Source organism: Triticum aestivum, chromosome 3D (assembly GCF_018294505.1).
Source record: "Triticum aestivum cultivar Chinese Spring chromosome 3D, IWGSC CS RefSeq v2.1, whole genome shotgun sequence".
NCBI classification, from domain to species: domain Eukaryota; kingdom Viridiplantae; phylum Streptophyta; class Magnoliopsida; order Poales; family Poaceae; genus Triticum; species Triticum aestivum.
The window spans coordinates 542,172,933-542,245,021 of NC_057802.1; the positions used below are offsets into that span (position 1 = coordinate 542,172,933).

General features: G+C 46.0%; 2 protein-coding genes and 1 long non-coding RNA gene across 4 annotated transcripts; 2 read left to right on the top strand and 1 right to left on the bottom strand.

The window, feature by feature from the left end:
- Positions 1-13,974: 13,974 nt before the first annotated feature.
- On the top strand, positions 13,975-16,756 carry LOC123075276 (uncharacterized). 2 transcript variants are annotated; one of them, XM_044497925.1, is made up of 2 exons: positions 13,975-14,210; positions 14,430-16,756. In XM_044497925.1, exon 2 carries the CDS (start codon positions 15,429-15,431, stop codon positions 16,656-16,658), a length of 1,230 nt encoding a protein of 409 aa, XP_044353860.1. In that variant the 5' UTR covers positions 13,975-14,210; positions 14,430-15,428; the 3' UTR covers positions 16,659-16,756. The 2 variants fall into 2 exon arrangements, with proteins under 2 accessions (XP_044353860.1, XP_044353861.1); XM_044497926.1 differs by having other exon boundaries at positions 14,436-16,756.
- A 4,090-nt stretch (positions 16,757-20,846) lies between these two features.
- LOC123080333 (uncharacterized) lies at positions 20,847-23,856 on the top strand. Its single transcript, XR_006438309.1, has 3 exons — positions 20,847-21,015; positions 21,288-21,490; positions 22,604-23,856. It is a non-coding gene; the product is annotated as an uncharacterized lncRNA (long non-coding RNA).
- Positions 21,907-54,705, bottom strand: LOC123080332 (MADS-box transcription factor 51). Its single transcript, XM_044503243.1, has 5 exons — positions 54,329-54,705; positions 24,481-24,562; positions 24,069-24,118; positions 23,889-23,985; positions 21,907-22,377 (listed from the first exon to the last, which is right to left on the bottom strand). The coding sequence occupies exons 1-5, from the start codon at positions 54,511-54,513 to the stop codon at positions 22,288-22,290; spliced, it is 504 nt and encodes a 167-aa protein (XP_044359178.1). The 5' UTR covers positions 54,514-54,705; the 3' UTR covers positions 21,907-22,287.
- Positions 54,706-72,089: the final 17,384 nt, after the last annotated feature.

The window sequence follows — 72,089 nt, forward strand, 5'->3', positions numbered from 1 at the left end:
CTAAGGATAAAAAGATGGGGTCTATCTATACATAAATAGATCTTGTCTACATCATGTCATCGTTCTTATTGCATTACTCCATTTCTCCATGAACTTAATACACTAGATGCATGCTGGATAGCGATCGATGTGTGGAGTAATAGTAGTAGATGCTGGCAGGAGTCGGTCAACTAATCTTGGATGCGATGCCTATATATTGATCATTGCCTGGATATCGTCATGATTATTTGAAATTCTATCAATTCCCCGACAGTAATTTGTTTACCCACCGTTTTCTATTTTGCTCGAGAGAAGCCACTAGTGAAACCTACGGCCCCCAGGTCTCTTTCTCATATATTTGCCTTTGTGATCTACTTTTCCTTTGCTTTTATTTTCAGATCTATTAAACCAAAAATACAAAAATACCTTGCTGCGTTTTATTCTTATTTATTTTATTTGGCGTTCGATCTATCAATCTACTACAATTTCCTCACGTCCGTTTGCCTATCTTGAGCCGCCGCTACCCGAAAGGGATTGACAACCCCTTTTACACGTCGGGTTGCGAGTATTTGTTATTTGTGTGCAGTGGTTGTTTACGTTGTGTTGCTTGACTCTCCTACTAGATCGATAACCTTGGTTTCATCAGTGAGGGAAATACCTTCCGTCGTTGTGCTGCATCATCCCTTCCTCTTTGGGGAAATACCGACGTAGCTTCAAGCCGCATCACCGGCCCTGGCAACGGCCGGCGGCATCGGCCCCATGCTCATGGCCACGCCGGAGGTCGATGAGGATGGCGCGTTGACAGGAGAAAACCCTTGGACGGGGGTCAAGAAACCCCCTGCCCAATGGGGTCCCAAGAAGTGGCGGCTCCGTGGACGGCGCCGGCGCCGAGCCCACGAGCACAAGGTCCGGAAACGGCAGTGGAGCAGGAACGGCTGGCACCGCATTGGCCGGCCCTCGTGGTGGCCAGCAGAAGATGGGGGACATCGCTCACAGCACCGAGGGCAGGTCCCTGCCCGAGTTCTGGAGCCCGGCTACCCAGCGCTCTTGGATGCTGGCGATGCGCTGGTCGACGGGGGTCAGAGGACTGCGCGGCGGTGGGCGAGGCGGAGCCATCGGAGGAGAGGAGAGGGAGGGGCGGTGAGGCAGAGAGGCGTACGCGATGGAAACAGTGTGGGGCGGTGACAGGAGAGTGGGAGGGGAGTTATGAGACGTCCCCTCCATCTCCCGAACTGCCGGAGGCGTGCAACCTCCTCGCACGCGTGGCCGCGCCGAGTCCGGCTCGTGAGAAACTGCCGATTCGGCAATTTCCGCCGGGCCAGGCTCAGGCCTTCTTTAAAGTTTGTGCGGACCACGAATCGTATGCAGCCCAGCCAACCAAACAGGCCACGCACATCCCGCGCGGGTCTGGTTGGGCTGCATGCGGGCATCCAAACATGCCCATCATGCTTCCCATATACTCGTAACAGTGGGAGTGTACGTGCGGCCACGGGTGGCCAGTGAAATGCTCCGCTCCACGTGAAATCTGTGGGCACAGATGCTCTTCAGTTTCACTTTGTGGGGAGTGACGGTGAAGTCCGAGGACACGTTTCTTTGCTTAAGTTTTGGACCCCAAACGTCTAGGGATGGATCTATCGAGCGAACGTTCGCTTGGGGAACCCTCCAGCACGACCCAAAAGTGTCATTGCTTTTGAAAAAGAAAACAGTCCAAAACCCAAAACCGGTAAGAAAAAATTGAAAACAGTGCAATCAAACAAAAAATAATATATTTGCTATCGTATATAACATGAATTTGCCAATTGTCTATGAGAAACATATACTAAAAAAATCTTTAATTGCCACGATAGTATGAAAGACAAAATTCACAAAAAGGACATACGAGTATAACAAGGATATTAAATACAGAAATTGCCATCAGATATGTATACAATTTGCCATGTTGTTTTAATACCAAGTTGTTATAGAAGAAGTTTGTGGTAGTGACACGGGAAAAAATTTCCAAAAATTGCCATGTCACTAGATCAAAATTTCTTTCATTTTATCATGTCGCAAAACACAAAATTACTTACCTTTTTATTAGATAAAAAATGCCATGGTACACGAGTTATGTACATCAAATTCGCCGTGATCCATGGCAAAAAGAACTATAGAAAAGTTGACGCTGTTCTGACCCATGGATGCCTCACCTTACCAGAAACCGGCCTGACTAGGCCGGTCGGGGGGAGGGGGGCTAGGCTGGTAATGGCATGGGCCAATCAACCCGGCCCATGGCCATGCAACTAGATGGGCCCAGAAACCTTGGATTACACAAGGCAACTGGCGCCCCAAGGACTCTCACTAACAGACTTAGAACCTATAATCGTAGATCTCGGTACCCATATAAGTAGGGGCCAGACTAGTTGCATAGACACAGCACGCAAGCACCAAGTGGACCAACGATTAGAGCATGTGCTGGCACTATGGAAGAAGATATTAACTCGCTCCTCTTTGAACTATCCTTCACGCCACTTTAGACATGGCTAATACCTCAAGTGGAGACCTTGTGCATACTCGGTTACCAAGGGAGCGGTCATGGAGAAAGCTACGGAACAAAGCCAAGCCATGAAGGAAGAGGAACACCGGGAAGAAGAAGAGGAGGAGCAAAGTGCTGAAGGTAGCGAATGTGGAGGATGAGGTATCTATTCTACTGACAATTTCTTTGCTGTAAAAACAGTTGCTCTCCACTTAAGGATTTAGGGGTGCCTTTGCACTATACCAGAAAACATCATAGGAAGTACATCCAACCATCATTGAAAAAATCATTAAGAGGATTGGTGGCTGGCGAGGAAAGTTACTTAGTTCTGAAGCCAAGCTAGTTTTATTTTGTACCTGCAATGCTATAGTTTTGATGTATCTTATATCCATTATTAAGTTTCCTAAGTGGGTCATTAAGCCATTTCTTCTCGGATGACACACTTCTTATGGGTGTGTGTGTGTGTGGTGATATTCATAAATTGGGGGCTTGTGTCCCAAAACAAGGAATTTGGGTGGGGGGCATGGTATCCCTAATCTTAGGAAATTTGACTTATGTCCGCTTGCTTCTTAGGTTAGGAGTTTTTTTCATTCTCTAGACAAGGACTACTCTTGTTGGTTAATCTCCAAGGAAAATGTGGGTTCCTCCTTTGCGAAGGGGTTCACCTGCGCCTGTGATGAGGAGATCACTACCACAGTTATGCCCACAACCCCTGCTGTTATACATACTGGACCAATTATTAGAGCTCGTGCACGCCAATTAAAATACCAAGTACTTTTGTTTCTTGCGAATAATTCTAATGTTCATGAGAATATGATGATGCCTAAATTGGATACATTTGTTTTGCTTACGAATGAAGGGCCTAGCTTGGACAAGAGGGATGAACACTGGAGCAAGATCAAGAGTGGAGATGAAGGCGCGCATGAAGCGAACAAGAAAGGAGTTTCCAGTGGAGCTCTCAGCCCTTTGAATCCCCCATGATGACATACAAGGACATGGACGAAATATACAAGATGACCCTTCGCAAAATTCGTTCATGGCTTATTATAGGTGTTGCGCCACCTTATATTTGGGTCAGGCCCATGTAATTTTGAAATACCTCTTATTAGGCTGTTTTTAGAGTCTATATTGTAAGGGAAATGACTCAGGAGGTATTTTTAGTCCCACCTTGCCAAGCATGGACAAAATTTCCTCTCTTTTCCCCTATAAATACATCCCTTAAGACATCGTTTAGACTTGGGTTTTGTTTAGATTAAAGTTCACCGTAGTTGCAACTCGCTTTCCTTCATTTGTGTTCAACGACCAGACCAAGACATTATAGAACCCCACTTTGATAAAGCATTCCTCTTACATTTACAATATCCAGATTGCAATCTCAATTTCTTGCTTGTTGTTCCTTTGCGTCCAAGAAATAGACCCTCGTGGTCAGGTGGATCATGCTCTGGTGTGGTCAATAACCTCTTGGAGTTGGTTTAGCAATGCTAAGGCGCGTGATACGTCTCCGTCGTATCTACAATTTTTGATTGTTCCATGCCAATATTATGCAACTTTCATACACTTTTTGGCAACTTTTTATACTATTTTTGGGACTAACATATTGATCCAGTGCCCAGTGCTAGTTCTTGTTTGTTGCATGTTTTATGTTTCGCAGAAACCCCATATCAACCGGAATCCAAACGAGATAAAAACGGACGGAGAATAATTTTGGAATATTTGGAGAATTCCGGAAGAAAAATCCACGCAAGACGGTGCCCGAGGGAGGCACGAGGTAGGGGGCGCGCCCCTGACCCTTGTGGGGCCCCCGTAAGGCGGTTGATGCCCTTCTTCGGCCGCAAGAAAGCTAATTTTTAGGAAAAAATCATGGCGAAGATTTCAGTCCAATCGGAGTTACGGATCTCCATATATATACGAAACGGTGAAAGGGCAGCAGAGGAGAACGCAGAAACAGAGAGAGACAGAGAGACAGATCCAATCTCGGAGGGGCTCTCGCCCCTCCCACGCCATGGAGACCATGGACCAGAGGGGAAACCCTTCTCCCACCTAGGGAGAAGGTCAAGGAAGAAGAAGAAGGAGGGGGCTCTCTCCCCCTCGCTTCCGGTGGCGCCGGAACGCCGCCGGGGGCCATCATCATCACCGCGATCTTCACCAACACCTATGCCATCTTCACCAACATCTCCATCACCTTCCCCTCTCTATCTACAGCGGTCCACTCTCCCGCAACCCGCTGTACCCTCTACTTGAACATGGTGCTTTCTGCTTCATATTATTATCCAATGATGTGTTGCCATCCTATGATGTCTGAGTAGATTTTCGTTGTCCTATCGGTGGTTGATGAATTGCTATGATTGATTTAATTTGTTTGTGGTTATGTCGCTGTCCTTTGGTGCCCATCATATGAGCGCGCGTGGATCACACCATAGGGTTAGTTGTATGTTGATAGGACTATGTATTGGAGGGCAAGAGTGACAGAAGCTTCAACCTAGCATAGAAATTGATGCATATGGGATTGAAGGGGGACCAATATATCTTAATGCTATGGTTGGGTTTTACCTTAATGAAAGTTAGTAGTTGCGGATGCTTGCTAATAGTTCCAATCATAAGTGCATAGAATTCCAAGTCAGGGATGACATGCTAGTAGTGGCCTCTCCCACATAAAACTTGCTACCGGTCTAGTAAAGTAGCCAATTGCTTAGGGACAACTTCGCAACTCCTACCACCACTTTTCCACACTCGCTATATTTACTTTATTGTGTTTTTATCTAAACAGCCCCTAGCTTTTATTTACGTGCTCTTTATTATCTTGCAAACGTATCCAAAAACACCTACAAAGTACTTCTAGTTGCATACTTGTTCTAGGTAAAGCGAACGTTAAGCGTGCGTAGAGTTGTATCGGTGGTCGATAGAACATGAGGGAATATTTGTTCTACCTTTAGCTCCTCGTTGGGTTCGACACTCTTACTTATCGAAAGAGGCTACAATTGATCCCCTATACTTGTGGGTTATCAAGACCTTTTTCTGGCGCCGTTGCCAGGGAGCAATAGCGTGGGGTGAATATTCTCGTGTGTGCTTGTTTGCTGTATCACTAAGTAATTTTTATTTGTTGTTCTTAGTTGTTTTCTATCTTTAGTTATGGGTAGGAAACGCAAAATACCAAAAAAAATAGTTGTACCTACTGAACCAATAGTTGAAGAACCACTCAAAATCTATCACACTCCTGAAGCTTATTACTTGGATCATCTTCGATCCCTATGTGCTCGTGCTGAAACCCCAACTAGCTTAGTTGAGGGCAAATCTTTAGATGAGCATGCTTGTTATGTGCGACACCACATATCTGAAAAAGGGAAACTTTTACTGGATCAAATTCATCGTTTGCAATGCTATGCTTGGAATTTTTGTGAAATATATGATTTTACTTGTTGTTCTGAAAACCCTAAGAAACACCTTCCCTATCAATGTGAGTTTAGTGATAATGGAATTGTATCTTCGTATGCTAAGGGTGTTTATAGTTACTATGATGTTCAACAAATTGAAGAATTTGTTGCTTTTAAGGGTGCTTACGAAATTGCTTCTTTGACTGAAAAGTATGATGCTACTCTTTACAAATCTGAAAATTTTGCCATACTTCAATATTGCTATGATAATTATGCTTCTAATGCCTATGTTGAACCATATATTGAGGACTACTCCGCTGTCCAAGAAGAGACTAATATTTTGCAGGAGTCTATGGAAGAAGAAATTGATGAAACTGTGAGCTCATTGGATGAAAAAGATGTTGAGGAGAGCGAAGAACAAAAGGAGGAAGAGCGGATTAGCTACCCGTGCCCACCTTCTAATGAGAGTAACTCTTCAACTCATACATTTTTTAATTTCCCTTCGTGCATATCGAAGGATGATTGCTATGATGACTGTTATGATCCCGATGATTCTCTTGAAATATCCCTTTTTGATGATGCTTGCTATGCTTGTGGCCAAGATGCCAATATGAATTATGCTTATGGAGATGAACTTGCTATAGTTCCTTATGTTATGAATGAAATTATTGCTATTGCACCCACGCATGATAGTCGTATTATCTTTTTGAATTCTCCAAACTACACTATATCGGAGAAGTTTGCCCTTATTAAGGATTATATTGATGGGTTGCCTTATACCGTTGCACATGATGATTTTTATGAATATAGTATGCATGTGCTTGCTGCTCCAACTTGCAATTATTCTGAGAGAGGAACTATATCTCCACCTCTCTATGTTTCCAACACGATAAAATTGCAAGAAACTGTTTATACTATGCATTGGCCTTTACTATGTGTGCATGAATTGTTCTTTTATGACATGCCGATGCATAGGAAGAGAGTTAGACTTCGTCATTGCTTTATATATGTTGCCTTGTGCTCACTACTAAATGCCAAATCATTGCTAATTAAAATTGGCTTTGATATACCTTGGGATCCGGGTGGATTCATTACTTGAGCACTATATGCCTAGCTTAATGGCTTTAAAGAAAGCGCTGCCAGGGAGACAACCCGGAAGTTTTAGAGAGTCATTTATTTCTGTTGTGTGCTTTTATAGAGTTTGAAAATAAAAATAATGTGCCAAGGTTTGCCTTTAGGATGTTTACAATGCTTGTTGGTTTGTGCGGTGCAGGACAGAAACTTTGGCTGTAGTGCGTGATTTTACATTTTTTACTGGAACGTCGAACGGTTATGATTCTTTTTGCGCTGTCTTTCTATACAAATTTTTTATTTTTCCTAATTTTTGCAGAATTTTTCAAGTATCAGAAGTATGGTGAATGTTCAGATTATTACAGACTGTTCTGTTTTAGACAGATTCTGTTTTTGATGCATAGTTTGCTTGTTTTGATGAAACTATCGATTTATATCAGTGGATTAAGCCATGAAAAAGTTATACTACAGTAGACACAATGCAAAAACAAAATATTTATTGGTTTGCAACAGTACTTAGAGTAGTGATTTGCTTTATTATACTAACGGATCTTACCGAGTTTTCTGTTGAAGTTTTGTGTGGATGAAGTGTTCGATGATCGAGAAGGTCTCGATGTGAGAAGAAGGAAGAGAGGCAAGAGCTCAAGCTTGGGGATGCCCAAGGCACCCCAAGTAAATATTCAAGGAGATTCAAGCGTCTAAGCTTGGGGTTGCCCCTGAAGGCATCCCCTCTTTCTTCAACAAGTATCGGTATGTTTTCGGATTCGTTTCGTTCATGCGATATGTGCAATCTTGGAGCGTCTTTTGCATCTAGTTTTCATTTTTCTTTTTTGCACCATGCTGGTATGAGATAATCCTTGGTTGATTTATAGAATGCTCATTGCACTTCACTTATATCTTTTGAGTATGGCTTTATAGAATGCTTCATGTGCTTCGCTTATATCATTTGAAGTTTGGATTGCCTGTTTCTCTTTACATAGAAAACCGCCATTTCTAGAATGCTCTTTTGCTTCACTTATATTTGTTAGAGCGTGAGCACATCTTTTGTAGAAACAATTAAACTCTCTTGCTTCACTTATATCTATTTAGAGAGATGACAGGAACTGGTCATTCACATGGTTAGTCATAAAATCCTACATAAAACTTGTAGATCACTGAATATGATATGTTTGATTCCTTGCAATAGTTTTGCGATATAAAGGTGGTAATATTAGAGTCGTGCTAGTTGAGTAATTGTGAAATTGAGAAATACTTGTGTTGAGGTTTGCAAGTCCCGTAGCATGCACGTATGGTGAACTGTTATGTAACGAAGTTGGAGCATGAGGTGTTCTTTTATTGCTTTCCTTATGAGTGGCGGTCGGGGACGAGCGATGGTCTTTTCCTACCAATCTATCCCCCTAGGGGCATGCGTAGTAGTACTTTGCTTCGAGGGCTAATAAACTTTTGCAATAAGTATATGAGTTCTTTATGACTAATGTTGAGTCCATGGATTATACGCACTCTCACCCTTCCATCATTGCTAGCCTCTTCGGTACCGTGCATTGCCCTTTCTCACCTCGAGAGTTGGTGTAAACTTCTCCGGTGCATCCAAACCCCGTGATACGATACGCTCTATCACACATAAACCTCACTATATCTTCCTCAAAACAGCCACCATACCTACCTATCATGGCATTTCCATAGCCATTCCGAGATATATTGCCATGCAACTTTCATCATCATCATATACATGACTTGAGCATTTACTGTCATATTGCTTTGCATGATCATAAGATAGCTAGCATGATGTTTTCATGGCTTGTCCGTTTTTTGATGTCATTGCTGCGCTAGATCATTGCACATCCCGGTACACCGCCGGAGGCATTCATATAGAGTCATATCTTTGTTCTAGTGTCGAGTTGTAATATTGAGTTGTAAGTAAATAAAAGTGTTATGATCATCATTATTAGAGCATTGCCCCAGTGAGGAAAGGATGATGGAGACTATGATTCCCCCACAAGTCGGGATGAGACTCCGGATGAAAAAAAAGAAAAAAAAAGAGAAAGGCCAAAAAAAGAGAAGGCCCAAAAAAAAGAAAAAAAGAAAAAAAAAAGAAAAAATGAGAGAAAAAGAGAGAAGGGGCAATGTTACTATCCTTTTACCATACTTGTGCTTCAGAGTAGCACCATGTTCTTCATATAGAGAGTCTCTTGAGTTATCACTTTCATATACTAGTGGGAATTTTCATTATAGAACTTGGCTTGTATATTCCGATGATGGGCTTCCTCAAATGCCCGAGGTCTTCATGAGCAAGCAAGTTGGATGCACACCCACTTAGTTTTCAGTTTGAGCTTTCATATACTTATAGCTCTAGTGCATCCGTTGCATGGCAATCCCTCCTCCTCACATTAACATCAATTGATGGGCATCTCCATAGCCCGTTGATTAGCCGCGTCGATGTGAGACTTTCTCCTTTCTTGTCTTCTCCACATAACCCCCATCATCATATTCTATTCCACCTATAGTGCTATGTCCATGGCTTGCGCTCATGTATTGCGTGAGGGTTGAAAAGGCTGAAGCGCGTTAAAAAGTATGAACCAATTGCTCGGCTTGTCATCGGGGTTGTGCATGATTTGAATGCTTTGTGTGGTGAAGATGGAGCATAGCCAGACTATATGATTTTGTAGGGATGAGCTTTCTTTGGCTATGTTATTTCGATAAGACATAATTGCTTGGTTGGTATGCTTGAAGTATTATTGTTTTTATGTCAAATGATAGACTATTGCTTTGAATCACTCGTGTCTTAATATTCATGCCATGATTAGATATGTGATCAAGATTATGCTAGGTAGCATTCCACATCAAAAATCATCTTTTTTATCATTTACCTACTCAAGGACGAGCAGGAATTAAGCTTGGGGATGCTGATACGTCTCCGTCATACCTATAATTTTTTATTGTTCCATGCCAATATTATGCAACTTTCATACACTTTTTGGCAACTTTTTATACTATTTTTGGGACTAACATATTGATCCAGTGCCCAGTGCCAGTTCCTGTTTGTTGCATGTTTTATGTTTCGCAGAAACCCCATATCAAACAGAATCCAAACGGGATAAAAACGGACGGAGAATAATTTTGGAATATTTGGAGAATTTCGGAAGAAAAATCCATGCGAGACGGTGCCCGAGGGAGGCACGAGGCAGGGGGCGCGCCCCTGACCCTCGTGGGCCCCCCGTAAGGTGGATGATGCCCTTCTTCGGCCACAAGAAAGCTAATTTTTAGGAAAAAAATCACGTCGAAGATTTCAGTCCAATCGGAGTTACGGATCTCCATATATATACGAAACGGTGAAAGGGCAGCAGAGGAGAACGCAGAAACAGAGAGAGACAGAGAGACAGATCCAATCTCGAAGGGGCTCTCGCCCCTCTCACGCCATGGAGACCATGAACCAGAGGGGAAACTCTTCTCCCACCTAGGGAGAAGGTCAAGGAAGAAGAAGAAGGAGGGGGGCTCTCTCCCCCTCGCTTCCGGTGGCGCCGGAACGCTGCCGGGGGCCATCATCATCACCGCGATCTTCACCAACACCTATGCCATCTTCACCAACATCTTCATCACCTTCCCCCCTCTATCTACAGCGGTCCACTCTCCCGCAACCCGTTGTACATTCTACTTGAACATGGTGCTTTATGCTTCATATTATTATCCAATGATGTGTTGCCATCCTATGATGTCTGAGTAGATTTTCGTTGTCCTATTGGTGGTTGATGAATTGCTATGATTGATTTAATTTGCTTGTGGTTATGTTGCTGTCCTTTGGTGCCCATCATATGAGCGCGCGCGTGGATCACACCATATGGTTAGTTGTATGTTGATAGGACTATGTATTGGAGGGCAAGAATGACAGAAGCTTCAACCTAGCATAGGAATTGATGCATACGGGATTGAAGGGGGATCAATATATCTTAATGCTATGGTTGGGTTTACCTTAATGAACGTTAGTAGTTGCGGATGCTTGCTAATAGTTCCAATCATAAGTGCATAGAATTCCAAGTCAGGGATGACATGCTAGCAGTGGCCTCTCCCACATGAAACTTGCTATCGGTCTAGTAAAGTAGTCAATTGCTTAGGGACAACTTCGCAACTCCTACCACCACTTTTCCACACTTGCTATATTTGCTTTATTGTGTTTTTATCTAAACAGCCCCTAGCTTTTATTTACGTGCTCTTTATTAACTTGCAAACCTATCTAAAAACACCTACAAAGTACTTCTAGTTTCATACTTGTTCTAGGTAAAGCGAACGTTAAGCGTGCGTAGAGTTGTATCGGTGGTCGATAGAACTTGAGGGAATATTTGTTCTACCTTTAGCTCCTCGTTGGGTTCGACACTCTTACTTATCGAAAGAGGCTACAATTGATCCCCTATACTTGTGGGTTATCAGCGCGACGTCTTCACACGCTCGTAGTCGGATCATCAAAGTTAACTTCCACCAAAAACAGTAGCTGCCTCTCATCGAAACATCGGGACACCTTCGCCTCTATCTGCCCGTGCAGCTCTTAGACCTTTTTATAGTTGGATATTGGGAGATGGCACCAAGATTTGCTTTTGGCATGACAACTAGACAGGTGGTTGCACCTTGAAAACTCAGTTCAGGGATATTTTTTTACATTTATCAACAACAAACTTGTAGTGTGGCTCGGATTTTGGATGTGCATGATCTCAAACTCTCATTTAGGAGGTGTGTAGATGCTAAAATTATGAGTGGAATCTTACTGTAAGACGATCAATGGGGGGGGGGACTACTCCATGCTAGAAATGGCTCTGAAAATTTTCATATTTTTATATGGTTGGATGTTAAGAACAAGATACTCACTAGAGATAATCTATTGAAGAGACAACATGTGGAAGACCGTACCTGCTTATATCGCCGCGAGCTTGAATCTGTTTCTCATCTCATGTTTGAATGCATTTTTGCTCAAGCTATTTGGGAGGTTATGGCTGGAATTTTTGATTTTTCCCATTCCAAGCTATGTTTCTAATATCTACAATATGTGGTTTAACTTCAAGAAAAATGCAGTTGGTAATATGGCTTGTGTTGCTTCCTTGTGGAGTTTGTGGACTGTTCGTAACGATGTGTTCTTTCAGGGCTTGGTCTAGGAAGATGTAAGACTTTTGTTGAGGCGAATAAGAGTGTTGTTACATCAATGGAAGATCATATGCGCCAACTCACAGTCTGTTCTCATGCAATAATGCTTACTACTACTGGATCAGCAAAGAGGTGAGCTGCATGGGCCTGAACCTGCCTACAAATGAAGATGGTGATCAGCTTCATCCTTGCTCTGGAGCTGACGCGAGGAGATGCTTTTCTGGCTAGATCTTGCGTTTACCATTTTCGTTTGTACGCTTTCTGACAATGTCTACCGTGGAACTTGCCTGACTTTTTGCTCGCCCTGTTACTTTGGTTATGCCCCGAAAGCTAGAAATAGTTTGGTTTGGATGCTTTGTTGCCTCTTTTTTAATAAAATGGGGCGGGGAAACAAAAATCATCTTCTGCTCCCAAGCTCATTTGAGCTCGGGATGAACACTAAAATCAGAAGAAGAAAATAAAAATCATTTAAAATTTTCTAAATTTTTTTGGGCGCAAACATTGACAAAAGTTTTACGTGCCCATAAAATTTCATCTTGAAAAGACATTCCTGAAAGTCGTGATAAAAACAAAACAAATCAGCGCTCCAAAATGCTTTCGAATTGGAGCATAATTTTTGTTTTGTTTGCCACGACTTCCATGAATGTGTTTTCAAGATGAAATTTTGTGAGCATGTAAAACTTTTGTCAATGTTTTCATAAAAAAATCTGATTTCTTTTGAATTTTACTATTCACTGGGCTCATTTAAGCTCGAGCTAAAAACTCCACTTCCGCGAGGAAACCCTTGTCGTCACAAATATGGCAAGGGCAGTTTTGCATACGTACAAAACTTCGGCTCGACCAATGACTCACACAAATCATCTCTGCCTCTGAGATTTCACATGGACGCATGCTGCCTGACTGGACGTAGGAGGCAAAATTTCGTGTTTTGACCATTTTCTAAAAGTTAATCAAGATCCGATCCTAGTTTGTAAAAATTTCGTGATCTGACCCTTTTGCTACCGTCAGGGTCCATGACGATAGTGTGTAACAGCCTACCGCCAGGGACCTTGGCGCTAGAAAACACCCCTACCGCCAAACAGGCTGACGGTAGCCTGTACAACCCTACCGCCAAGATACTCAGTGATGGATGCAAGCATGCGCCGTGTTTCATACTTATACAAAAAATTTACGGTAGGACATGCAACCCTACCGCCAGGATCCTTAGCGGTATACCCTACCGCCATGACCCGTTGACGGTAAGAAATTGTAAGTCTCGATCAAGCTTCGATAAAGGGTCAAAACACGAATTAGCCGACGCACGACGTCGCTTCCTGCCCCAGCCACTAGCCCCACTAGCAGCTACTCGATGCATTGCACGGAGCGCCCCACTAGCCGCCGCGTGCCCCAGCGACAAACTTCCAACCCCGCGTAGTACCCCGCGTGCCTGCACCCGGCGCCGTGGTGACTCCTCAGGAGCAGCTGGCCAATGGTGCGTCGACACGCCGGCGTGCGTTTTGCCTTCGTCCGGACTTTTGTCAATATTTTCACAAAAAAATCAGATTCTTTTGGATTTTACTGTTCACCGGGCTCATTTGAGCTCGAGCTAAAAACTCCGCCTCCGCCTCTATTCGTCACAAATATGGCAAGGGCAGTTTTGCGTACGGACAAAACTTCGGCTGGGCCAACGGCTCACACAAATCATCTCTGCCTCTGAGATTTCACATGGAGCGCATGCTACCAGACTGGACGCAGGACGTCGCTCACACAAATCAGCTAGTCGATGGCATTGCACGGAGCGCCCCACGAGCCGCCGCGTGCCCCAGCGACAAACTCCCAACCCCGCGTAGTACCTCGCGTGCCTGCACACGGCGCCGTGGTGACTCCTCATAGTTGGACTTTTAGAGAGGCGTCAGGAGGCAGGAGCAGCTGGCCAATGGTGCGTCGACACGCCGGCGCGCGTTCGCCTTCGTCCGGGCTGTGCCGCGACGTGGTACTAGCCCACTCCGAGCTATAAAATGCGGCGGAAAACGCCAAGGCCTGCCTCGCTCTCTCCCCCCTTGAGGCTGCGGCCGGGAGGCAGCCAAATGGCGACGCGCGCCTCCACTCCGGTCCTCCGGGAACCTGCGCTGCGCACACACCGCATGCCTCCAGGCGTCGCCGGCTGAGTGGTAAGCAAAATATCTTCTCCTCCCTGTCGTTGATGGTTTTCTTGCCGCCTTGCTTTTTGTCACCTTCTTCTTCCCATTCCAGTTTGCTCTGCTCTTGCCTACTTTCGTTTTGCCTCGGTTCGTTCATGTCTTTGCCTTGATTTCTTGGAGATCCATCGAGGTCCTGTTCTTCTTGCATCGTTTGCCGCCATTGGTTCCTGAACTTGCTGATCTATCTAGATGCAGGCCGGGATTACAATCAATTGCAGCAAAAGAAGAAGAAAAAGCTGGGACAGATCTCATATTGTAGAGAGCGTGCGTGCGTGTGCGCATTTGTGGAGGGCGATGAGCTTGATCGGGTCGCAATGCCGGGCGGCGGGTCGAGGTTGGTTCGACGTCCGCGGTTAGTTAAGGGACCGACTGTCAGCGTCCCTGATTCAGGGAGAAGCGGCAACGACTCGAGCATCGACAAGGCAGCCAGCGTGGCTTCGGAAAGGGAAGAGGGAACCAATCAGGGCCAAGACCGCGTCATCAGGCGTCCACCTAGGATCAGGCACCCCAAACCGCAGGTTTGTGGGCCCGGAGTGGGTGAATCCTTCTTAAGGCCAAGTGGAGCCAGAGAGGAGCCATCCAGTGGGATCAGGCACCGGCACGGCATCCCTTTTTGCTTTTGCTTTCTTCTTTCCCTTCCCACAAGACAAAGTGTAACTCTGTAAGCTACCCTGTGAGCGTGAGAATTCAGATCGAGATCCATCGCCTAACATCGTGGTATCAGATAGCCACCCACCACCCTTCCACCGCCGCCGACGACACCACTGCCGCGCTGGAAACCCGTCGCCAGAAGCAGGCGCGCGACTTCCTCATCGCCAACATGGATCCCGCGCTGAAGGCGTACCTCGACAAGCTCAACGACGAGGCCATCGCTCGCGCTCGCCGGCAAGAGGAGGATACCAAGACCATCCTCCAGGCCGTGGCGGCGCAGACCACCAGGATCGACGCTCTCGTCTCCTGGAAGCCGGAACTCGAGGCGCGGTTCGCGCAGCTCGAATCCGCCGTCGCGACGCTACAGGCAGCATCATCGGCGCTCGCGCCGACTCCACCATCAACGGATCCCCGCCGCCTGCAACTACACCGGTCGCGCGCGAGATCCAAGGGCAATCAAGCCACGGCGCGTCACTGCAACCCGGGGGATCTCCGACGGCGACCTTCGAGTCGCCGGCGGATTCCCCGGTCACGGGTATGGCCATGATCCAGTCTCAGAATACTTCTCCATTATCTTCTCAAGTACTGGCGGCGATGGGGCAGGCACCCCCGCCGATTTCGTTTCCCAGTTTTGGGGGCGAGAATCCGCAGCTTTGGAAGACGCTGGCGGAACAGTACTTTCAGATGTTTGCGGTTCAGGAATCATACTGGGTTCCCATGGCAATTCTGAATTTCACCGGCCCGGCTGCCATTTGGCTGCAGTCGGTGCAACGCAAGGTTGCGGGTTTGGCGTGGGAATCATTCACAGCGCTGTTGTGCACTCGATTTGGCCGCGATAAACACCAGTTCCTGATTCGTCAGTTCTATGCTATTAAACAGACGGATTCAGTAGCAGAATTCATCGAACATTTTGAAACTCTGATGAATCATATGATGTCTTATTCAGAACTAACGCATCCTTACTTCTTCTTGACTCGGTTCATCAAGGGGCTGCGGGCGGACATACGGGCGGTGGTGCTCATTCAGCGTCCGCCTGACCTCGACACGGCGTGTTCCCTGGCGCTGCTGCAGGGGGAGGTAGCAGACGGGGAGCTGGTCAAGCACGTGGCGCCAGCGCGTTTTCCAGCACCGCGGTTTGTGACGGCCAGTACTCCAGTGGCGCCTCCGAGCGCTGCCCGTCCATCCGCGCCTACAGCTAGCGCTGAAGATCGACTGGGGACAGAAGCAGCGCGGGCAGGGACAGAGAACAACAAGATCCCAGCCTTGCGCTCTTTCAGAAGAGCTCGCGGTCTCTGCTTCAAGTGTGGGGAGCGATGGGGCAAAGAGCATACATGTCCTTCCACCGTTCAGATGCATGTGGTGGAGGAATTGCTGGAATTATTTGCAACAGAGGAGACGCGAAGTGAGGTCGATCAGGATCAATCAACCTTGGACGAGGATAATCTCTGCACCATCTCAAAGCAAGCAGTCGATGGATCGTCTGGGCCGGAAGTGATGCAGCTGCACGCGTGGATACAGGGCAAAGAGATGTCACTCCTGGTGGATTCTGGCAGTTCGTCGTCATTTGTGGACCTGCATATGGCTACTCATTTGTCCGGGGTGTGCAAACTGCCGAAGGCTTGTCGCGTTAAGGTCGCAGACGGGTCAGTGTTACACTGTGACAGCTTTATTCCGCAGTTCCAGTGGTCTACTCAGGGGCATGAGTTTGTCACAGATTTTAAGCTCCTATCCCTGGGAGTCTATGACGCAATCCTAGGAATGGATTGACTCAAGAAACACAGCCCGATGCAAATTGATTGGGAAGCTCAGCACATGACCGTGACCACAGAGCAAGGACTAGTGGACTTACAAGCAGTCACTAAACAGCAACACCAGTGCTCTGCAATTTCTTCTCAGGAACTCCTGTCTGCATGTAAGCAGGGCTCTGCTGCTTATGTTGTGCATCTGAATTCTGTCAGTGAAATGGGAGCGCAAGAGGAGAACATTCCAGTGGAAATTCTCAGAGTATTGGAGCAGTACACGGATGTGTTTGAAAAGCCCAAAGGGCTCCCACCGAGATGCGCTTGCGATCACCGAATCCCACTAATGGAGGGCGCGCAACCAGTCAATCAGCGCCCTTACAGACATAAACCGGAGCTCAAGAATGAGATAGAGCGTCAGGTTAAAGAGCTGCTGGATGCAGGTATCATCAGAGAGAGTACCAGCCCATTCTCCTCGCCAGCGTTACTTGTGAAGAAAAAGGACGAGACGTGGCAATTATGTGTGGATTACAGGTGTTTGAATGCAATGACACTGGTCGGTAAATACCCGGTACCAATCATTGATGAATTGCTAGATGAATTAGTTGGAGCATGTTGGTTTTCCAAGCTAGATTTATGGGCAGGTTATCACCAGATACGACTAGCAGAAGGAGAGGAGTATAAGACAGCATTTACTACGCACTCGGGCCACTGGGAGTTTTTAGTCATGTCATTTGGATTGGCGTGTGCTCCACCAACATTCATAGGCGTTGTAACTTGTACCTTGCGACCCCTGTTGCGTGTCTGTGTCATCCTCTTCTTCGATGACATCTTAGTTTTCAGTAAAACACTGGAACAGCATGTGGAACATCTGAGTCAAGTGCTGCAATTACTCCGACGAGATCACTGGCAAGTAAAGCAATCCAAGTGTTCATTCGGACATCGACAGATTGCTTACCTGGGGCATGTGATTGATGAGCGAGGAGTTTCAATGGATCCGGAGAAGATTGCAACTATCAGAAACTGGCCTGTGCCTCGTAACAGCAAAGAAGTGCGTAGTTTCCTTGGATTGGCAGGTTACTACCGAAAATGTGTCAAGCATTTCGGCATCATTGCCAGACCTCTCTTCAATTTACTCAAAAAGGGGCACCCGTTCGTGTGGACTGCTGAAACTAACAAGGCTTTCGAGCTACTGCAACAGGGCCTGGTTTCTGCGCCAGTTTTGCACTTGTCGGATTTCACTAAGCAGTTTGTTATTGATACGCATGCTTGTGATTATGGAGTTGGAGCAGTATTACAGCAAGGGGGACACCCGATTGCGTACATGAGTAAACCTTTGGCTCCCAAGCACAGAGGTTTATCTACATACGAGAAGGAATGCTTAGCAATACTTATGGCCGTGAACAATGGCGCCCATACTTACACCATGATGAGTTTCTGATAAGGACAGATCAGCGTAGCCTCGTCCATTTGGATGATCAGAGGCTATCGACAGTTTGGCAGCAAAAGGCATTTACCAAGTTACTAGGGTTGCGTTACAAAATCTGTTACCGGCAAGGGACAACTAACAGTGCTGCAGATGCTCTGTCTCGTCGTCGCCATGAACAGGGACATGCCATGGCCATTTCAGTGTGTCAACCTACTTGGATTGAGGATATCCGGGCCAGCTATTCCAGTAATAAGCATGCGCGTAAATTACTCGAACAGTTCTCACACCAAGAGGACCCGAAAGGACGCTTTTCTGTTGCTAATGGTTTACTGTATTTCCGTCAGCGCTTGTGGCTGGGAGGCTCGCCTGCAATTCAGCAGTCAGTGCTGCGAGCTTTCCATGACAGCACGGTAGGGGGGCATTCCGACTTCCCTGTGACTTATCGGCGTCTCCGCAAATTGTTCGCCTGGCCTAAAATGAAGTAGCAAATCTGGCAGTATGTGCAAGAATGTGCAGTCTGTCAACAAGCTAAGCCAGAAAGGGTCAAGTATCCAGGTTTGCTCGAACCAATTCCTCTGCCTGAAGGAGCTTGGCAAGTAGTTACAATGGATTTCATCGACGGTCTCCCACAATCCGGCAGAGCAAACTGCATCTTAGTCGTGGTGGATAAGTTCACCCGCTATGCTCACTTCCTCCCACTTCAGCACCCATTCACCGCGGCCAGAGTAGCTCGGGCGTACCTGGACAACATTTACAAGCTGCATGGCCTACCAAAAGCCATAATATCAGACCGGGATCCAGTCTTCACAAGCAAGTTCTGGCGTGAGTTGTTTGCCTGCATTGGAACAGAGCTCAATATGAGTACTCCATACCATCTGCAAACGGATGGTCAATCTGAGCGGGTCAATCAGTGTCTGGAAATCTACCTACGGTGTTTCATTCACGCATGCCCCAACCACTGGAACCAATTTCTGGCTCTTGCAGAATTTTGGTACAATTCCAGTCACCACTCAGTCTTGAACATGTCTCCGTTTCAAGCGCTGTATGGGCATGAGCCGCGACACTGGGGAATAGAGGCCGCGTCAGTATGCAAGATCCCAGAGCTGAAGGAATGGCTAGAGGAAAGGAAGACCATGCAACAGGTCCTCAAGCAACACCTGCACCGCGCGCGGCATCTCATGAAAGTTCAGGCCGACAAAAAGCGATCAGAACGAGAGTTTGCTGTGGGGGACTCTGTATTCGTCAAGTTGCAGCCATATGTGCAATCATCAGTGCATCGTCGATCCAACCACAAGCTGGCATTCAGGTACTTTGGACCATTCAAAATCATCAAGCGCATCAATCCTGTAGCTTACGAACTGGACTTACCGGAGGGATCGCAAGTGCACTCGGTTTTCCATGTGTCCCAGCTGCGTCAAGCGTTGTCACCAGGTACAACAGCCTCGACTATCTTGCCAAGCCTGAAGTCACCTGAACTGTTTCCAGTGGAACTCCTGAACAAGCGCTGGCGTCAAACACCGTCGGGGAGACGAGAACAGTACTTGGTTTGATGGTCGGATTCCGAGCTGTTGGACGCATCGTGGGAAGACGCGTTGGCTCTCAAGAACCGCTTTCCTGTGGTAGCAGCTTGGGGACGAGCGTGCTCTCAAGGAGCAGGGGATGTCAGCGTCCCTGATTCAGGGAGAAGCGGCAACGACTCGAGCATCGACAAGGCAGCCAGCGTGGCTTCGGGAAGGGAAGAGGGAACCAATCAAGGCCAAGACCGCGTCATCAGGCGTCCACCTAGGATCAGGCACCCAAACCGCAGGTTTGTGGGCCCAGAGTGGGTGAATCCTTCTTAAGGCCAAGTGGAGCCAGAGAGGAGCCATCCAGTGGGATCAGGCACCGGCACGGCACGGCATCCCTTTTTGCTTTTGCTTTCTTCTTTCCCTTCCCACAAGACAGTGTAACCATGTAAGCTACCCTGTGAGCGTGAGAATTCAGATCGAGATCCATCGCCTAACACCGACGGAGGACGGCGCGTCCGCCCGGGAGGAAGGTGGAAAGGGGCGCAGTGCGGTGTGGTGGCCGTCGTCGTCTAGTAGAGCGTGCAGTCCGGGATTACAATCAATTGCAGCAAAATAAGAAGAAAAGCTGGGACAGATCTCATCTTGTAGAGCGTGCGTGCTAGATGGGGAGGCGCCGGGAGGAAGGTGGAGAGAGGCGCAGTGCGGTGTGGTGGCCGTCGTCGTCTTGGGTGCCCGCTAGATGGCCAGGCAGACGTTGAAGTAGCGCCGGCGATCCAGTCACGCGCGCTGGCAGATGAACCGGATGACATCCCACCAGCTTGGGCTCCGGCCACCGCCGCACGCGCGCTGCCTAGGATGCAAAGCACGCCCGCGCCACGGGCTCCGGCATTCCGTTGGCCCGCAGGTCGCAGGTCGCGAAGCATGCAGGCCGATCAGGCGTGTTGCCGGACCCCGGACGTCGCCTTCTCGCTCGCGCTCACCCTTGCTTTTTCGAGGCTCTTCTGTCGTGTAGTATGGCTGGCCGACCCAGAACTTTGTAGAACATGCCAAAGATTCCCGCGGTTCACCCTTGCTTGCTTCTCTCCAGTCCAGTATACTCCAACGAGGAGTAGCCGCTTGACCCCCGGCACATCCCAAGGGGCACCCGCCGCCTTCGCCCGCCCTGCAAAGGTAGGCGGCCTCTTTGGTGAAAGGCCTGTCATTTAGTGACCCGATATGGGACGGACGTAGCACAGTGACTCTCCGGCCGGTCGAAACGTATGCCTCTTGCACCTGCCACGCACGTGGGTGCGCGTGGCCAGCGAACGGCGCGACGCCCGAGGCTGCTTATTACTACGCGCGCGGCGCGGAGAGCGACCGAGGAGAGGAGGGAGTAGGCCCTCTCGCGCTGGTGCCGGTGCCGTGCGTGCCTCGGACCTGTTCGTCCACGGCCATGCAGATGCAAGCAGGTTCGTGCCGTCGCGCTCTTTGGCCGCTGATCCGCTTCCTCTCTCTCCCGCCGTTCCATTTTGCTGCTGCTTCTTTTGGAGTTTCTCCTCCCCTCCCCCTGTTTTGGACGACGGTCTCTACGAGCGTTCGCGGCGCGCGTCGTAGGCTGCATTTTGCATGGCTCAATGCGTGTGCTCGAGTTGTTCTTGCTGCTTTGGCTTATTTATATATTATTTTTTACGGGCATTGGCTGATTTATAGTATAACACAGATTATCTATTGTAATGTACAGCGGGGTCAAGCTAACATGAGCGACGGCGGGCGTGCGTGCCCGAGGGCAGGAGGGAGGAGGACGTTTGTAGCTCCGGTGGGGTGGGCGTGCCTCCACTTTCGGCGCCGGACGGCGGTGACCTACACTAGCTAGCTGGAGGCCGGATGGGCGTTCGCGTCGTACGTGGGGGCCTGCCCGTTCATCTGAGGCGCACCGCGTGTCAGGTGTGTTTCGCTCGTATTCTTCCATTCCATTCCATGATCAACATGCTTGCTTTATGTATATCTCGCAAAAAAAACATGCTTTATGTACAACATTTACATCGATTTAGAAAACACCAAACATCAACAGGACGAGAACAGGGGAGTGGTCCAATGGTTGGGTTCGCAGTGGTGCCACCCAGCAACCAGGATTCGACTCCAATTTCTGGAATATATAAAATTCTCGCTAATGAGGCCTCAAAATAAATTGCCATTCCAGTTTTTTTGTCTGTCCGCAATTACCTCTTCCTCCGCCACTGCGAACATTATCACAACGGCTTCGGCACCATGGGATCACAAACAAGCCTGACACTTTGCTTAATGCACACATGAATATACATATTTTTTTCCCAACCGGGCAATGCCCCTTTTCATTAATAATTGCTTAACGGAAATACAAACATCCGTCTCTGCGGTTAGACATGAATATGATCCTCACCAAGTTCACAGGAAACATCTGCATTCCTGTTATATAAAGTGCATCCGCATAAACTGATTTCCCATTTCAGTTGCTTTTTTTGAGACAGAGATCATTCCGTTCCAGATAACAGGGCTTGTTGACAACAGATTGATAGGTTCGCATAAATATATCACAGAGTCCGAACGAGGCACAAGGCAACCTTTTATTGATTTTGCACCCTTCTGCCTTGAGTCATACAAGCTGCAGCCCTGACAACTCTTTCATACCCAACAACTGGGGAAGAGTGTTGCATCTGGAGCAGAGCATCCCTTGTACAGAATGCAGGCACAGCACATGACGCTCAAGTCCTTCCTCCCTCCTGTCCCCTAGGGCCTTCGGAGTTCTTGCCGCTTGCACTCGTGCTTGCCCCGCTATTTTGTTGCGCCAACATCTGCAGAAACAAAGCAAAGCTTGTAATTTAATCTTTGTACATGGATTCAGACGATTTATTTAGATGCTTACATTTTGTCTTGTTTAAATTTATCAACTATATTGCCTTGTAAGTCATTGTATAGATTTAACTCTCCAGCCAGGTTCTGTTTCAACACCTAATTTCCTGTTTGCAGGTAACTGACAGGAGATCTATACTGATGTCTCCATTTTGTCTGTCATTTCAGGCAGCCTGCAATACAGACCGGCTTACTAATGCTATGGAATAAGCTAGACAATTCGCAGAATAATTGAATAGGAACCCACTTGTCACTGGCCTACTAAAACAAAATTCCTCAGAAGGATTTCATTATCTTCGGCACGAGGTCAGATTTCTCTATGCATACGTGTGTCTGTTGCTTGGATTATATCCACAAGTACAGTTCTACAGACACACACACACAAAAAAAAGTACAGTTCTACACAATCAAGGGCTGTAGCACACAAACCTTTATGCCCTGTTTGGAATGGATATAACTTTTGTGTGGGCACCAGTTTGAACTAACTACCTGTCAGGATCTTGGTAGGTTGGTAGGGGAATTTGGGAATTGTCCTGACCCAAAAAGGGGAATGGGGATCGAAAGATTGAGGCGGATAAGCTAGGGTTCTAGTACAGGGAAACGTAAAGGTCACATAAGAGTTTATAAAGAACTCGTGTGGTGAATCACAGGTAGTCTCAGTTACAGTTTACCGGAAGGGACTAATACAAGACTGAAATGAATTGAAACAGGGAAAGGTAATTTGCCCAGATGGCTTCTGGCCGTTGGATCTAAACGTTCCTGACTGTCCGATTAACATAACTCTTTGGGAAGTCGAAGAATACGTGTTCTCCTAGACTTGACGCCTCCTCCCCTGTTTCCAGACTGAACTTACTGTAACCTGGCGCTTTGATTCAGACCTGCATAATTTGGGATACTGACAAAACCGATGCCCACACATACATCCATTACAAACAGGTCCTAATGCTGAATTTAGAAAATCTAGTAGTAGCAGTTAACTCCTTCTGAGTTATGATGAAACTATCATAGGCAGTCACATGCATAGTAAAATATCCAGTGAGCTCTTTTTGCTCTGCCTATCATTTACCAACACGTAGGAACTAATATAACATACACATTCAGCCCATTATCTCAGGATGCAAGTACTTGATTGAACTTTTCTATAGTAGAATTGATTATCAATAGATAATAACAACCAAGATAATAACAATATATACTCAGTAGGAGCTACATCAGTAGATAATAACAACCGAGAGGAATTAATTATGTCTAGTTAGAGCATCAAGAGCAAGACTCTGGAAACCAAGATAGTGATGAAGCAGTAAGCTGCTGAATTAGTGAAAGAGGGCCCTTGGTGAAAATAGCTGAAAGCAGAGCCATTTTTCTGATGGAGCAAGGGTCTAACAGGAACCAGAGACTTGATGCATTGACACAAAAGTTAATTACAGGTGTCTACAGAGTTACTGAAGTGTACCTTCTTGGATTTTGTATTCCTCAAAGCATCTGTCAGGAGTTTCTCCGGTTTCTCCAGCTTAGTGGCATCGGAGTCATCAGCATTATTTTGAAGAGACCTGCAGAATTGCACATAACCAGCTTAGGAAAAAACACAGTAAATAACATACCAGGAGAGATTATGAAAGGTCTCGATGGCTACCAGGAAGCGATCTCTTCAAGCCTTGACTGTATGTTTGAAGGATCACCGTCCTGGTTCAGAACCAAAATATCATGTCAGAGATATGCAAGTATATAAACAATCATATGATTTGACTACCCTGGATACAAAATGATGTAAGTACAACCTAGTCTTAGGTTATAGAATATAGATGGCTTATTTGGATAAACTAGTAGGTACCAAAAATAATCCATATTTGTATTCATTTTGCTGGTCCTGTGCATAGGCGACATAATCCCTGATTACAAACGCTTCATCATGCTAAGGATATTTCCATGGAAACTTCAGAAATATAGACTGATTGAATCCACACCATGATGCTTGGCAGTTATATAATTTACACCTAAACAAGCTCTAAGATATGCAATAAGAAAAACTATATAGATTAATTTACATTATTGGTACTTGCATCGCCTCCATTCACGTTCATTCCGGGTCCCGCAAATCTCTGATAGCGATCATATGTAGCTTCTATGCTGAAAACAAATGTAGCGCATTAACGTTTGGAAACTCACTGTAATAAAGCTGAAAGACTGCTCAAACAAAAATTCTAAGTATTGAGAAGAAACAGTAAAATATAATTAATTTCCTTCTCTTTAATAACTTGGTGAAGACCTGCATATAGGTTCATCATATCTTTTACCTGTGCAGACAACAGAAGTTCACACACTTTTATATTACTTTTCTCCTTATAGAACCAGCTACTTTTGGACACTTGTTTTTTTAAAGGAAATAGAAGCTGAGATATATTTAGGCCTTTTTCTTAGCCTGTTTGTTTCCCTTTAAGTGCAGTGCTGTCATAATGAGAAAACCAATTCAAGGGACGAGTAAAGCGACGTCGATACCATTGAGATGATGGAGTTGATGAATTTAGGCATGTTTGTTGAGGTTTCGTTGAAGTGACATAGTAGAAAGGACTGAATACAGAACGACCTACATCTTTGTTTGTGACCAACATCTTTATTTGTGAGGAATAATTAAATGTTTAGTTAGTGACTTTTCAGACGACTCAAAGTAATGTTAGTGTTTTTTCAGACGACTCAAAGTAATGTTAGTGTTTTTTCAGACAACTCAAAATATACTATATATAGGGATCAACGAATATTTGCCAATGAACATTCCGTTTTAGGGTATTTGTCGAGATTATTACAAATATAAGAGTCGTTGTTATATTATTTGAGTCATATGAAACGGCATGTAGTTCTAGTAGATTTTTTTGTTTCCCAATTAAAAAATTCAATTATGAAAACTAAAAACCAACTATTTCCTGTTGTTTATATTTGAGGTGTTAGCCGATTCAATATTTGACATGACAATTCTCTCAAGGGAGGTTGTAAAGTGGTATGAAATGTTGTAGTAGTAGGGTTAGGTAGACATAGGTGGAGAGTTCACTCCTCCGACTGAATCACCCCTCTATGGGCCCGAGGGCTCTTTGCGTACCCCAAGACGTTGTCTCCTCGGGGTTCTCCAAGGTCTTATCTCTAGAGTTTGGGCCTTTGGGGAAGGTGTGTAACGCTACGGCTGCTACCACCGGTTCCTGGCCGTTATGCCTGGCAGTATCTAGACTGGACCCACAGACCAAACTAGTCTTTTCTACGCACTTTGTCTTCACTCATGCTCACCCGGGAAGAACTTCTCAGTGGGTCATCCTTCCTCAAATTACCCCAGGCCAGGTATGCTTAATCTAGAGGTTCTTTGGAGACGAGCTTTCGGAAAAGAAGGTGCACCTTGTTGATATGCGTAGTCTATCATTCGTATTAAGCATGGATGTCACATACACCCCCACTCAGAGGAATCGACGTCCTCATCGGCCTAGCAACGATTGTTCTCTTTGGCAAAGTCTATGCGTTCAGTACCAGCACATGTAGCATGTCGTGTGCCATGACAGGCCACACATGCCCGTGCCCCTGAGCCACACACGCTCGTGTAACCGCAAGGGCCGGCTCTGATACCATTTGTAACACCCTGACAACCGTCAGTGGTCTCGGTCGTTATGCCAGGTGGGATCTGGAATGGCCCCGCAAGTAATCTTTCCCGCATACTTTGTCCTCACTCGTGGTCCCCGGGAAGAACTCAGCGGCCGGTCAACCATCCTCAAATTACTCCATGCCAAGCACGCTTAGTCTGAAGGTTCTTTGGAGATAAGAATCCAAAACGAAGGTGCACCTTGTTGATATGAGTAGTCTACCATTGGTATTAAGCCAGGATGTCACAAGGTGTTTGACCTAGAGTACAATACCCAACCAGTATAGTACTACTTGCCCCCTTCAGCTACATTTGTTTGAGTTTTTAGCTAGGAACCACTATAAATTCCTTTCAAACAATATTATTATCTTCCTTTTAGATTTCAGAGTGTATCATCTTCACAAGCCCTTGCTCAATATTTTTCTTTTGTTCCATAACATTTGCATCATTCTTCGAGAATCGCTAGAACAACTAGAAAAAAACCAGGAACCTCAACAAGACCTCCCTCTTAGCCACCTAAGAGATAGTTGATCTGGAGAGCTAAGACGGTAAGGATGCCCTTATTTCCATTCTTGACAGAAGAGACCAGTGATTTCGTGTAGGCCAAGACCACGGAAAAAGTCAATTTGCCTAACAGAAGCATAATCCATACTATAGGGCATTACTTGGTACAATCATCGAAGTTGTGACAAATAGGTTTGTGTCACGAAAAAGAGCCAATCTAGATTATCAAACTACCGACTCAGTTCATTGTGATTCAATGCGATGAGCTCAAAGATGGTGATAGGCGATTCGAGCAAAAGGGAGGCATCTATCCTTGTAGTGGGAGGGGTCTCTATACTCCGAGGTGGATCAGGCACACAAATTAGCTTAGACCTCCACAAAAGCCTCTACATAGCTCGAGAAATAGGCCTACATGATGGCCATTATGTCTAAATGGGTGGTACAAGTATACAACTAAAGATGCAGCAGAATATGTTGATATCCTTAAATTTCCTACTTTAGTATGACCCATTACAAATATTTTATCAAACACAAACACATCTACATCACCATAATGACCCAGTGACTAGAATTATTGGGCACCTTCATCACGAGGGAAGCTCGTGGAGTCCAATAGGACTGCCTAGGTCATGCACACCAACATCGTGTGGTGTACCTCAAGGGCTTGAGCAACCACCATATTTGCAACTATCAAACAAAGGTCATGCACGTGATATGGCGGGTGTTCCTAAATGCAAGAAACATTAAAGACTTACCTTCTTGCGAAAGCGAGCATCCCTAAAAGATCCATGGGTGAAGTAACACTCAAGTCGTTAACTTGCCTTGGAGAAGCTTCTCACCCTATGACAAGTAGAGAGTGGAGAAGTCTCCTCGTATAGTTTCTTACCATGGCGAAGGATCTAAAGGAAGCAAATGAGTAAAGAAAGAAACACACCAGATCTAGGAGATTCGTTGTCATTGAAGGCCTACTATAGAAGATCTTATTCAAGGTTTTTTTATTTACCCACCTGGCATAGCTTAACTCTTTGGCCATCAGTGGGGGAAACGATATTCCTAGAAGAATCAAAGAGGTGGACCTTGATCCTTAATAAAGGGTGTGGGTCAAAAGATAACAAACATTGCTATTGTCCATGGAGACGATGATGGCATATCCAACGGGATTCTTCCCTTGCAAGATCTTTTTGGAAAATGATGCCATGAAGTTAGGACAACTAAGCTTGACATCTTAGGTTCGTCTTGCACTACGGAGCACGTTGGCATTCTTGTAGATACACATGTACCGAAGGTTCTCTATAAAAATTGTTCACAAATACCACCAAGACAGGTTGGCATAATTTGACTTAGGAAAATACCAAATACCTTGGTAGAGCTCAAATCATGTTCTTAGTCCAAGCTAGTGGAAATCCCAAGTCCGAACGGGAGGGGCCATACTCATCAAGAAGATAAATGGGTATAACATAACCCATGTAAATAGATGCCTACCCCATTGCATGTTTAGAGAACCATGTCTAAGGATGAGACCATGTGTAAGGAGCTATATCTCTTGGACCATAACATATTTGGATCAAGAGGGGTTACTCCTACTTGCTTGTATAAAAGAATCGAAACAAAACGATGGTTGTGCATTGTACACCTTCCTAGCAAATTGAATGCCTCATTGTTGTGCTTTCAAATGTGCGCATGTTTGTGTTGACAATGAACATGGAAGCTTCCCTAGGTCTCGAGCCTAGCCTTAATGGAAATCAGTTTGCACTCCTAAAGCCTTAACAAGAGCACTTCAAAGGTGTAAAAGGGTTGACGCAAGAGCTTGTTCTTGGATGTGCTCGCCCACCATGCAAGCAAACTATTGGGTAGCATGGATATGGTTAGCTCATGATAATGATCTTCATCATCATTTGTGCAAATCCTGGATGAATGTGAGCCAATAGAAAACCAAATCCATGCAAAGACACTTTAAGCACTTGAGAAAGGACTCATGATTATATTGCCCCGGGAGGGAAGCATCATCGCCGTCATGGCCCATGAAGCATCCTATCAAGGGAGTCTTTGAGAACACCCCAAAAGGAGTCGTAAAGGGACACACTATGGGAGTAGTGATTCCACACTTCAGAGGTCATTGGTGACACTGAATGAATCCTTTTTCTCCACGTCTTTCTATAGGAAGGCCTCCTTATTGGTGGCATACCAATGCTTGTCCATATTTGGACACATGCAAGAGGAAAAGGATGAAGAAACTCTGTCTTAAAAGATAATTTCTAATAGATGAGAAAATACACTAACAGAGCATATAATCTAGCTAAGGAGTTTTGGTGATTAATGGCGAGACAAACAAGGGTACTAATTATTTCATATTAGGTCAGTATGCTAAGTGGAAACAAAAGTTGGCAACTCCTCGTAAAGAAGTTTGCCCAGAGCTCAAATAGTTTGTAATTTTCTAGGATTTTAGTAGATCTAATATTCCACATTGAATCTAAGGACTACCATACAACCAAGAGAGTCACACACATTATAACTAGAATGAACACTTACAAATCTTCAAGCAATCCCTCATGGTTTAAACACTTACTATCTCATGACAAACACTTTACGCTTTCCTGATACCTTCGGACTAATCGTTCAAAACTACCTAACATAGTGATTTGTGTGAGTTGTTGACTAAACTAGTTGTTTTCCAAAGTTTCTTTTTGAAACTACTTAGTCTTATCCATAACTAATAGGCTATGTCGTTATTTAGACTTCTCTGTTAGGCATGCTTCCCTTGAGGTTTTCCCTGTCTAGTAGTTCCAAGCTAGTAAGTTTGCTCCAACCACAATATAGCTTTGGCACATTTGACCGATGCTTTTTTGGAACCTCCAATTGGGATTTAGCCTTCCACCAAGATGTTTTCAGAGGGTGCTTTGTTAGGCCAAATACCTCCAAGCAAGAATTGTTCGGTATTTCCAACTGTCTCCTTTATGGCTAGACCATGTTTTTTGAACGTGTGGCACCTCTAAGTTATCTTCATCTGATACCTTCAGCTAGTTGGCTTCCAAAGGTAATTTTGGACCACCTGGCTCTCCATTTAGCAAAGGAAGGCCTTTCATTCCTTAATATTTAGCCATTTCTGGTAGTCCAAATATTCCAACATGCAATAAAAATAACCTCGGCAAAAAAGGCTTTGCAAACTCCTTCTTGGCTTGGTTAGCAATAGCACACATATCATTTCCACCAGGCCAACTGACTTGTAGATGATTCTAGATCCTCATACTGAAATTACACATGAAGAACAAATGATACATGTCCTCTCTGGCATGTGTTGGGCATAGAATGCAATCCATTACACCGGATATATTCCAGGGCCTTCTTTGCAACATGTCCTTCGTATTTAACCTGTCCATTATCATCATCCATGCAAACACTTTGGTCTTTATGGCGCAACAATTTTTGCAAATTCACAATAGGATGGAATTGGAAATAATTCGAGAATGAACCAAATCATAGTACATTTTAGGTGTAAAACCATCATAGTTTCTCCAAAGCAAACATCATTGTTATCTGGTTGCCTATTCAGAGAGGATAGCATCTGCTGAATATCATGCAATTCCTGATAAGCAACATCAGATAGGGGTAGATGAAACAATGATAAAATGTCATCGCATTCCAACACCTCCTTCACAGTGATGTAAGGATCTTTAGCATAAGAGAAAAGCCTCACAGTGATGTAATATCTTTAGCATAAGAGAAAAGCCTCTGGAAGCTTTGTTGTAAAGGAATAACAGGCTTGGAGTGCTGCAAGAAATCATTCCAGAAAAGTATTGTGTCACCTTTGTTTACTTTTACCCATGTGACATTCCTGAAACCATCAACCAAGTTGAGAATGTCCTTCCACCAGTAAGAACCACAGGCAAGAATAAAGGCATGGAGGACACGATAGAATTAAGAAGCTGCAATCTGCCACCTTGGTTTAAGAAGGATGAGCTTGCAGTCAACCTCCTTTCCATACAATCAACCAAAGGCAGCAACTCCAAAATCCTAGGCCCAGTAGTGCCCACAAAGAGACCTAGATAAGTAAAAGACAGCTTTCCTAGTTGGCAACCAAAAACTCCAGCAAGCCTCGAAGCCTCCTCTTCATTAATATTAATTGGCAGTAATGGAGATTTATGATAATTAACTGCCATGCCAGTAGATTTGGTCAATGTAGCTAGCATTTTCTTCAAAGCAAAAAGGTGAGAGTCTACAACAGGCAGGATTATAAGTGTGTCATCAACATATTGGATTATGCGAAACTCCTTGTCATGGCATGGTATGGGGAGATGCAGCTCACCCCTTCGAAGCATCATGTTTACGATAGACTGCAAAAAACCAGCAGCAAGCAGAAAAATAAGGGGGTAGAGGATCCCATTGCCTGACCCATCTATGCCATTTAAAATGCCTTCCAGGTGTAAAACTGCACGCACCAGCCAGTTCACCCAAACGCTCAAGCTGGTGGAGAAAGGTTGGCTATGCATTTATACGTCAACACTCCCCCTCACGTGTTGCTCCCTCAGGCCTAAACGTGAACCGAAAGTGGGCTGCAATTTAGTTGCACCAGCCGGGTCTTGAACTCAAGACCACTTGGCTCCGATACCATGTAGAACTGCACGCACCAGCCAGTTCAGCCAAAAGCTCAAGCTGATGGAGAAAGGTGGGCTATGCATTTATACGTCAACACCAGGTACACCAATAAGTAGTATTGATGAGGTTTCAGAAGCTAGAAATTCCTTAATCCATGAGATCCACCTGAGATCAAAACCCCGAGCTTGAAGGATTTGGAGGATGGCCTCATGTTTAATTGTGTCAAATGCCTTCTCAAACTCAAGCTTTAATATCACAATGGGTCTCTTAGACTGGTGCAGATATTCCAAAGTCCAGGACAAACTGTCTTGAATAGTTTTAGACATTATAAAACCATACTGATTCTTGTGCACAGTCCATGATGACACCATAAAGCCTTCAAGTTGTGGAGGAGCTAATAGTTTGTACAAGGCCAGAGATCGCCTACTCCGTGTGGAGACCCACCCCGAGTTAGGCTTGGACCGGGTGTCCATGGTCATGGCGATAGGTGGGCTTAGACATTGGCGGTTGGAAATCAAGACCTTTGTGATCTTAGGACTTGGTGTTTGATCCTCCACCAATGTGGGTGTATGATGATTGCACCAATACATCTTAGTGTTTGGAAGCCCTATCTCTTGCCCCCTTTACTTGTTGCAAGTTTCGCTTCCACATTACTCTCTTAGATACATAAACGATCCTACATATAGCCCAAATGTTATAGCTTCTGTTGCGTGAGCGGAAGTAGGTTCAAATTGAGAAAATGTTCATCTACTAACATGGCAAGGAAAACTTCCGGAAAACTTCCCTCCATCAAGTTTTGTACATAATGGCACAATAGAACTATGTCCTTAGGAACCAAGAAGAAATACACCTAAAGTAATCGCTAATGGGCATGGCGGTTGATACACACACAAAATGGCTAGGGGGCAACATCTTGTAAGATAGCCTTGAACATCCCCTCATGACCCAAGGTAGGTCCACATTTGGCAGAAATTAAATTCCTTTTTATATACCTCCAGGCATTTGTTTGTTTGTAAGTCTGAGTGCTAATAGGTAATGTTTGCTTCAGAAAGGAAGCATTGTGCCAATCCATACCCATTAGGACTTGAGTTGGGTTTAGGCCTCATAAACTAGGCCATTTCCACGAGGATAAACCAAGTTCCTCAAAAAAATATAATTGAAGTGGCATTACACCAAAAACCATCTCACTCCCCAAGGCCCTCGTAACCTACGGACTCAGGTTGCCCATTGGCTCCTTTGATTGTCGGTGTGCCCAGACAACCTGGTGAATGTGTACACTAGCATACTAGAGAAGAGGGGGGAGACCATGACCAGGTGGGTAGCTGCAACTCAGGGACCTCTTCACCTTATTGTACCATGCGTCATTATGGATCCCTTGAGCATTGAAGGAGAGGACATGAAAGCATAAGAATTATGACAAAGCAAGAATTATGGCAAAACTAGATGACTTGAGAAGAGGAAGGGCGCCATGATGACATGGGTGACTACAACTCGGGGGCTTTGAGGTGGTTTCTGTTAGGAATAAGCAACTTGTATTCCCATGAGGCCATAGGCCGATATATATACATGTACAGGTGTGGTACATATGCAGGAAACCCCTTATACTACGGGATAAATACAAAGGGGTATACATGACTTATATTATAACTCTAACACCCCCCCTCAAACTCATGGTGGAGGAACAACACTGAGTTTGGAGAGACAAAAGCCATGTTGTGCTCTAGTCTGGGCCTTCGTCAGGAAATCCGCCAACTGTAACTCGGAAGGCACATACTGAAGAGCAACGACCTGATCCTGCACAGCAGCGCGCACATAGAAAGCATCAACACCAATATGCTTGGTGAGCTCATGCTTCACAGGATCGCGCGCAATGCTAATAGCACCTGTACTGTCAGATAAGAGCATAGTCGGTGTAGTGACAGAAACACCAAAGTCCTGAAGTAACCACCGTAACCAAGTCACCTCTGCCGTCAAAAGAGCCATAGCTCGCAACTCAGCCTCAGCACTCGAACGGGAAATTGCAATCTGTTTCTTCGTCTTCCAGGCAATGAGAGAACCGCCAAGAAAAACACAGTAAGCAGAAAGCGAACGGCGATCAAAAGGATCACTAGCCCACGTAGCATCCGCATAGGCCTGAAGCTGTAAAGAACTGGAGCTAGGAAAGAAGAGACGGTGAGAAATCGTGCCCTGAAGATATCGGAGAACACGAAGGAGATGACTATAATGAACCGATGTGGGAGCAGAAACAAACTGACTCAGAATACGAACCGGATAAGAGATGTCCGGACGAGTGACAGCTAGATAGACAAGACTGCCAACGAGATGACGATAACGCGTCGGGTCAGGGAGAGGATCACCATCAGTAGCACGAAGGTGAACATTGAGCTCCATAGGAGTCTCAACAGTGCGCTCGTCAGAAAGAGCAGCACGAGCAAGAAGATCCTGGATATACTTTTCCTGGGATATAAAAAAGCCATCAGAGGTAGAAGAGACTTCAATCCCAAGAAAATAGCGAAGAGGTCCAAGATCAGACATAAGAAACTGCTCACTAAGACGGGCCTTTACAAAGGCAATATACTCGGGGTCATCCCCAGTGATGACCATATCATCAACATAGAGAAGAAGAAGAGTCCGGCCACGAGGAGAAAGGTGAATAAACAATGCGGGATCATGAGCACTTGCTGAAAAACCAGCAGTAGTGACCACAAAAGCAAAACGCTCAAACCAGGCGCGAGGGGCTTGCTTAAGGCCATAGAGAGAGCGACGAAGACGACACACCATGCCATCAGGAACAGAATACCCAGGTGGTGGCTGCATGTACACCTCCTCACGCAGCTCACCATTAAGAAAAGCATTCTTAACATCAAGCTGAGATATAGACCAGTGGCGTGCAGAGGCAACGGCAAGAAGTGTACGAATAGTGGTCATATGGGCCACAGGAGCAAAAGTCTCGTCATAATCACGACCATGCTCCTGCTGAAAACCACGAGCCACGAGACGAGCTTTGTGACGCTCAAGAGAACCATCGGAGCGAGTCTTAACCTTGTAGACCCACTTACAAGTGATGGGACGGACTCCGGGAGGAAGAGAAACAAGATCCCAGGTACCAGTGCGTTCAAGAGCAGCAATCTCCTCCGCCATCGCAAACTGCCATTCAGGATGAACAACAGCCTGACGGTAAGAAGTCGGCTCAAGAACAGCAGCACCAGCGGTGGGAAATCCAAAGCGATCAATAGGCGGACGAGGACGAGAACGCAAGCCATAAGTAGGCTGAGAGGAAGAGGACGACTCATCCAAGGAAGCATCCACAGGTCGTGAACGACGAGTGTAATGCTGAGGAAGAGATGGAACAAGAGAAGGAGGAATCGCCAAGGTAGAATCAGGGGGTGGCGACGAAGAAGTCACCGGAGATGAAGGTGTAGAATCCAGTGACATGCTAGGTGAGGAGACCGGGGAAGATGGTGGCGGGGAATCGACGAGGGGTGGAGAAGCAGAGGGAGTGGGACGAATAGGCACAGGCGCGGCGGGAGTGATAGGGGAGTCAGGAAAAGTGAGAAAAGAGATATCCTCCACTGAAAAGACCGAGGAAGATGGGCGTGGGTAAAAAGGACGAGACTCATCAAAAGTCACATCTCGAGAGATACGCATCCGACGACCGACAGGATCCCAACAACGATAGCCCTTATGCTCATCACTGTAGCCTAAGAAGACACTCAACAGACTGAGCGGTCAGTTTGGTGCGTTCGCGAGGGGCAAGAAGAACATAGCAAACACAACCAAACAAGCGGAGCATCGAATAATCGGGAGAGCGATCAAACAGACGCTCAAAAGGAACACCACCCTGCAAAGCAGCAGATGGCTGAAGGTTGATGAGATAGACGGAAGTGGAGATAGCCTCGGCCCAAAAATGAGGCGGAAGAGAGGCGGCGATCATCATAGCACGAGCCGTCTCAAGAAGGTGACGATGCTTGCGCTCAGACACGCCATTCTGAGCATGAGCACCAGGACAAGAGAACTGGGCAAGAGTACCCTGCTCAGCAAGGACACCACGCAACATCTTAGAGATATACTCACCAGCGGAGTCAGCACGAAAAACACGAATGGGTGAAGAGAACTGAGTATGAACCATGGCAGCAAAACGCTTATAAATAGATAACACCTCACTACGTGAAGTCATGAAATAAAGCCATGTGTAACGAGAAAAATCATCGATGAAAATAATATAGTATTTATGACCACCTTTCGAAGCGAAAGGAGCCGGACCCCATACATCAGAATGGACTAAATCGAAAGGACGCTTAGACACTGACTCACTATGGGAATATGGTAACTGAATCTGCTTGCCAAGACGACAACCCTGACACTCTAAAGAGACATCTCCTGAGACAGACCCCAGAAGACCTCGACGAACTAAAGACGATAACCGAGAACCACACAGATGACCAAGTCGATGATGCCACTGCTTGAAGGAACCAGTAACAGAGGCGACAGCCGCGGAGGGACTGGCGATGGTGGTGGCAGCGGAAGGAACATGAAGCCAGTCCAACTCCCAAAGACCCTGAGAATCACGGCGGCGAGGGCCAGCCCCAACCAGAGTGTGCGTGCGACGATCCTGGACAGAACAAGAGTCAACATCAAGGATGACACGACAACCAGAATCAGTAAGTTGACCGGCAGAAAACAGATTCATGGTAAGGCGAGGAACATGAGCAACATCAGGAACAGAATAAAGGAGTGGAAAGATGGCCTCTACTAGCAACAGAAAGTGGAGTACCATCAGCAGTGAAGACATGAACAGGAGAATCCAGCGAGCGAAGAGAGGACAAAGCGGAAGAATGAGAAGACATATGAAAAGAAGCTCCAGAGTCCAGAACCCATGGGAATGTACCTGACTGTGTAGAGGGCGGGTGCTCAGTGCGGGAAGCATCAGTCACAGAACCAACAGTACCCGTCGAGGAAGAACCTGAAGCCGCGAGCAGACGCTTAAGTCTCAGAATATCCTGCTCAGTCAAAGCAATGGCTGAAGCTGGCGAGGGAGATGACGCAGTCCCTGATGATCGCGCCTTGCGCAGGTGTTTCCGCTTGGTGTAGCACTGGGACTCAATATGACCATCATTGTTGCAGTAGTCACAATGTGAACGGGGGCGACCTGAGCCTCCAGAAGGAGTGGGCAAGAGCGGCGGAGCACTCGAGCGAGAATGGGGCGGTGCAGCAGGTGGAGTGGAAGAAACCCGAGTAGCGAGCACAGAGGGAGCCTCCAGCAAACCAGCACCACGTAGGCGAGTCTCCTCAGCACGAATCTCTGAAAGCGCCTCCATGAGAGAAATACGGCCACGAGCAAGCAACTGAGCACGCCGGGGCTCAAACTCCTTACGGAGCCGAGACAGGAACTCGTAGACACGATGAAACTCCAAATCGGCCTGGACAGCCTGGCAGCAAGGGCAAGTACGACAACCAGCACTGCGGAGAGAATCAAGCTGGCGCCAGATGGCAGAACTCTGTGCATAAAAGTCATCAACAGTAGAGTCACCCTGCTGAAGAGCATGCTCCTGACGAACCACAGAAAGGTATAAGGCATCACCAGAGGGCTCATAGCGCTGACGAAGACAGGTCCACATCTGGAAGACAGTAGGAAGACCCAGAAACTCAGAAGCAAACTGAGGCAGAACACTAGCAGTGAGAACAGCTGCAGCACGAGCATCATCATCAAGCCACTGGGTGTAAACAGACAAAGCACCATGATACGTCTGAAGAGCCTCCTCATAAGCCAAAGCCCTCTCATCATAGGCACGATCAGCAGCCTCATAAGCAATCTTAGCCGCATCCTTGGCGGCCTGATTAGCATCCGGAGGAAGAACCAGGGGAGTCGGCGGAGTAGGGGCCACCGGAGGAACCGGACGGGGCGGACAGCAGACCTCGCCAGAAAGAACGCCCCAGAGACGGATGCCACGCATGTGAATGCGCATGAAGCCAGCGAACTCGGTGTAGTTAGTACCATCGAAGATCACCGGACAGCGAGGGACAACAACATAGCCCGACGCAGCAGACATTTTTTTTTTGAAGAGACCCGACGGCAGGCGGAAGACCACGGGAGACCACGGGCCTGCAGGAGTCGCCGGCGAGAGATGCAGCAGGCACTGGAGATTCACCACGTGAAGCCAAAGCAGTGCGGGAGCAGCACACTAGCACAACGTCAAGGCATCAGCACATACACGGCCAAACAGGAGCTAGCTTGCACGGGCGGCGACTGGATCCCACGAGCGGACGTACAAGCAGCGGATCGATCTGACAGGCGCCGGCTGCTGGACAAGCCAGACTCCTGCGGGAGGAGAGCGGGTAGATCAGGAGGGCAGCGGCCGGATCCACGGGTGAACGCAGCACGCTGACAGGCAGATCGAGCGGGGTACACGGCGCGTGACGAGGAGACCTTCGGGCGAGGATGCTTCGGCCGGATCGGAACAGGGCAGCCGGGATCTAGCACGAGTTGCGGCGTGCGAAAAAGAAACCCTAGAGCTCTAATACCATGTTAGGAATAAGCAACTTGTATTCCCATGAGGCCATAGGCCGATATATATACATGTACAGGTGTGGTACATATGCAGGAAACCCCTTATACTACGGGATAAATACAAAGGGGTATACATGACTTATATTATAACTCTAACAGTTTCATCATATATATATTTTGGACGCCACAATCATGAACAACAAAAAAGGTTCTAGTGTCAAAGACATGAGAGTATTCAAGATGAAAGGAGTAAAAACACAAAATATGATATGTGAGAATGGGTACATGAGATAGAATCATTTGGTGGAGGGGCTTGGCGTAAGAATAAAGTTTGCCACAAGATATGAGTCGAACTGACAACCTAAATCAAGACATGAGTTAAATGACCAAAAGTACACCTTAAACATCACAATGTCTTGTCAAGTTACCGACTGAAGTTTGGATCAAAGTCTACACTAGATTATAAGAATATATAGACTAGAATTGCTAAGGAAAACCATAACATTTCATCAACACAATATATCCTAACACTGAAATTTCTCCATATAAAAGACTAAAGTTTAGCTTTAAATATGCAGGCTTGGAGACAAAACCCAATAAAAGCTTTATCTTTCCTAATCAATAGATTCGTATTTTTATGAATGCATAGAAATACATGAAAAAAATAACACTTAATTATATTAAAATGAAATTTGGTGAAGGGAGTGAAAATTAGTGCAACACCATATATTCTCTTTTATAAAACAGCTAATTCTTCATATATTATTAAAAGTTTACTTTGTGGCCAATATTGAAAAGCATAGATACACTCGGGTGACTCTTTATAAGGTAGAATATATTAAAATTTTGTATGTATCACTAAAGTTATTTTCAACCAAGTAAAAAGAAAATCTTACGAAATTAAACTTCAAATATGAAAGGAGTTCACACTGAAGTACTAAAAATTGCAATATTCACTTGAAATGTTAGTTTACAAAGGAAAAATGTTCAAACAAAATCAAGTGTCTATATATGAAAGAATCACGCGAACAAAGAATATTCGTATAACATGATAATTATATATCATTGTAGGCACCATCAAGACAATACGAAGCAAAGTTCCTGTAAATCCTGTTGTTGCAGCAATTTCCACTTGAGAGAATATTTATCGCGTAGAATTTCCTATGACACCTTTTAAAACCAAGTTAGGCCAAGAAATGCAAATGAACCATCAAACTTTAGAAATCACATTACCATAAAACTCACCAACCAGCAATCAGATCATTACATGCTATTGTAATACATCTTTGCGCATGACATTCCTTTTAAACAATTTCCATAAAAGATTTTGAAACGACTACAAAGTGACATCCAGTCCATAATTGAAGTATTAACAAGGTCAAACAATTTCCGATGCATTCGGCTATTTTCAATTCATAATGTAAAGTTTACTTGCTACAAATTATGTACTAAATCTATAACTCTCACTTTCAAAAAATTCTTCTAAATATACATGTATTTACATGTAGAAAATATTTGTGTTCATTAGACATGCACCAAAACATTTTGCAATATATATTATAGTGTATAAACAATAACTACATGTCATATTTAGGCAAAATCAAGTATCATAGCATCATCTATGCATTTGCTCAATTGCCAAGCACAAAACTTATAACACCTGCTAGACACAAAGAATAGGCTTAATGTAGACATCTTATAGGTAAACACCACTTTTTATTGAGCTTGCACGAATCTAATTGGGTGATAGAATGATCTATCCGCATTGGATATCTAGACAATATCTAAGATGATATGCGACATCATCCTCTCCTTATTAGTTACCCGTTACATAGACAAATTTGATATGGAGGCAAAGAAAACAGTGCAAGAGGTGAAACATCATCCTCTCTCCTCATCATCATCCCTATGTAGACAAAAAAGTTAATGTGAAAGTCTAAGAGATGGCACCAAATGTAGGGCACCGAGAGAGGCCTTATTTTGACACACTCTCCCTAGCCTAAGCCTTTTTCCAATGATAAATGTTCCTCATGAAAGTTCACTATGGGGTCTTTCCATGGATATAGGGTCATTTTAGATAATTTATTGACTAGATTTTATTACCATGAGTAATTGGGATAATTGTGTTTTATAGATCTATTGTATTTTATTATTATCAGCACATCGAATTGGCGCAGTGAGTATTTAGTCAAGAGGATATGCCTATGTTGTTGGATGGTTAGTGTAACTCGATTGGTTGAAGTATCGAGAAAAGTGGTCATATTGTCATGTGAAATCTTAATGCATAGTTCTAAAAATAGAAATCTTAATGTATGAGTAACATTCTTGAGGACTAGTGAGTTCTTCAAATGGATTTGAAATGACCTACAATGGTTATGATTGTGATTTTATAGAGTAATGTGGTTAGCTTCTGAGGAATCATATGATGAAGAAATGTGGTTAGCTTCATGTGCACTAATTAATTACATGAAGTGCTTGATTAATGATGTTAACCTGTTCATACTACATGTTGTTTGTTGGAAATGTTGTATGTATAAGGGTATGCTACTTCGCATGACTGTTATGACAGAAGGACAGTATCAAACAACAATGGGTGTTGACTTCGTGGATACTGATGTTAGAACTTGTATCTATTCACCTAACATACAAGACATTTTCTTTGTGAGTTTTGGTAGAATTTCATCAGTTCAGAGGTTTGGTTGCGTTGGCTATCGCATGAAGCTTAACATAGTATCAAAGCCTAAGGTCTTAGTTCAAGTCCTGGCTTTCACAATTTATCCAAAAAATGTTGCTACCCCTTCCGTGTCCATGTTAGGCCTCTTAAGCCACACCTCTGATTCTACTCACGTGTTGACTTCTAGCGCCACACGTCAGAGGGGGTGTTGAAGTGTATATGTGGATTGCCTAGCTCTTTCCATCAGTTTGGACTTTTGGTTGTGTTGGTTAGTGCATAAAGCTCAACATAAATTGCAGACTTTTGTGGTAACTTGAGGGTCATGTGGATTGTATGTTAGAAATATGCCATAGAGATGATTATATTTCTATATCCATGATTTATTAAATAATCCTGGAATACTATCATTTGTATTGATTGGCAAGTATGTGACTTGCTTGTGAAACTATATTCTTAAATGATTATTCTAAATTAGTCCCTATTCAGAGATCATGTGAGGAAACATATTAAACTTACACTAGCACATGTATTGGTTGATGACCATGTTTCGCATGTCGTGGATGTAGAGATGTTGAACCAATAATATACAACACATGCATGTTAAGGAACTTGGGTGGGAAAGACCAAACAAGAGAGAAGCATGAGTGCTTTCCAGTTGTCTTTTACAATGAGTAAACTATGTCCTTAGATCTAAGATTGTCTCATGTACTTCAGATGTGTAGTGACTTACTTAGGGTTTACGAAACACTAATCCATTATTGCTTAGTTATAGAGATTACTTTTCTTGTTTGGCATATAGCATGTTCTGAGGCATGGTCATGGAAGATGAGATTCTCCACTCTCTGTAATGAGAGAGAGAGAGAGAGAGAGAGATCTAGGCCCCTCGGGTCATTGGATCAAAATGCATGGTCGTGCTATTTACGTTTAAAAAAGTTAACCTAGTAATGGATTTTGAGTCATGTGGTCAAGAAAGAGCGGTCGATCCCGAGCTTGGCCAATACTGTGAAGCAGAGAGAGTGGCAAGTATTTAACGTTGCCAAGGTTCATCTGATATGATCTTTACGTGCATGTTTGGGAGTTGGCACATCCTGATAGGGGCAACTGCCAACTTGCGGTCGAGTAATACTCATGTCATGTCCAAGCATGCATGAACTTATAGGGTTGATCACTTAAGGGTAGATCCTAACTCGGATTATGATCCAAATTAGGTCAGGTACTGAGTCCTTATGGGCCTCTAACATAGAAGCCCATATAAGGAGAAGTTGTGTGCCTTTTAGGGTTAGCCAGTTCTGAATTCTTTAAACCAAGCTGTCACTTGTCCAATGCCCAAAGTTGCCCGTTCAGATCTAGCAATATGGGCGAGTGGCGTTCTTCCCTGGACGTGTGGATACCTTGGAGGCGTTGCAGCTCTAACGCTTGGACGAACAATAGAAGGGAACTGTGAGAGGAAGACAGTAATATGACTTCACTACATCGACTCTACTTCGGATATGGGTAAGCGTGTCTAGTGATAAATTCATGATCTATAACTACACCATGTTCCTGGTTTGCGCGGTAGGATGTTTGGTCTACACTAGTATAGCCGAACCCGTTTTCTTATGGTGGTCTCATAGCCAATTTTCTTAAGTTTTACATTCAAGTTACATACATATAGTGGTATGTATATAACCTTTTGCATTGGTTAATGTGATCAATTATACATGGTGTTCATTGATGGATTACTGGTTTCGTTTCCATGATTGTGATGTTAACGTCGTAACACCAACACCACACGTAACACCACATACCCCTACAAGTTGGATTCACTATCGAGCTAGACTATGAAGCGTAAAATTATCTGCCACGGGTGAAGATCAAAACGGTTCGTTGAATCGAAACAAAGATTTATCGTGATCATGAGATCGAGTTCTACAAGAGCTCCAAAGAGTCTTAGTTGGGTTTAAACGCCATAGCTCGCTGCATGCAAATATCAATTGATTGGTCGAATTAGAACAATATCGATATATGATGAAACCGACAAATATGATTTACCATGTGAAGAATAACATGGTCAAGGCATAGATTGGATATGCATTCTTCATTGTGGTTTTGACCGTTGTCAAACCCACAAGGTGCTCTGCTCCGTCAATCCTTGTCAACCAATGTCGGTCGTCGGGGTGCCATGAGGGAGGACGCTAGTCGTTCGACTCTAGCAAGGGTCGATGCCCCTCTAAACCACTTTTGAAAGCTCCTTTTATATCGTAGGACGCCCTAAAGAGTTGTGGATTCACATAATACGATATAATGTGATGCTATGCATAATTTGTTTTTGCAGGATTGATGTGTATGGTATGGCCCATTATGTATGTGATGCATGTGTGTATTTTTCATGACATGCGAGTCATGAGTACGTCACCCAGGCTAAAGCCAATGAGCTATCATTAATTGTGTTAACGACCTGTGTGTCAACTTGTGATGAATCCATTTTGCTATGTAATTTATTACTAACTATTAGGGGTAACAACTTGTATTAGTACTTGGAGGCACATTGTACATGGACCATACAGATGGAGATCATCACGAAGAAGTGGAACCATGGTGATGGAGATCACCCCAAGAATGTCAGGTGGATTTATTCATGTTACTTTACTCATGTGCATGTTATATGGTAGAAGTAGAATGGCCCCTCGCATAATATTAAGTAAAACTGATGCCCTCCCAATTAAGAACCTATTAGGCAACCCTCTGCTCCTCTGAATTCTCAACTCCACTGCTCATTTATCAACTCCCAACTCCACTAGCATATTTTAGAATTTGGAAAAACGTTCGACAATCAAGTCCAACTCCTTAACTGCATTTTTGCTGACGGGACCAAAAAAATTAAAGTATTGGTATTGTTTAGCAGCCATTGTTCAACCAAGCTTCACAGTTACTCAACACAATGGAATGTGCACTAGAGTTCGACAGAAAAATAGGCTTGGGTCCTGACCTTGCCAGAAGTGTGTATGAAGGCGGTGCCCTGGTGACAGAAAGCTATGCCTTAGTTGTGCTAAGGGTGTGCTCGATTTTATTAACTCTGTCCCAAGGCCTTCAAATCTTCTTTTTCAACATAGTTGACTCAGGGCCAGGTTTGATTCCCTGAGGTCCACCTTAGTCAACCTTGAGTCACACAACTCAATCTTTGAGTCTATCAAGATCATTGGTCGCCATGTCAAGGCTCTTCTTATCGCAACTGATGATGGCCTTCATGCATCCCCAGACAATGGTGACCCCATTCAGCATAGGGATCTTGATGCAAGAGTATGCATAGTTGGGCATGACCATGAATTTGAGTGTCAATCGTCCAAGTATGTGGTTGAATGTTGTCTTGAAGTCCATGACCATCGAAGAGCACCTTCTCAGTGAGCAAATTGCGCACAATGGTGAAAGAAATGGACAAGGTAACATGTCTGATATGTTCGGCAGAAGATCCACATACTTCATTACAAGAATCATTGGAAGAACTGGCTACCCAGCTTGATTGACAACCTTGGCATTTATTGGCCGTCCAGTGTGCAACTGAAAGTGACGCCAGGTGAAATCCTTCCGTCAATGAGCACATGGGCGAGGATTTAATTAGCTATCACTTGGGTGAGACTAAAGGGAAACACCTGGACTGAATTGAGTTTTCGGGGTTGTTCTCTTGATCAAAGATGATGGCGGTGTCCGATCATTTGGTAGCTGCAATTGGGAAGTCAATAATGGCCAACAATCGCCTTTCGACAACCTTGTATTGCTTTCTAGACACGTAGGAAGCCGAGCCTCCTGAATAATATATGGACCAGAATGTAGTTCAAAAAAGGGTTGGTGTTGTTTCCTAATTATGTATCCACCTTAGCTATCGCCAACTCTTGGACTCTTTTTGTAACGCTTCACTCTGTTCGAACTACCTCAATGTAGGTGCAAATTTTTTGAGATTATGCTTGTGAGTTTAATGCACGACGTACCACTTGTCAGAGTCGGCCTAGCCCCATGGTGTGAGTTGGAGAGCTACAATAGGGGTTCTTGGCCGATTGTATTCAAGAGGGGGGCAAGGGGGACGCACCCTCCCACTTCTTAGCTTTTCATGAATGGATGAAGGTCCCTGCTTCTTTGTTCCCTATCAGCTGATGGGAAACTTGACGATCCGACACCTTATCTAGCCCAAAAAAGATCTCGGTCTACTTGGCCTCTGCGACCTAACGACATTCTTTGGCTTATTAGAGTGCTCCTTATGGATCGATGACACGGTCTCCAAGGTCACTGACCCTTCTGATGCGAACGGTCATGGCTGCTTCTTTTAGCCGCTCTTCCCCTTCTTCCTGGCTTTGGCCTTCTTTGCCACGAAAACCATCGGGAGAAAGGGCCATCCGAGCAATAGAAAAATTCAGTAGGAGATTCAAGGTTAATGCTTTTCCTAGATCCAAGGTGTTAAGCCCCTCAACGAGCAGTTTCACAGCCATCTCGGGAGCAGGGTTAAAGTCTATCGGAGTTTCGTTCCGACAACGACGTCAAGGAGACGGCTAGATTGTTCGGATGAGCACGTGAAGGGGAGGTTGGAATGGTAGATGGGACGTTAGAGACAATTTACACAGGTTCGGGCCCTCCTTGAGGGAGGTAATAATACCCTACTCTTGCCTTTGTTATTTTTCTCTATTCCAATAAGTTATCTCTCTCATGATTACTAGAGTGCTTCTTATAGAAGAAGGCTCATCCCCTTCACAGGTCCCTAGCTCCGCCTTATAAACTGGTGGGACTAGCGTTGCATTATGGTCCCTAGGATGGGCCCAGGGTCGACTACTCAGGTAGCATCGTCTTGGCTCCTTTCGGGGCAGGGTGATGCGGGAGTCCTCTGTATCTAGGAGGAGAGGACCACCATCCCGAAAAAGGTCATCCATGGCATCAAGGGCTGAGCCCTGTCATCCTTGCGTTGTGACCTCGTCAGTAGCCCCCGAGTGTTAGGTGATCTCCTCCTGTGTAGTTTACTCGGGACTTGTTAGAATTTCCTTAGGCGCCTCCCGAGTCTCCTTGGGAAAGTCGGGGCGGTCATGGAGGTAGCAAGGGAGGAATGTCCTTGTCTTCGAATTTTCTTTATAGGATCTCCCCCCACCCGCCTCTTGTCCAGGGTATCCCCTTATCCTTTTTCCCACCTTACCTATCCTCTAGGAAGGAGCTCCTCTCGGGAATCCGAGGTCAGCCCGTCCTTTCTGTCTTGAGGTTATAAGGCCTTTGGGTATGGGAACCAAATTTGGGGATTTTTCTTTCGGGGGCCTCCTTAGTGAATTCATCCATGGTGGTATGGGATCTTGGCCTATTTGTTAGTAGTATCCCACGTTCCTTCGGAGCGTAACATGGAGGCGTCTTCCCACAAACATGTTATGCGCTGCCAAATAGGCTCATCCTATATCAAGGCATCAATGTGGTTGTGGGAATTTGTGAGGGAGGGTCGCGGGAACTTAACCTTCAACCTCCACCGCCTCGAATGGTTGTTTCGGGTGTGCACCCGATGAGTATCGGCTAGGGACCTCGCTGTCGAGGCGCAACCATGTTGGCCTGAGGGGCTAGCTTGTGTTGGTCTTCATAAGGCGAGAGGGGCCTCCCTTGGGTGTGTCGGGGATCCTATGTCGTCAAGATCCTTTAGTTCAATGTCGATCTTGTGGGCAGGGTGGCGATTCGTTGCACTTGGGGTAAGCGAATCGCCTGATAGGTGCACCCATAACTAGTTGATTTCATGTCGCCTTTATGAGGAGTCGTATCGAGTCTTGTCTTGTAGCATTGCTTCGGGCGACGGTTGGGTTTTTGTTCTCATATAAAAGGCGGATCATTGCTTCGAGGCCAGCGATTGGGTTCTCGTTCGCCTATAAAAGGTGGGTCGTCATGGGGGAAGGGCACAATCTTCCCCCTTCCTCTTTTCCCATTGCCCTCGCTTCTCGCGGGCCCGTGACAGCTTTGCCTCCCTTGCGGTGAATGGACCCAACCAAGGGTCCGACGCTGGCTCCTGTGGCATGCTTTGATGCGGGGGAAGGCGATTCTCGCTTTGATGCAATGAGGATAAAGTACCACATGAGAACAGCGATGCATGGGGCATTGTTGAAGCAAGAGCTCATGTGCAACGAGGTTGATGAGGACAAGGGGCGGTTGGCTTTGACAATCATCTCCGGACAGATCGATGATGCGATGCTAATGTGAAGGTGGTTCTGTACTGGTTCCTTACAGCTATAAATAAGGGGAACACCCAATCGGTTGCAGTTATCGCAACACCAAAATGAAAAAAAGACTTTAGCTATGTGAGGCAACAAGTCACCAAATAGCTTGTGGAATTGTAATGTTGTGTGTGTGTGTGTGTGTGAGAGAGAGAGAGAGAGACGGAGAGAAAAGATGAGTGATTTATTTCCAACACTTCGGGGTTGGAGTCTAATTCGGATTATGATCCATGTAGACTGTCTAGACGTCTATATCAAAAAATGGGGTCGGGGGGCGTTTATCAATCATGGTAAAACTTGCTAGATGGCGACTATATATCAGATTAAGCTCATTGTGTTTACTGACACTTATGTTGACTAAAAGTTTCTCTTGCTACTTGCAAATATTTTACATTATTGTCCAATGTATTTGATCAGGAGTACTTTTGTGTGTTTGCAAATGGATATTTCACAATTTAAACCTTACTCTATTGGGCTCATTGCATATTAAGTTGGTCACTAAAGATATCTGACAATTCTTGCAATTTTTAATAAGTTAACCAAAGTTATGAAGTTAAGAACAAAGCTATACAAAAGTAACATGATGAGTACTCTATACTGAAGTTCGATATATGTGTATGTATGTGTATAGGTACATGAAGGACCTCTCGGAAAATTGGCAATGTTGTGGATTATGATAACCTCATTTGGCTAACGAGTTTTTCTATTAATATATTTGACTAACCAACTTTTCCTTACTTCCGCACCTACTTGCTCGTAGTAAATTTCAAAATAAGTCCAGCTAGTGACAATTTAGTAATTGGAACTAAACATAAAATAGTATATATAATTTAATAAACTTATTGTTGAAGAGTCTCCATTTCTTAAACAACTTCTGATCTGAGTTAATCATATTAGGTATTACAACTAGATGGATACTATTTCGAGATTGTGTGACTTAGTGAATATATGGTGATACATCTTATGTGTTACCGCCGCATGGCAGCACAATGGTGACTTAGGTGTAGTGTCACAAAAGAATGTGGTATCACAAGATATTCTCATATGACATTGTATTTGGCATGAGATTGGGTCATGTTAATCCTAATTGCATAAGTAGTTTTGGCTTATTTTATTGTTTGGCTCGTAGTTTTTATGCAACCTTTTCAAAACATGTTATGGAATTAGTTTACCATAGTGTATCAACCAAACAAGAAGCGAAATAAACAAGAAATTTTACATACTCTTGTTATTTTCTTTATATATTCAATACAAAGATTTTGTATCAAAAAATTACATTTTAACGAATGCCTGATGGATGGCTACTATTTTTGTAGGCTTGTGACTCACTCTACATTGATAAACCTCACTGGCTAAACAATTCTTACCTAATGTAATGTTTGCCTGCAAACTTTGTGTTTTTATAGCTACTTTTCAAAACAAACACATTTAGCACCATACAAAATGAGCTCTAAGAGCATGGCACCCGCCTCTCCTAAATATGTCCTCTACACCCCTTTTAGGGGGGGGACTCCTTACTTCGGCGACCCGTTTGTTGTGCACTCCAACCATCTCCCCTATAATCTCCTCCATATCTCATGTTTTTCTCTATATTGAATTAAAGAAGATAAAGAAAAAATGGTGAACAACGAACAACAAACTCCAAATAGGGTTCGGTGATTGGTTGTGGCTCCGATGAACTCCGAAAAAGCTCGAGCGAACTTCGCCAGGTGGCTACGATGGCCGACGGCAAACTCCGACGGGTGGCCATGGTAGTTGATGTCAAACTCCGACGGTCGATGGCGGGAAGGATTGTTCATGGCAGTTGGTGGGTAAGGGAGGAACCCCACTATTCCTAGCATGTAGGGAGAAAATGGAGTGGGAAGGGGAATTGTTGTTTCACGGAGGTGAGTCGCGAAAGAGATGGAGTGAAAATTTTGGCATTTTCCCTGAAGTAGGTGACAGAACGTGCTAAGGAGTGTCTTTCTCTAATTGGCTTTTGCAACCAAACGTTTGATTTTTTTTCTGTCTCATCACTAGTAAAAAAATTGATGAAGGTGCATTGTCTCTCAATTACTGTTTTGGTGTTGATGGCAATAAGATTAGTGGGATCTAATGTCGTTTGTCAAGATTATCTCAAGATACTGGACTGTTGGTGATTGTCTACGAACATCAGTGAGAAAAAGGCGATGGCTCACAAAGGCTCTGAAGTTTTCCGGTTTATTAGTCATAGGAAAGCCACAATATTAAGAGGGGTTGTGATGTTGAGAGTGTTGGGGAAATCCATATCATCATATACATTACCTTCCCCACTAGCCTTCGGCGAAATTAGGGAAACCCGAGAAGAAAGCACGTGACTGTGGTTGACCCGGGTGCCCGGAGGGAGGGCAACCTCTTTGCATACTCCGGGTGCCCGATCTTCTCCAGGTGTTTCACCTCTGAGTCGTCCAGGTGCCCGGGCCTTAACCTCGAGTACCCGGAGCCCCCAGCGGGGCAATGGCTCTTTTGACCTTAGGGGGGCGACAAGTATAAAATCCCCCTTCTTCCACCTCTCAACCTAACCATTGTTCAAGTTGCTGCAACATTCCCCAAACCCTAAAAGCTTGATATCGTCCATTCCCTCCACCCAAACACTCGATTACTTGGGGATTGGAAGAAGTTCACTCGATCTGCACTTTCACCAAACCGATTTGTGTTTCCCCAACTAGTTCACCAACACTTGTTACTCTTGGAGCTTCGGTGCCTAGGTGGTAGCGGTTCATATGGAATTTTCCTTACGTGTGTTGTGCTCCGGAGACGTATGTAAATAAGTGATGGTCGCCTTTAAGACCCACCCTAAGTGATTCAAGGCTTATCGGTTGGGGGTGCTCGAGGGAATATGGCGAGCCACCCGGTGGTGTTCTGGAGCCTTCATTCTGGCACCGCTCCAACAGAGATTAGCACTTACCCAAGGAAGTGTGAACTGCGAGATAAAATCTACATTCCCGACTCACTTCTGGTTAATCTTTCACGCACTTTCCTTTGCTTTGTTTGCTTGTGGGCTTGCTAATTAGTTTATTGGCTAGCTTACTTTGCTTTCAGCTTGCTTGACATGTAGGTTGTGTTCATCTAGTTGCATATCTAGAGATCCTACTTCAACCACAATTATGTAAAATTGGTAATTAAGCTTAAAATTTGTTGTCTCCTATTCACGACCCACCCTTCAAGTCGACCGCATCGATCCTTTCAACGACCATTAGTAGTGGCCCCTGAAAGCACTTGTGGCCCAAGAGATCGAAGCAACCTATCATACCCCCATGGAAGGTGGTTATTCTTGTTATAGGGAGAGCAGGAGGCGGTTAGAATTTTGAAACCGCTTGCATGAAAGATTGGAGGCGATCGGCACTATAAATATCCTTTAATTTCACACCAGCGCAGGTGGTTTCCCTCTAGAGAGTGTATGCGGTTTGTGAGTACCTCAGGGCACAATCTTTCCCTTCGCCTTGTGAATGGGTTCTCATGCACCACGTTAGTCATTTTTCATCTAGTTTCCTTCCCTTGCACGATCCAGGGCCAACCTCTAGCACCATCGTCGCAACATTCACCTTGCTAAGCATGCCACATTTTTTGCGCTTCTTCGCTGGTGATCGCCAATAACCAATTCCTCCACCGATTCATGGTAGCACGGTGACAGAACGACCCATCCGCATGGTAGGGGGGCATCAAATCTGCTCATCCGCAACGGTGGCAGATCCAGTACGGCAGCGTAACTCGCAAGTGTTACGGCCTTCGCGACAATGAATTTTTGTAGGGATAGTTGATGTATGCTTATAGATTTTTTTTGTATTGTTAGTTGGTGCTTATAGACGTTTTTTTAGGATTAGAGTTAAATTATGGTGTTGCACTAGCCCGTAGACCGATGATGAAAGTTATAACCTTCAGGCATACCTATGCGTTGAAGAATAACTTAAATTCTTTAACATGCTAGCCAATGCAGTTATGTCTTTGATGTAGAAATTTAAGGTTTATTATGTTGTCTGACGCTAAATTAATTACTAGTCTAGCTGAAAACTAAATGACATGCATTCTCTTAAAATAGATATTCATTTTTTAGTTCCATTACATACAAAAACTGGCTCTGGATTTGAGGTTTCGTGAGAACGATTTTGTTGGATCACAACAATAGAAGAAACCAACATAGTCCATTAGGTTTGCCTCCACCACATACTTCTTGGAGAAGTCGGGAGAGTTAGCAAAATGCATTGCTTTCCCTTGAGTAATTGAAAGGACACTCGGGAAATGACAAACATGATTTGGACAAATTTGAATGATGTCTGTCCTCATGGCACCACTGCCTAAGTTGGGTATGATCTTCTTGACAAAATACATCAAACAAATAAATATCATGTTTGTGATCTTAACATTTATGTATATCACAGGGTGTATTATATTTTAGTTGCATTGCACACAAAAACAAATAGGATTGGAGTATGTACAAATGACTTCTTCATTGCACTAGTCATCATATTTTAAGGTTAACTAAGTCATCCGATTACTTATTAATAACCAAGTTTGCTTGCATTCGATTTGAAATCAGTTAACCATGTCTTTTATATGTAGATCAATTTTTAGCTACGCTGCATACAATGAACAGGCGGTTAGTCAGCAGTAGGTTTTGTGGGCAATGTCACCACATAAGAAGATCGTCCGTGGATACGAAATAAATCAGGCCAGCTAGTGGCCGCATATGTCCACACCCTAGCTATTGTGTTTGCAATGGATTGGACTTAGGCATGATATTTTTATGTACATGCATTTAATCAATCAATTACTATCTTATGTTAGTTGTCTTTCACAAATTTTGTTCTATGCAGAATTATGTTTTGGTTACACTGCACAAAAGAAGATGAGCAGTGACCCTGCAAATTTACCTATTGGAGTAGGTGTTTTATACTTCGTTTTTAGGTGTTTTTTAGTCTGTTTAGCTTTATGTCCTACATAGGAAGGCGGGGTGGCGGCGACTCCCTTAAGATGGAATAATGTTCTCCCTGCCTAGCCCCAGTCCTGGCCGTGTGTCCTCGTCGTCGGAGGGCGTGTGGAGGTGTGTATCCAGTGGATCTCATAGGATTCAGTCGGTGTTTGTCTTCAGTGGATCCGGGTGGACCAGTCTTCGCTCGTCTATGTTTATGTGTCTACTGGTTGTATCCTTCCGATCTATACTTTTGTTTATAGGCGGCGGTTCGTGTTCTGGTGAGCTGGTCCTCTAGAGTCATAGCAGGACGACTTGTTGACTGTCTACTACAACTAGGTGCCTTTGCCTCGCTCCAGTGCTTGTAATTGCCACTAGGTGATCTACGGACATAGTTATAATTATTGTTACTTATTGTGTTCTTTGTACTGTCATAATGTTTGATGGATGTGAAATTCTTGCTCCTATGCTTTCAGCAGATGTCGGGTCTCGCGGTCAACTTCGACAAGAGTGAAGTCATGGTGTCGGGTTACTCGCCTACCGAGCGCCAGAGCATTGCTGAACGCCTCAATTGCCAGCTGGGCTCCTTCCTGACGTCGTACCTCGGGATACCCATTAGTGACTCCCGGCTTTACCTGGCGGATCTTCATCCCGCAGTGACTAAGCTCCAACACCGCGTTGAACCTTGGCAGGGCCGTTGGCTGTCCAAGGCGACCCGGACTATGCTCATCAACTCTTCATTCTACAACTTACTTTTGTACATCATGAGCTTCTATAGCCTCCATGAGGCCCTCCACCACAGGATCGCCAAGTATCAAGCGCATTTCTTCTGGGCTAGCGACGGCGATAAGAAAAAGTGTCATATGGTTCACTGGCCCGACATCTGCAAGCCTCGTGACCAAGGCGGGATCGGGATCATGTCCTCCAGACGCATGAACATTGCCTTGCTAACTCGTTGGTTGTGGCGGATAGCGAATGGGGAGGGCGGCCTTTGGCTTGACATCATCCGGAACAAATATCTCCATGGACAACCACTTGCCTTTTGTCAGCGGACTGGCAGCTTGCAGTTTTGGCAGTCCATCATCCAGTTACTCCCGGTCATCTGCATCGGGACCTCCATCGCGGCAGGGTCGGGGGAGACTACCTTTTCTGGTTTGACAGATGGGTTGGGGATCGCCCCTTCGCCGCCCTATTCCCAGACTTGTTCGCCATCGCGGTCGAACCTAGGATCTCCATCGAGATGGCCCTTATTGACTTAGGGTGTCTCGCGTTCCGGAGGCCATTTGGGCTCTCGGAACTTGCCGCATGGGAGGATCTCCTTGAGTGCATCGTGTTGCAGTCTCAAGACGTGGACCAACTGAGTGATCACATTTCCTGGCATTTGGAGCCCTCGGGCCGGTTATCAACCAAATCCCTTTATCGGGCCATTGCAGTTGCCTTGCCACTGCGCCCCTAGTTCAGATCTAGGCGATTAGACTACCTCTGAAGATCCGGATTTTCCTCTGGCAATGGATCCGGGGCCGAGCGCCCTCTGGCGTGGAGGTGCTCAAGCGGAATGGCCCTGGAGATGGGCTCTGACCCCTGTGCAGCATGGAGGACTCGAATCACATCTTCTTCACATGTCTGTCGGCACAATTCCTTTGGAGTTGCTTCTGCGAAGTGGTTGGTGGACGTTGGTGCCACAACAATTTCCCCGACTTTTTTGAGGAAATCCAAACCTCACCGCAGCGTGTCCGCCACATTAGGTGGCTAGGAATCGGGGTTCTCGCCTGGATGCTTTGGACCGTCCGTAATAAACTTGTGATCCAACGTGTTCCTATTCGACGTGCTATCAATGCGGTTTTCGGAATGTGTGGCTATTTGCAGCTCTGGCGGTCGCTTAGCCGCCCTCAGGATCGAGACGACATCAACATCATCATCATTGATCTTTGTGGCTTGTGTGCTGCCGCCTTTCTTTTTGTTTTTTAATTAAGAGCTTCTTGAGTTATGCCCTCAGCGGAATCCTTTTGGCACTCTGTTTGTCTGCAATCTTTGTGTGCGTGTGCGGTGTGAACATTTGTTGGATCTTGTGGCTTTGATGGTTTGCTTTATATATAAAAGCGGGGCGAAAGCCTTTTTCGGTAATGTTTATGGATAGACTAACTTTCGGAAAAAGAAGTGTTTTAAAGAGTGGGTACGAATGTGCATATGCATCTCGTTATCCACTTATCCTCGGTGTTTCTAAATAAATAAAGAAGTAAAAAGTTGCGTGTATACTTCCCGTATAACGAATTTCATGTGTTAAACTCAACAGTATAGGCCTGACGTTAACTTCAGGTGCTTCCACTGTCGGCATCTGGCGACGGGAAATTCGTCACCGGTCAAAGAGGACGCACAAACAAAAATCGTAATCACCATGCGGGCAGCAGGCGTTGGTTGACCATGCAGGAGCCAGCAGAAGGCAACAAGCTCGGTGTCCTAGGCGGAAGAATACGAGCGCACGGTCCACGCCATTAGAGAAGCTTCCCCGGCGCAGTACAAGACCACGCTTCTCCCTCGAACGAAGCAAAACGCCATCTCAAAAGCAGAACACATGCCCCTGCTCATGCTCATGCAAGGTGGTGCACAGATTTAAAAAACCAAGATGCTAAGCAGGTTCGTGCAAGGTGGAAAGCAAGCCTGCCGGAGATTGTCTCGAGCATATGGCGTGCGTCCCGCAGAGCAGCCGCCTTTTACCGTTACGAAAGCTAAGGCGAAATCGTAGAAAATCGACCGAGCGCACGCCGCGGATTCTATCAGGCGAATTCAGATTACTAGCTTGCAGAGGAGTAAGTTACTGGAGTAGGTAAAAAAAAAGTGCGTGGCGGCGAGCGGCCGGCGGCGAGCGTGCACCTGGAGGAGGAGTACTCGTAGAGCTTTCCGGCGGGGGAGAAGACGAGCAGCGCGACCTCGGCGTCGCAGAGGAGCGAGAGCTCGAAGGCCTTCTTGAAGAGCCCCGAGCGGCGCTTGGAGAAGCGCACCTGGCGGCTCGTCCGGTCCTCGATCCGCCGCAGCTCCACACGCCCGCGCCGCGCCATTGCCCGCCGGGAAAGCTAGCCTCCTCCTCCCGCTGCTGCTCCGGCCGCCGCTCGCCTCTCTCTTTTCTCGCTTCCTGGTTGGTAGGGGTTGGGGAGTGTGGCGGGCGCGGGGCGAGGCAGAGAGGGGAACTCCGGCTCGGGCCACCGTGGGGGAGACGAGGAGGCGTGAGAGGGACGGGTCGCGGGGTGACGTGGGGTCCATGTGATTGACGGATTGCTGTACACCTCAGACGGGGCTCTCTCGTGGCCCCTTATCTTGGGCTCCCAAGCAGCTGCCTGTCCCCCGTATGGAATCGAGAACGTCGGTATCCCCTGGGTCTTTCTGCTGCGCGCATATTGCTGCGCGCACACAGCCAAGTCGTATTAAAATGACCCGACTGATTATTTTTCGGCAATGACATGACTGACGGATGTACTACATTTCGTTGGCCTAACAATACTTTATGTAAACATATCCTAATTAAAAATTGCACGATACTGCTATTTCTCAATCCGCTCCACTCATGTTTGGTACCCAACAGAGAGAATCCAAGAGGCACTGCTTTGCTTATAAAATTCACTAATCCAGAGCCAGGCAACCTTAGTAAATTCCAGATTAGGAATGCGGGGGATGAACCTGGCCCTTTCAATTTCAAACGAACAGGGACGGGCTGCACGACCGCTTCCTCCCATCCTTATCCACTCGGGCTCCACGCTGTAAAAGAACGGGCGAGCCAGGTTGGAATGTGTGCACGCGGAGCGCTCCAGCTCGATCGAAATATCTGCCTGCTCGGTCTGCCGACATATCTGCGCGGGCCATGGGCACTTAGCCGAAACTAGTTAAATTTTGCGAGGATAAGGATACCCTGGAGGGCAAGGGCTGCTGTGCATCGCGTGGTCCTCGGCCTCACTGGCTTTCCTTTTGTTTCTGCTACTACTACTGGGTCCCGGCGCAGTCAAGTAGTAAAAAAAGGTTACCTCAATGAAAAAGGTTGGAGATGCGATCCGAAACGGTCCCGGCGCGGCGGCACCGTTGGTGGGTGCAGCTGTGATGGTGACGCATGAAAGCAGGCGAATTTGCTTTGCCGTGCTGATAGAAGCAGCAGGAGAAATTTGCTTGTACGCCGCATCTTAACAGCTCCATCACACTGCCACTTAAAATCTGTGCTCCTGCTATTGACCACCCAGTGTCTATCAAATCATGAGATGTGAAGATTGAGAAGGAACAGGCAACTTTCACTGATTGATGATAAGGGATGTTTAGAGCATCTACAACCAGATCACCTAGGGCGTGTTTGGTTACTTGTACGAGGCCCAACCAAGCCCGCGCAAGAAGGAAATTGGATGTTTGGTTGGCTGCATATACTGTTGGGCCTACATAGCACGGAACTTAAATCACCTCTGGGCCTGGCTTGCTGGAAACGTTCAGGGCGTGTTTGTTTGCCTGCATATGGCCCAGCCTGTCCCGCGCGGGATGAAAGAGGCCCGTTTGGTTGTCTACGTTTACTGTGCGGCCCGCATGGCATGAACCTTAAAGCACCTCTAGGCCAGGCCCAAGGGAAACGCCCGAACCGGCAGTAGCTCGCGAGCCTGGCTTGAGCGACGCAGGGGAGGGCGACGCACTTCTCTCCTCATGCGACCAGGGAGATGGCGCGAGCTCGCTCGCGTCGCCGAAAAATCGGCGGGAGGATTTCGGCTCACCTCCCGCCGAGTCCGCCCTATTTAGCCCCCTCCCTCACCGCCGCAACTCCCGCCACCATTCTCCCCCCTTTCGAGCTTTCCCGCCGACGCGCATCGGCACCGACGAGCAGGTAAGCGGCGCATCTTCATCGGCCGGCGGTCCGCGGCGTCGGCGGTCCTTCACCGGCCGGTGGTGATCTTCTACGACTGTTCCCCCTCGTCCTCGAGCTGCAGCCATGGCCTCGTTGAGCAAACTTCTGATGCTACCGCTGCTGCTGCTGCTGCTGTCACTGCACTCAAGGTAGCAACAACAAAGGCAAAGAAGGATGGTAGGTCGAACAACATGAAGTGGCAGTCGTTCATGTCCACGTTCGTGCCGAACAAAATGTGTGAGCTCATCTCTAGTGGAGTTAGGACTCACAAGGGCTTCAAGGAGGTGCACTTGAACACCATTGCGAAGCAGGTGTTCGAGTTCTGTGGGCAGGAGGTGTCCGCCACCAAGGTGTACAACCACTTGAGGAAGTGGAGAGGTCGATGGATCCAAGTGTCCAAGGTGAGAGACCTTAGCGGCGCCTCATGGGATGAGAACACTTGCTCCATAGTTCTCGAGGCAGAGCACTATGCCGGCCATGTCGTGGTTATCTCAAAGCCCTCTTCCTTTTCATACTGTCCACCATTGCCTACTCCTAATTGCAACTAACAACACTTATGTTTCATTCTTAGGACCACCCAAGTGACGTTGAGTTCCTTAACACACCCATACAGAACTATAGCCAGATGCAGCAGGCAACTGGGAAGCATGCCATGGGCTCGGAGGAGCCTCTTGGTTCTCCCATGCCAGAATTCCCTGGGACCCCGAACGTCGAGGTCGTTGATGGCCCTGACAAGCCCTTCGAGAAGCCCTTCGACAAGCCCTTTGACCCCGTCCATGATAGGAAGAGGAAGAGAGGAGGCCTGATGGAGGAGGAGATCAATGTCTTTTGCAGCATGACTGAGGCGGTGAAGGAGGTGGCAACAACCATCAAGGAGTGCAAGCCCCTCGACGTCCACCCTGACCTGTATGGCGCTGTCATGACCAAGGGTGGCTTCAGCGACGAGGCTCTCATGGCAGCTCTCAGCCACCTGCTTGACAACAAGGCCCAGGGTGTTGGGTTCGTTGCCATGGCAGACGCTCACAGGGTGCTGTGGCTTAGGAGCTGGCTGGGTAAGCACTACTACTAGAGTAGTGCTGCGTGTGAGCATGCATGATCCCCGACGGCGATGGCGGTGGCGACGACGACGACGATGACGACGTACATTTTGTGTAGCTAGGGCTGGAAAACTATTTGATGGTCTGCATATTTTAGTGAGGTGGTATATACTAACCCGTCACGATGATGGTGAACTTGCGGTGGTAGGACGACACCCTCTTTTGGATGTGGTGGTAGGATAACACCATGGTAGTGCTAGGTAGAACTTGCTATGCCGTATGATCATGCATGCTTTACTTCTTCTCTTCTGCTTCATTGTTGTTTGTCTGCTACTTTGCTTGCTACTTGTGTGCTCCATTGATTTGCTGCTTCAACTCTTGCTCTTGTGCATTGCTAGGGCAAGTGGTATGCCGTGTTCATCGGTAAGGCTCCAGGGGTTTACAGTTCATGGGAAGAAGCCAGTGCACAAGTGGTGTCGTATAGCAATAGCAGCCATAGAGGGTTCAAGACTAGGCAGGCAGCAGAACAAGCTTACTCCAACTGGGTGCAAAAGCACAGAGGCAGCAGTGTTGACAGTGGCAAGGTTGGAGGTGTCAAAGTGGAAGGTGCTAAGATGGATCGTCAGTTTGGGCTGAAGCTGAAGAACTTCATCATCTTCGCCCAGTTCATCGCCATTGTTGTGTTGTGACGTTGGTGTGCTTGGTGTGATCATTGTGGGTAAGCTCACCAACTAGGGTACAAGGTAAGCACACCATGTACGCCTTATGCGACAAAACGCCATGTTCATGTGCCGCTTGGGCCAATGTAGGCAACCAAACAAAGTGCACTTGCGTATTACTTAATGCAGGGACCCTACATGCAGGCAACCAAACAACTTGCAGATGACACATTTGGGGCTGTTTTTGCTCAACCAGGCTGGGTTGAGATGTGTATGCAATGCAGCTACTATTCACAACTTGAACCAAACACGCCCTCAGATCGACAGTTTCTTGTGAGCCAGGCCGAGGCGAGCGTAAGCGAGCGGGCCCTTGCACGAGTGGGGAAGGGAGGGATGCGAGGTGATTACGTGAGGTCTTCTTCAACCTCCACTAAGCTTCTCTCTAATCTCCTCTCTTCCTTGTCCCTCTGATCTACACAACGGTGCTTCGATTCGAGGTAAGCTCTACACGAAAAAGATGCACCTCGATGCTACGGTTCCATTCAGGCGATCGGTTCGTAGCTTCGTCAGTCGGAAGTTCTTTATTTCGTGTTCCCGTTTGGAGCTATTATGGATGAATTTTGTCAGATTCATCGCGACGATCGATCGTTTGAAATTTCCTTTGACCAACAACCTAATCTCGCAGTTCCGCACAACATTCGTGTTGTAAGTTTTTGGTTTCGACGATCTTAGCTTCATCTCTCCTTGAACAACAGTCTAGTGCACTCACGCCGCCATGTCGAGCTCCTCTGTACTCTGCTCAGAGCCCTCCTATTCGTCCCTCTCGACGGCGACGCCCTTCCCCTTGATCTCCTTGCCCGCGTCCTACTACACTAGAGTCATTTCCGGCGTCGCTCATCTCGGCCTACTCTCTGTCGTCCTCCTACTACACTGACGCTGCAATGGCGCACACACTGCTTTCTTGTGTCCTCTGCCTCCGTGCACACTGCAGTTCGCCACCCCGCTGACGGGGTCGATCATCTCGGCCTCCTCTCTCTCGTCCCACTATACTGGAGTCGTTTCCAGCGTTGATCATCTCGGCCTCCTCTCTCATCCTACTGCACGGACGATACCATGGCGGACACGCACTGCATTTCTTCTCCCCCTTCCTATGCTAGCTCTTACCCCTGTGTGCTAAGTGCAAGTGCTAGCTCTTAATCATACCCCATTCGGGCAACCAAACAACGTGTAGTTGTATGCGCCGAGACAATGCAGGCAACCAAACAACGTGCCCAAGCTGATCCCCTAATGCAGGAAGTCCATATGCAGGCAACCAAACAACTTGCAGATGTCGCATATGAGGCTGTTTTTCCAGAGCCAGGCTGAGTGGAGAAGGGTATGCAATGCAGGTACTGTAGCCGACGACAACCAAACACGCGCCTACTATACGTTGCGGGCGTGTTCGCTGGTAGTGTCCGGACAATAGTCAATTTTCTCTATCCACAACCACAAACTCCAAATTTGGATATCCCATTTCATACAAAGCCATGCAGCCTACGTAGATCATAAAGATAGCATAAAACTTAAGCAATTCAGACATCAGACATGCAGCTAGTTCATCCAAAAAGGCCAAAATAGATCAAATTCAACCTAAAATGAATAGTTTAGATCTGAAATCATGGCAATCAGACTCTTGTGACAAGCATTAAACATAACAAAGTCATAGTAACAATAATCTCATAACGTAGTGGATGCTAGGGATCAAGCCCTTACAAATTGACATGATTACATAGGAATTTTTATCTAAATCCCATCTACCTTCAGTATGCCTAGAAGGGAATTACTCACACATGATTGTGAGCATCATGAAATTATTGATGGAGAAGGGTTGATGATGACAGCGACAAGTCTCTCTCTTCGGATCCACGAACGGACTCCAGATTAGGGTTCTCGATGAAGAATAGGAAGTGTCGGCGGCTCCGTACCGTAAAATGCGATGGAACTTAAAAGTGAATTTATAGCCTCGGAATTAGGTCAAGAGGGCGCTTAGGGCCCCACATGGATACCTGGCACGACCTGGGGGTGGTCGCGCCACCTGTCCATGTGGCCACCCCTTGGCCCCTCTTCGATAGTTTCTTGCTCTAGTATTATTTATTTATTCCAAAATCACCTCCGCAAAGTTTGGTCCAATTCCGAGAAATTTTTATTTCCGCCTAGAAAATAACCCAAGGTAGTTCTGCTAAAAACAGCTCCAGCCCGGATTAGTTTCACTCTAATCATGCAAATTAGGGGGCAAGACAAGAGCAAGAGTGTCTGAAAAGTAGATACGAGGGAGACGTATCAACTGATGCATTCATTCTGCATCATTATTCCTACTGTTATTTATTTATGTTTTGGATTGATATTTCACTTTATGATGCAATTCTAATGCCTTTTCTCTCTTATTTGCAAGTTTTACACGAAGAGGGAGATTGCCGACAGCTAGAATTCAGGACCTAAAAGGGCTACATCAGAGATAGCTATTCTGCATAACTCCAAATGACTAAAAAAATTGTAGAGAATTATTTTGGAATATATAAAAATTACTAGAAGAAGAAATACCAGAAGGGGGGGGGGGCACCAGGGAGCGGCGAGCTCAAGGGGCGCGCCCACCTCTCCTGGGCGCGCCCTGTGAGCTCGTGGGCCCCCTAGCACATAATAATTCAATTTTTGCACCAGACTACAATTTGTACACATATTGTGTAGTATGTGGGTTCATACATTATAAAACGATGAATGAATTAACAACATTGGTATTACCATAAAAGAAAAAATAGAAACTATAAAATTTAAAACAAATAATGATAAATATGCACACAATTTACAAAGAAATTGCACTTTTTATTATGAAAGGCTAAACATATTATAGTGTAATTTATTAGTTTTCTAATAACGAATGAACTAGTGGCATTGATATTGCATTTAAGAAACAAAGAGAAGAAAATAAAAACTAAAACTAACAAAAAATAATAAAAATTTCTAAGAAAGAATGAATTAGAGGCATTTTGTAGTACCCTTTAGGAAGACAGAAATAAATAAAACCAATAAGGAAAAAAAATGCTCACACTTTACACAAATATTGTGTTTTTATAATAGGTAATAATAAGTGTATAATAGTGAATTTTTCATTAAAACTAGCAAACTTGTAAGGTAGAAAACATAAAAGATATTGGGTTCCGCATTTAACAGTTTCCTAAGAAGGAATGGATTAATGGCAATGGTATTACTCTAAAAGAATAGAAAAATGAAATAAAAATTCAGCAAAATCAGATTAACAAAGTATAAATTAGTGGCATTGGTATTACCCTTCGAGAAGAAAGAAAACGCAATAAATAAATAATGAAATATTTTGGACATAATTTATACAAAAATTACACATTTTCTTAATATGCAAGAATAAACTTATAATAGTGAAATTTTTGCAAAAAGATTATTTTCCTAAGAAGGAATTAATTATTGGCGTTGGTATTACACTTAAAGAAATAAGAATAATTAAGTTTTCTAAAAATAATGAATTGGTGTCATTATCATTACCCTTAAATAAGAAAGAAAATGAAACAAAAACTAAAACAAAATCAAAATAATGAAGTTTTTCTATGGAAGAATGGATTAGTGGCATGTATTGCCCTTTATGAAGAAAGAAAATTAAAAGAACAGATAATGAAAAAAATGCACACAATTTATGCCGAAATTGTGCTTTTTTCATAATATGCAAGAATAAGTATATAATTATGAAATTGTCGTGAAACATTCTAAGGAGGGATGGATTAAGGGCATTCGTATTATTCTTAGAGAATATAGAAAAGAAATGAAAACTATAACAAAAGCAAAATAATGAAGTTTTCTAAGAAAGAATGAATTAGTGACATTAGTGTTACCCATCAAGGAGTAAGAAAATGAAAAGAAAAAAATGGAACATAATTTTCAGAAAAATTATGTTTTTATAATATGGAGAAATAAACTTATAATAGTGAAATTTTTGCAATAAATAAGTTTCTTATGAGGGATTAGTTATTGGTGTTGGTATTACCCTTAAAGAAGAAGAACAATCAAGTAAAAACAGAAACTAAATAAGAATATTTTTTGAAGAAAATAGTGGCATTGGTATTGTCTATACATTTACACTCACCCAACATCCAAAATACTCATATAAAAATGACAAAAAGAAAGAAAACACAGAAACACATACAAAATGTCGAATATTAATGTGGACTATATCTCATATCGGTGGTTCATCTTTGTCTCACAGCGCACGCACACACAACACACACGCATGCATAAAAAAGACTAACACCCACAAAAATGAAAATAAAAGGTGCAGCGTGTACAGGCATGGCATCGCTTCATAGAATGCGCCCAAAGCTAACCAACTTACAATCATCACACAATACACACATGCATGTTTGGAGGTTAAAGAAAAACCCGACTAAACCAAAAGAAGAAACTGTTATATTATATAGCTAAACTGATGAAAAAAACTAGACTTATAGCCGACCTTGTTGTAAAACTGACTATAAATAATATGACAATATCATATAGCCAACTGTTGCCTATATTATTAAGGGCATCTTCAACGCTGGCCTGCAAACCGGACACTGGATCCGTCCGCGGTTAGGGGGTCAATCAATGAATACAGATGCGGTAGACGGCCATCCAAAGCTATCCGCATACATTTCATACCGGCTTTAAACAAACCGGACAAATTACATGCAACACGGATGATTTTCATTCAAACCGGATGAAAACAGTTATGTTTCAGGCATATTTTAACTAAAATATATCTGGCTACGGTAAACTAGTATACGTCGGCCATGGCGGATCTCTACTTCCATGACATGTCTTCGCAATGTCCGGCAGCCTGCTCATCAAACTGTTGGGAACCTTTGAGGGATATGCTTCTGCGAGGGGAAGAATAGTCACTCTCCGCTTGCATGAAGCACGGACCAGGGTCGATTTTTGGGCGGGGGAAGACGGTCGCCGTGGTCTACGCCCCTACTCACCGGGCAAGACACCGGCTGTGTAATCCGGCGATATGGTGGCGGTGGCCTTCGTGGGACCTAAGCGGCGGGCTGCTGAGTTCTACAGTAGGGTGCGTCGACTGCAAATTAAAATTTTCTTACGCGTAGAGCAACCAAGAACATGCTACGGGAGATGGATCACAGATCGTTACCACTAGACGTGCAGTGTTGTGCAGCGGAAGAAGAGTTGGGGCAGCGCGTCCGCGTGGATCGTCTCCTCCTTGTCCGATCTCCCTCGAATCGCCGGAGCGGCGCAGGTGCACCACCTCTAACGATATCCGCGTGTGCAGGAGGAACACCGTGCGGCGGACTGCTAGGTCCGATCACACAGTCGGCGGCGAGTGGAGGTGGCTATTCGCAACACATGCAAAACCTAGTGTCAGCGCCGAAGCAATCAACCGCATGAGTGTGCCGCACCCCCACTTTATATATGCATCTGTCGCGGGCTCAACGGTTGGGCCTCACACGGATCCTAAAGCCCACAATTCTACTCGGTCACTATCCAAGTCCAGCTCGTATCACATCCGACTAGTGTCCTCGGACCCGACCTCGTAGGTTCCTTCCCTTAAACACGCGACACCTTAGGTTCAAGTCGGCATGGTCGCAGGTCAGATCACCTCCGACCTGCTCGGCTGGTAGCGGCCTTTAGCAAGGTGTGCCGGCCACCAAGTAGACTATGAAGCTGGTTAGGCGAACCTGTACAACATGTCACACTTCTGTTCCTTTTGCCACACGATATATGTTGTCGGGCTCAAGGCGAATATGTCATCCTTGTGCTAGCCCAACCTATTTCTCGTTCCAGTGATGCCGACCGCAAACCGAATTATCTCATAATCTTTGTCGCATGGCCATGCTTATCCTGGTCAGATCACACGAGGGGCCCAGAGTATATCTCTCCTGATCGGAGGGGCAAATCCCATCTTGCTCGACCATGTCTCGCGGCATGGGTCTAGACAAGCCCGAAACCTACCTTTGTAACTACCCAGTTACGGAGTAGCGTTTGGTCGGCCCAAAGCAGGTCTGTCACCATCCCGAGTACATGCGCCGGCTCAGGTCTTAGGACATAGAACGTATGTTGTACTAGAGACTCACAGATGACATATCGTTGCGTCTCATAGGCGGGTCTGTCCAACTCGGACCTTATCTCAACTCGGATCCGACTACATCGAATCCGACCAGATCCTTCAGAGTCCATATTATCCGGTTAGCATCCAATGCTCCATGGCTAGTGAGACCAAGCCATCGACCGTGTCATATGCTAGTCTATTCGGCTGCGCGTCCACACATCCCTTTCGACTACAGACCTTTTAGGACAGTCATCATACAATGCATTGTCCCACAAGCAAGTCACGTACTTGTTGGTACACATCATTGACAATGTCCAGGGACTATCTTTATTCTTAAACACATAGGAAATATCATCATACATGATTGCCTCTAGGGCATATCTCCAACAGTCTCCCACTTGCACTAGAGTCAATCAAATAGACATCGTATGCCCATAGCTCTAACGTGCCCCTCATGCTTGGGTTGTGGAAGCGGCTTAGTCAACGGATCTACAACATTTGCATCCGTGTGAATTTTGCATAACTCTACATCACCACTCTTTACGATCTTTCGTATCAGGTGATATTTTCGATCTATGTGTCTGGTCTTGTGGTGATTCCTCGGCTCCTTGGCTTGTGCGATGGCACCAGAATTATCACAATAAAGGTCCAACGATTTTACCGAGGCTGGGAAAATACCAAGATCATCCAAAAAGTTTCGGATTCAAACACCCTCCTTTGCAGCTTCACAAGCCGCAATGTATTCGGCTTCTGTAGTAGAATCGGCCACTGTATGTTGCTTGGAACTCATCCAGCTCACTGCTCCTCCGTTCATGACGTACACGAATCCAGACTATGATTGACAATCATCTCTGTCGGTTTGGAAACTAGCATCGGTGTAACCCTTTAAGACGAGCTCCTTCTCACCTCCATAAACTTGGAACATCTCTTTAGTCCTTTTCAGGTACTTCAGAATAGTCTTTACCGCCGCCCAGTGACTCTCACCTGGGTTGGCCTGGTATCTACTTGTTAGGCTTATTGCAAAAGCAATATCAGGCCGTGTACATATCATGGCATACATGATGGATCCGATTGCCGAGGCATACGGAATCCGACTCATCCTGCTTCGCTCATCAGATGTCGAAGGACTCTGAGTCTCGCTTAGCCTTATACCATGTGAGACAGGCAAGAACCCTTTCTTGGCCTCACTCATGTTGAACCGTCTCAACACTTTATCTATGTACATGCTCTGGCTCAAGCCGAGCAGCCTCCTTGATCTATCTCTATAGATCTTAATGCCTAAAATATACACTACCTCGTCGAGGTCCTTCATTGAAAACTTGCCGTTCAATGATTCCTTGACCGAGTTCAGCATCGAAACATCATTTCCGATCAGAAGTATGTCATCCACATACATGATCAAAAACACTATCGAGCTCCCACTCAACTTCATGTATAAACAAGTGTCCTCTTCGCTTTTGATGAACCCGAGACCAGTGATGACCTCATCAAAACGAATGTTCCAGCTCCGAGATGCTTGCCTCAACCCATAAATGGATCTCTTGAGCTTGCATACCTTACTAGAGCTAGTCGGATCGACAAAACCCTCAGGCTATATCATATACACGTCATCGGTTAAATTTCCATGAAGGAAAGCCGTTTTGACATCCATCTGCCGTATCTCGTAATCAAAATATGCAGTTGTAGCTAGTACGGTCCTTACTGACTTCAGTATCGCTACCGGTGAGTAGGTCTCATCGTAGTCAATTTCTTGAACTTGTCCATAACCTTTAGCGATAAGCCGAGCTTTGTGAATCTGAACATTTCCATCCACATCGGTTTTCTTCTTAAAGACCCATTTGCAACCAATGGCTGTTGTCGTGGTTTGTTCACGGCAGATGCCCTCATGAAAGGACTTAGGTGTGGAGCCATCGCAACGTAGGTTAGCTTAAATGGGTTGAGCGGGACGAGAGATACGAGTTTACCCAGGTTCGGCCCCTCACCAATGAGGTAAAAGCCTACGTCCTGCTTTGTGTTGTATTGATTGAGTATCGATTACAAGGGAGCAGAATCGCTAACCTAGCTCTCAATTGATTGTAACTCGGGTCAACCCGCCACAGGGTCTCGCCTTTATATACACAGGTCGAGGCCCTGAGCTTACAAGAGTCCAAGTCGGATCATACAATGTGACCAACTCGGGTTCTAAGCCGCCTTGCCTTGCTAGGCAAGTCGCCATCGTGGCGGCTCACACCTCCGAGTTATGACTCCATCGCCTGGTCTTGGGCCTTCAACAGACCCGCCTTATAAGCCGCCTCCAATCTTCATGTCTCATCTTCTTGGACCTATTTGGGCTTTCTTATTGTCGCCAAAGTGTAACCCGGCCCCTCCTGGGCGGGTCACACCACGGGGTTATATCCCCAACATTAGGCCCCAGATTGATTTGAACTTGTTCATGTCAATCTTCATCCTCCGGTTGGCGAGTCTTCTTGAATTCTTCTCAAGGCTTGACCTTGAATAAAACTTCATAACCCGCCATAAGAAAAGATGATGTCATACTATTAAATTCAGAAAAAATCTCATGACATCACAACGGATCTTGTATTAACTAGCTATGCCGAAAATCGAGGCGCCTCCTCTGTTAAGATAATCATGATGCCTCCTTGATTTCCGCGCATGCCATTTCACTACTTCACCAACTTTTCATTATAAATAGGCACGGGGGTATTGCTGGATGTGCAACGTTTTCCCCTGTATGTTGTACCTTTGCTTAGCGCGCCTCACATTCCAGCTAACTGGTCGCTAGGAAGCTAAAAAGCAGTGAAATTATTAGTTAGCATGAACAATCATGGGCCCTATATGAAGGAAGTAGCCCACTGCCCTTAATGGGCTTGCAGGGGCCAAAATTCTCATAGGCCTTTGATTGATCGATTTTGGTCCTGTGCATAATTGCTCGTCGTAATGGGCTCAAATTATCTAATTGGGCCTACAGACATGTTCGAACTTTAGTGGGCCCATTAAGTTAATGGGTCGTTACCAGGCCGAAAGTTATTGCTCGGCCCTGTTACCTCCCGGGTCGTTAACAGGCCGACATCGAAGCGGGCAACAGGTGGGCCCATTTAATTTCACGGGCCGTTAACAGGCTGATACTAAGGTCGGGCTACATATGGCCCAACTATATTGTGGGCCTTTAGCAGGCCGAATAAGACAACGGGCTCGTACTGGACCATGAAGAGCATGGGCCGCTAAGAGGCCGAAAGTCAGGTCGTACTGTATATGACCCAACTGTGTTGTGGGCCTTTAGCATGCCGAAAAAGAAACCGGGCTGGCATTGGACCATGAAGAGCATGGGCCATTAAAAGGCCAAAACTCAGGTCTGACTGCAAATGGCCCAACTCATTTATGGTCCGCTAACAGGCTGAAAGACACACCGGGCCGGAAATTGGCCCAACACTTAAATGGGTCGCTAAAAGGACGAAAGACATACATCCTGAAAATTGGCCCATCCCTTGAATGGGCCGTTAATAGGCCGAAACCACATCGGGCCGATATTGAGCCCAAATATATAGCAGGCTGTTAACGGGCTTGAACTGACGATGGGCTGTAATGGTGTCAAATCGCTAACGGGCCATTGACGGGCCGAATTGGCACATCTCGTATGGGTCGTGGGCTTAAATGGACCTAACACAAGTAGGCCTTATACGGGCCGGCCTGCTAATTTTTATTGGGCCGGCCTTTTTCACCGGAATGGGCCACTGTTGGGCCTTGCCACATGCCGACGTATCATAGGCGCCTCCCGTACTATGAGTGTATGACATCTGTCCCAACGCTGAGCCGACACGTGGATCCTCCGGCGAATGAGAATTTTACATGTGGAAAATCCCCATTGGTCGGGGCTGTTAACGGGCTATCGGATCCAAACCGGAACCCGATAGCTTAACAGCGACCCGTTACGGTGGATGCCACGTGTCAGTTACCCTTGACGAAAGCAATTCTATGACGCGCGATTTATCGTCATGGAAGTGGACACTTCCGTGATGATAATTTTGGTAATGTCATGAAACACTTCTACGACAGCACAGGTATGACTATCTCGATTCTGTCATAAAATCGTCATGGATGTACATGCATGACAGAAAACGTGACCTACTATGACAAACAAGTATCATCACGGAAGTGTATTTTTTTGTAGTGTTATCATCGCGGGGCGGGTTATCATCACGGGGCGGGTTATCATCACGGGGCGGGTTATGACGCTGTTCGTTGCTGGAAACCGCCAGCGACTCAATCCGCCGGCTGTAACTTCGACTTGGGCGAGGGGTTGAATGAACACGCTCACAACTGTAGCAATAAGCCGTGTGCTGTGCAACAGCTGTTTGAAGAAGCTCCACTGCGTTCCGGGTCTCCACGTTAACCAGAGACTCATCCTCGATTGGAATAGCCGCCAGCCATGTTGCTGCTGCTATCATGTTATCTACCGGGTTAGAATAATGTTGAAAACCGCCGAGGTGGGGTCTGATCCCTACGGGGCGGGTCTGGCAAGAGAGGCTGAGCCGCCGCCCCACTCCCAGGCGCTTCTGCAGCCCGGGCCGTACCTGGTGGATTACTCGGTCCTGCCCCAGGCGTGTTAAAAAGGTTCCGCGCCTCATACTTCAAAGGCAAATGGGTTTGGTGTCGGTGTCAAAACCGGTGGATCTCGGGTAGGGGGTCCCGAACTGTGCGTCTAAGGTCGATGGTAATAGGAGACAGGGGACACGATGTTTACCCAGGTTCGGGCCCTCTCTATGGAGGTAATACCCTACTTCCTGCTTGATTGATCTTGATGAATATGAGTATTACAAGAGTTGATCTACCACGAGATCGTGATGGCTAAAACCCTAGAAGTCTAGCCTGTATGACTATGGTAATGTGTCTCTCCCTATTTGTACTAAGTCCTCCGGTTTATATAGACACCGGGGAGATCTAGGGTTACATAGAGTCGGTTACATAGAAAGGAATCTTCATAGTTGATCGCCAAGCTTGCCTTCCACGCCAAGGAGAGTCCTATCCGGACACGGGTACATTCTTCGGCCTTCATGTCTTCACAGCCCATCAGTCCGGCCCACAGATAACAGGCCGGACGCCCGAGGACCCCTTAGCCCAGGACTCCCTCAGTAGCCCCTGAACCTGGCTTCAATGACGAGGAGTCCGGCGCGCAGATTGTCTTCGGCATTGCAAGGCGGGTTCCCCTTTCCGAACTCCAAGATAGACTTCAGACGCAATGATTGTATCCGGACCTGTATACACAGCTGCAGAGAATATAATATTCCACGAGTCCAATCCGCTGACAACTTTTTGGTAACGTGACATCACGCCTGCCCGGCCATTATTTTCAAACCGTTGGCTAGCCCGTCGTCCCACGTTTTGAGACGTGACTTTATTGGCACGTCTTATCCAAGCGGAGATCGTGTCCCCTTTTTTAAGGGATTCTTATCAACCCAGACGTGGGTAACCCAACCATCACTTGGGTACAACTCCTTGGGAATAGGCAAGTTTTGAGGCCTAGAGGGAGACGTTCAATATTCGCGGTCTTTATAGGGGTACAGACCCGTCTTTTTCTTTCACGCTTGCTTCTTCCTCAACCCTTGCTACCTCGAGTTCCAACACCCGGGTTTCAATCGCCACGAGCTCCGATCATGTCCGGATCCAACCGTCAAGGCCGGTGGGTGGTTTCTTCTGTCACAGAGGAGGATATTGCAAAGCTTCGGGCGGCGAGGTATCTGACCACAGAAATCCTTCATCGACTTCCTGTTGAAGGGCAGGTTATCCCTTCCCCCAGATCTGGCGAGAGGGTCTTGTTCGTGTCCCACTTCCTCCGCGGGTTAGGGTTCGCGCTTAACCCCTTCGTCCGAGGGCTCATGTTCTATTATGGGCTAGATTTTCACGATCTGGCCCCGGACTCTATTCTTCTTTTCTCGGCGTTTATCGTCACGTGCGAAGCCTTCCTCCGAACTCCTCCGCACTTCGGCTTGTGGCTCAAGACCTTCAACGTGAAGCCGCAAGTGATAGAGGGGGAGCAGGCAAAGTGCGGTGGTGCCGCAATTAGCAAGCTTGCTAGCACTGTTTGGTTAAAGGGATCCTTTGCCGAATCTTCCGACTTATGGCAGCAGGGGTGGTTCTATATCACCGAGCCTCGTGGCTCCAAGTGGGCAACTGCGCCTGCGTTCCGATCTAGCCCCCAGTTCAGCTTGCATCATGGATCAATAAGGGGTTGGACTGGGGATCAGTTGATGATGTGCGGACTCTGCAGAGCCGCATCCGAAGCCTCACCGAGAAGGGCATCGATCTCGTCAATGTTGTTCAAGTAATGCTAGTCCGCTGGACCCTGCCATGCCAGCGACGACCTCTCCGCCTGTGGGAGTTTAATCCAGAAGGGCCGCGGACTCTTCAACACTTCTTCGGCACTACGCACGAAGGAATGTGGAGATTGTTTTTTGGGAAACGAAAGCAATGGCCGGACACCACCAAAGATATCGACATTGACTGTAATCATCCGGACACCTTCGTAAGTATTCAATTTCTGAACACCTTTTAGTCGAGCACCCCGTATTAAGATACTAAGCAAACCATCCCTTTCCAGGGCTGGATAAAGAAAGTGGAACAAATCAGGTGTCCGGCCCCCCTTCCCGAAGACTCAGCTGGCGCTGTGCTGACGAGGATGCTGGCCCCAACATCCTACCAGGTGCCTACGAAGGAGGGCGAGAACAAGGAGACTAGAGGTAACCCTTGTTCCGGCGGTAGACTAGACACCGTGTCCGGTAAAATCGAAACTCCTTCGCCCGAAGGCAAAGGTGCAGGAGAAGCAAACATCCCTTCTTCTCATGGCAAGAAGAGGGCTGCCTCCGAGGTCGGGAGGGGAAGTCTCCCAAGAGAGGTAAAATGCCATCGTCGGGCGCCTCGGACCTGGCGAGCGACGTCGCCGTACAGCTCCATCATGAGGACAGGTCTCTAGGCAAATCATAAGTGAAGCAAGGTGCTTTTAAATAAATCCTACTCCTTTCCTGTTACCGAAGTAACATCTAATATGTGAATGTCTTCGCGGTTTGGTGCCCAGTGTTCCTCAACAATCCTCTTCCTCGGGAGATCCTCTTCCGGAGATGATGGAGAGTGATACGCCCTCTCCGACCTCCTTGCCCAACAGGGCGGACGACTTTGAGGTGTCGTCCCGGAGGGTTTCTCCCGAGCGACAAGCAGTGCGGGGGAGGAAAAAAGCATTACCCGAAGGCGGCGCCTCTGTCGCTTAGGGTTCGGGGGTCAGGAATGACGGCCCCGGACTATCCGGTTTACAGCCGGAGATGATTCTGGAGACGAGTAAACGGATTCCTTCGAAGGAAGGCCATACTCCTGCGGCGGCTTCCGAAGATCCGGAGGCGCCGGACATGTTAACGGACATGCTGCGACAAGCGTCCGTCTCAGAGGAACACCGTACCTTGATGGGTACAGTGGTCGAGAAGGTTCTATCTGCGAAGAGCGGATTGAATGAGGCCTTCACGAGCCTGCTAAGAGGCTTCAAGATTTGTGATGTAATTTTTCCAGCTGTACTTTATTCGCCAAATGCACCTGTGTATAGATAGTAGCCCTTGAGACTCGGATTGCCGTCCCAAAGGAGGCGATCGGAGGATCAAAAAAGATATGCTCAGGTAATAATCTGCTGTAATTGGAACACAGGCTGTTTCCCCCCTGGTGACTGTCCGGACAACAGAGGTAGCCGAACTGCAGCGAAAGCTTGATATGGCGGGGGATGACATTGCATTGATTAACAAGCGTCTTGACGGATCGCAAGGTATGCAATTCGAGCCTGCATTACACAGATGTGCTTATGATGTAAGCCTGACGCTGGAAATTGTATATTGTGTATGCATGACTGTAGATGGTGCCGCCGCCGTTGAAATTCTTCGGGCGGAGCTGGCCCGGGCCAAAGAGCAAGCCCGGTTTAGTAATGCGGCTGCCG

Bases quoted from the DNA above. Each gene is read 5' to 3' on its own strand.
- LOC123075276 (XM_044497925.1), top strand. From the start codon at position 15,429: ATGGCCATGATCCAGTCTCAGAATACTTCTCCATTATCTTCTCAAGTA.
- LOC123080332 (XM_044503243.1), bottom strand. From the start codon at position 54,513: ATGGCGCGGCGCGGGCGTGTGGAGCTGCGGCGGATCGAGGACCGGACG. The intron at 23,986-24,068 runs GTAGCCATCGAG...GCAATTCTGCAG, and splicing joins CTTGAAGAGATCGCTTCCTG to GTCTCTTCAAAATAATGCTG. The intron at 22,378-23,888 runs GTACACTTCAGT...TTGTTTCTGCAG, and splicing joins GGAATACAAAATCCAAGAAG to ATGTTGGCGCAACAAAATAG.